Source organism: Schistocerca piceifrons, chromosome X (assembly GCF_021461385.2).
Source record: "Schistocerca piceifrons isolate TAMUIC-IGC-003096 chromosome X, iqSchPice1.1, whole genome shotgun sequence".
NCBI classification, from domain to species: domain Eukaryota; kingdom Metazoa; phylum Arthropoda; class Insecta; order Orthoptera; family Acrididae; genus Schistocerca; species Schistocerca piceifrons.
In genome coordinates, this window is record NC_060149.1 from 105,023,756 (window position 1) to 105,095,844 (window position 72,089).

Consider the following 72,089-nt stretch of genomic DNA (forward strand, 5'->3'; position numbering starts at 1 on the left):
ATACGCAATTTTAGGTCCTATAGAACTAATGGTATTCAGTTTAGTTAGTCATGAAAAGCTTAAGTACCAACTTATACGCAAATTGGAGCTTAGGAAAAAAAATAGGTTTTAACCTAAATATCCGTGATCTATTTTTTACATATGAATAATAAAACGCCTATAAAGAGTATTTGGTGTTAACAGGGATAGCGATATTAAAAAATAAAAAAAGACCGAAGTGTTAGGCAAATACGAAGCATGAGCGAATATCAACTAGCCACCTTGCTGCACGCTGGGCAGAAAATATTTTTTTCCATCTGTCGTATAGTGTGGAAACACTTGGAGCCACTGTCTTATATGATGAAATAGGCACTTTTTAGGATGTTAAAGCCGAAATAGGCAAAAATAGGCACTAACGTCGAAATAGGCTTTTTTAGGTCCTATAGAATTAACGCTATTAAGTGTAAATAGTCATGAAACGCATAAGTACAAATTTTTATGCAAATAGGAACTCAGGAACAAAATAGATTTTTATCTACAATCCGCGGTCTAGTGATAATTATGCACTATTCAACTTAAAGATGGATTTTTCTTTCCTTATGAAGCACATCAAGCGCAGTGGATGTAAGTATTTCAAGTTTCTTAAAAAGATTCCTGCATGTGGCTCTAGGATGGACTCCACACATGATCCTTATGGCTCTTTTTTGTACACACAGTACTTTTTTAGCCAGTGGCTGATTTCCCCAAAATATAATTCCAAATGCCATAATTGCATGAAAGTAACCATAATACGCTGACTTAATGGTTTCCATATTCCTATAAGAAGAAACAATGCACAATGCGTATGCTGCTGAACTTAGTCTTTGGCATAGATCCAGGATGTAGTTTGACCAATTCAGTTTGCAATCAATATGCAAGCCTAGGTATTTTGAGGAATCTTCCTTGGTTATTGTCTGCTCACCTATTTTCACTACTATTTCCTTATCTTTGGATGTTGTGTGGAACTGAATGTAGTTTGTTTTACAGTAATTCAAAGAAAGACCATTAATGTTAAACCAGTTCACCGTTTCATTTAAAACCTTATTTGCTGTTACCTCAAGTTTATCTACTGAATTATCAATAAGTAGTGTAGTGTCATCAGCGAAAATGGTGAATCTACAATATTCCGTACAGAGAGGGAGATCATTTATAAATATAATAAAAAGTAGGGGGCCCAGAACTGAGCCCTGCGGCACTTCACATGTGATGGTAGCTCATTCTGAAGATAATGGGACACCATCTTGACTATCTACTACTCTTTCATGTAGGAGTTTACTCGAGTTGTCGGTGGATGGGAGCCTCATACACAGTTCCTCTATGAAAAAGGGTTCCCTGGCGAGTTCGTATACTAACCTCGACTTTGTTTGTTTTGAAACACCTTGGGTGGCTTTCCAGAAGCGTGAATTAATTGCTTTCAGAGTTCTTAGGTCTTTTGCACTCTACTTTTCCAAATGAGATCTATTCCATAGGTTGCGATGGGAACTATTTTTGCGACGAACAAGGCCATGGCTGTTTTCAGTGACAGTCTGGATATTGCGTTGATTGCAATTATTGTACAACATCGTATGTGGCAAGATTAAAAAGTAAAGGGCTTAGTGGGTCCCCCTGGAATGCGCCGTTGGTTTGTGTTATCGTCGTGATCTGAATGAAGTTGGCCGACAGCGTGTTGTGGATCAACGTTGTAAGTTTATCTTTCCTTGTTATTGATTCTAGTTTTGAAATTAGTATGCGCATGTTTAGTTTATCGAAGTCCTTGGTATAATCTACGAAGACTGTGTGGAATTTTCCTTGTGGATGTCTTAATGCGTCCTGTATGTCATCTCTTACATTGCTAATGGCGTGTAGCGTGCTCCTGCCTTTCCGGAATCCGAATTGCTCTTCTGGGTTCTTCCGGTCTACTTCTTCAGAAATTCGCTTTGTGGTAACGCTTGTTAGTATCTCCAATGTGCATTTTTCCAGGGCAATTCCCCTGTGGGAGTTCGGATCCATTTGGTTGCCTTTCCCCTTAAAATGGTTCAAATGGCTCTGAGCACTATGGGACTTAACTTCTGTGGTCATCAGTCCCCTAGAACTTAGAACTACTTAAACCTAACTAACCTAAGGACATCACACACATCCATGCTCGAGGCAGGATTCGAACCTGCGACCGTAGCGGTCACGCGGTTCCAAACTGAAGCGCTTAGAACCGCACGGCCACACCGGCCGGCCCTTTCCCCTTAAATAGCATCTTAACTGTCGACGTCCTCCATATTTCTGGTATGTTGCCCTCTGTCATTGGTTGGAGTAGTAGGCTAGCTGAACCTTTCATATGTTCCTTACGTATTCCGTCGTGGCCTGGAGCCTTATTGTGTTTTAGAGATGTTATTATCTCGTGTACCTCTTCCGTCGTGAAGGGGTTGGTTCCCGCTAGGTCTGTCTCCGTAGTGATCGGTTCATATGCGGTGTTGGTTTTATCTATGTTGAAAATATTACTGAAATCTTCTTCCCAAACCGTTACATGTATTTGTCCACTGCTCTGAGCTTTTTGTGGCCTGAATGCTAAGTATGGGTCATTTCTGGCTTCCTCCACCATATTGATTGCTTCCTGTTCCATGTATCCCTTTCATTTAGTCTTCAGAAGATTTTTGTACTCTTTTCTGATTTTATTGTAGGATCTTATATCCTCTGGGCTCTGGCTGGATTTTGCCGTATGTAGTGCCTGGAGGGTGATCTTTCTTTTTCTATAAAGTTCTTCGTCGAACCATTTCTGCACTCTCCTTTTGGGACTGTACATTAGGGCAGACTGAATAGTTTTTCGAGGGTTATGGTGGCCGATTCAATGTCGTTTGCCTTTATGTGGTTTTCAAATTCTTTCAATTCTTTTGTCTTCTGATTTAATACCTGGCTACTTAGTTGCCGCGAGGCCTTAGTTGCTGTGGCTTTTACTCTGCTTTCCGCGTTTGGGAAGCGAAAATTGGCCACGAGTGGGCACTGCTTCTTTAGAAGTGTTTCATCTGCTGAGTAACATACATTATAATTATTTCGTGTGTTGTTGGACCCTGTGGAGAATATTAAGTCTATTGTGCTACATCCTGAGTGTGCCGAGTATGTGCCTTGTTGACCAGGGTGAATTCTTCCTCTGTCATCATGTCTAGCAGCTCGTTTATTCTACGATTAATTACGTCTAATCTGCAGTTGAGATCTTCAGCTACGATTATGTTTCTTCCTGGCGTCACGTGTCTTACGGCGGTCATAATGGTTGCTATTAGCCGCGCGGGTAGCCGTTCGGTCTAGGGCACGTTGCCACGGTTCGCGCGGCTCCTCCCGTCGGAGGTTCGAGTCCTCCCTTGGGCATGTGTGTGTGTGTGTGTGTGTGTGTGTGTGTGTGTGTGTGTGTGTGTGTGTGTGTGTGGTGTGGGTGTGTGTGTGTTCTCCTTAGCGTAAGTTATATTAAGTAGTATGTAAGCCTAGGGACTGATAACCTCAGCAGCTTGGTCCCATAGCACTTATCACAAATTTCCAATGTTGCTGCTATTGTGTCTTCTATTGGCGTAAGTAGTTCTACCTACATGGCTATGACGGAGAGTTTTTCGAAATTCATCACGAGCGTGTCTTGATCCTGATGTGTGCGTAGTAATTTCCCCATTTTTGGCTTGAAGAAGCTATAAATTCCTCGTTTCGGCCGTCCTCTTGGCCCTTGTCTTGCTGATATATGTCGTGAGTAGAATCCATTTATTTCTAAGGCTTTAGTTGTCAGAATTTCTACGAGGATTATTGTTTCATGTGCGTGCAGAAAATTGTTGTTTGCTAGTTTGAGGGCGCTCTTTAGCCCTTCCACATTCCATAGAAGCAGATTAAGCTGGGAGTCTGGCTCCTGTCCCCTGGGAGCGAAAAAGCCGTTAGCGTCTTACGACTCCCTCTGGCCACGCCTCTGCTCTGTTGACTTTTATTAGAAACAAAATAATAATCTTACATGGAATGTAAGATTATTATCTCCTTCAAAGTACTGTCCTCGGCTAGCAATGCACTTATCCCAATATTGAATATACAACTCGAAGCATTTCTGGAAGACTTCTTTTTGGAAGGGCGTCTAGCTACTCTGTCATGGCTCTCTCAATGTCAGGACTGATCTCAAAACGTTTTCCTTTATGCACAGATTTAATTTTTGGCCAGAAGACACATTGCGCTAACTCTGGTGCGTAAGGCGGATGTGAACAGACTGGAACACTTCTTACCGTCCGGACCTTGATATTCGATTTTGACTGACGTGCTGATATAGGGCAAGGTGATTCACTAGGTTTTCCATGGGAACTCTGAATTTTCGTCCAATGACCATACCTATAACCCGAAGTTTAATCTCCGGTAACAGTTGTCGACATGAAGTCCGAATCTGAATGTAGACGATTCTTCAATTTGTGAGTTAACGAGCATTTCGCTCTCATTTAAGTTTATGGCCGAATGAGTCAACCTACAAGAATTGTGAAACGAACCCTGTCGTCCAGGACCGCGTGCCACAAAGGGCGCAGATTCACCACGAGATGGGGAAACTCACAGGCGTCTATTGTCTATTGAGGCCTAAGCACTGTAGTGTGCGAGTGAGACAGACGAGAATCTACGTCATAGGGAAACCCAGTACAAGTCTTTTGCGGCCAAGGAGACGTAGCATTCGCTAATTCCATGTAAACTGATAAATGATTTTCCTTCTGCTTATCATTCAAAAGCTCGGGAACAAATTTTGCACTCACTCCTTTCATTCGCAAGTTATCAGTTAATGTGTTTTGTACGGACCTGTACGAGATGATAAATTCTTCTTTAAGCTCTAGAATAATTATTCACCTGTTTGAACGAACAATTTTTGCCATTTTTTGAACGTTTTCTTCCGTTTTTGAGGTTAATGGACGCACCGAATGTTGCTCATCTTCAAAGGACCCATTTCACTTCACTAGATATATTTTCACTCACACCACTCGTAAATAGTCTACAGAGTTACACTATTTGATCAAAAGTATCCGGACACCCCCAAAAACAGATGTTTTTCATAGTAGGTGCATTGTGTTGCCACCTACGGCCAGGTATTCTGCATCAGCGACATTAGACATCGTGAGAGAGCAGAATGGGGCGCTCCGCGAACTTCGATGATGGTCAGATGATTGAGTGTCACTTGTGTCATACGTCTGTACCCGAGATTTCCAAACTCCTAAGCATCCCTAGGTCTACTGTTTCCGGTGTGATAGTGAAGTGATAACGTGAAGAGACACGTTCAGCACAAAATCGTGAAGGTCAACCTCGTCTGTTGACTGACAGAGACCGTCGAATGTTGAAGAGAGGAATCGTTAGCGCCAGGATTTCACCCGGAACAAGTCCCGCCCACTCACCCCCGGTTTTCCCGGTCTTTGTTCGGCGCCTGGGCATCGTTTCAGTTGACCCACGCGGTTGACCGCGTTCGGCTGCACTTGGAGTGAATGTTGAATTAATATCTTGCTAGGTCTTAAATGTTGCCAGATAGTTAAAAGACACGTTACAAAAAACAAGCATAATTGGCCTCAGCTGTGCCAGGTACTTCCACAGCAAACATAACAGAAAACAATGTAGCACTGAATTCTTTAAATACGAGAACTCAGTATCCAGATGAATAGCCTATGAAGAAACATACTTCTATGTAAGGAAAAGAACCCAAAGCTAAAACAGGATAAACTTACCCTCAAAGAATAATTTGTTTGGAGAAAGAGGAACCACAGTATACTTGACACTTAAGTTTCAGAACTCAGTATATCTGAAACAAGCACCAATGTTCACCATACTTCCAGAGGGCATCAAAATTACTTTGTTGTTGCTAGATCGACCCAAGCTGATTTCGCGTGCTATTCAGTGAATAGTTTTGCTGAAAAATTTTAGGGGTGAAAGAAGAACTAGCACAGCATGAAGGACGTTTTACAGCCATGAAACACCGCAGCATATATTTCCTCCATAACTGCTCTGTGACAAACATAAACATCACATTATTATTTTTTTAAAATGGTTTGAATGACATTTACGAAATTAATAAATCTTTTGGTTAAAAACAGACAGGACAAAGAATAACGACACATTATTTTCCTGAGACGTTTGCAACAGCATATAGGTCACTAATCACACAGAAACAGCTACAATTCTTTGTAACCTCGTTTATAATGCGCAGGTATGGTATTGGAAGAATTTACAAGTTAAAATTCACCCATTACCCATGCAAATACTAACGAAATATGTCATACATGCAAATATCTTACTGCTTTCATTAGGCATTTCTACTTTATGACATTCTTATATTCTTTAATTTTCGTGAGCTGCTATGAGGGCCTACATAAACAAAACAACCTTCACTTATTTCTATATAACGGTTATTTTAGACAACAGAGTTATTCGAGTGCATCCGTGGCTTTACTGCCGACATGACAGATTCAAGACCATTGTTTTCGCATTGTATGTTTGCTCTGCTGTTTCCGTCAAATAAACGTATTACAGTAAGTGAATTAATTAATGAAAATTTCTCCTTATTGCCCTTAAATAACATCACGTTATTTTTTATTTTCTATTGATGGCGATGCTTTCAATTCTCTATAAATATCTTTATTTCTTTAATAATGCAGATTCATATTACATTACTATCCAGAAAAGCTTAAATTTCTTATCGTTACTGAATTTCATCACAGTATAACACGTGTTGGACTGCGACGATAACAACTTTGTTGTAGCTTCCAGTTTACGGAACTGGCGGCCGTTTAGGGGAGGGCCTTACACTATAGATAGGCGTGGAGGGGGGTGAATGGGCGGGACTTGTTCCGGGTGAAATCCTAGCGCTAAGGGCACGTGTTGAAGAGGGTCGTAATGTGTAACAGGTAGATATCTATCCAGACACAGGAATTCCAAACTGCATCAGGATCCACTGCAAGTTTATGACAATTAGGCGGGAGGTGAGAAAACTTGGATTTCATGGTCGAGCGGCTGTTGGTAAGCCACACATCACGCCACTAAATGTCAAACGACGCCTCGCTTGGTTTAAGGAGCGTAAACATTGGACGATTGAACAGTCGAAAAACGTTGTGTGGAGTGACGAATCACGGTACACAATGTGGCGATCCGATAGCAGTTTGTGAGTATGGCGAATGCCCTGTTGAACGTCATCTGCCAGCGTGTGTAGTGCCAACAGTAAAACTCGGAGGTGGTGGTTTTATGGTGTGGTCGCGTTTGTTCATAATGTATGGCCTGTGGCGGAGTGGTTACACGACAATAACATTCCTGTAATGGACTGGCCTGCACAGAGTTCTGACCTGAATCCTATAGAACATCTTTGGGATGTTTTGGAACGCCGACTTCATGCCAGGCCTCACCGACCAACATCGATACCTCTCCTCAGTACAGCACTCCGTGAAGAATGAGCTGACATTCCCCAAGAAACCTTCCAGCACCTGATTGAACGTATGCCTTCTGGAGTGGAAGCTGTCATCAAGCCTAAGGGTGGAACAATACCATATTGAATTCCAGCATTACCAATGGCGGCCGCCACGAACTAGTAAGCTATTTTCAGCGAGGTGTCCGGATACTTTTGATCACATAGTGTATAACATTATCGCTATACATCAGTTCGAATATTTCATCAGTTTCTTTGGCCCTTTTTTGAAATCGGAAACAGAACATAATGTTCACGTGTTCTTCGAAATGTATGATACATGACGGACGTAGCGAAAACAACCTAACAACCTCACTAGTGCCTCTGGGCTCTGACTAATAAGTCAGAACAACTTGACGCTGTTCGTCTCAACGGATCTAGCTACCGGACAATTTACATCAAATGGTTGTACGTCAGTAGTTGCTGCTAAAAAAGAAAATTCTCCGTATTTTTTGATCACATATCGCATTATTTAATTATTATGTCATTTATAGCGTGCGGCTTTCAAAACTAGTAATGAAACTAAGTGCTCCACATTCATTCAGATTATTCCTCCACATTCATTCATATTATTCCAGTCACGAATGTATATTGCACATTCGTTCTCTCCCATATCGATCTGCATGTCATCATCTCTCAATTACGATTTGCCACTTTCATCTAATGCAGGCTTAGTGATATGGGTATAATTATATCCGCTGATGGAATTTAACAGTCTGTAGGAGAGACAGCACTGCTTGTGAGCATTGGTAGCACCGAGTATTTTACCACAATTTTCAAGTTCTCATGCTATATAACTCTTTTTAGGAGGTTTAATTTTAAACAATAGATCATATAATCCTCTTGTTCTCAGGCATCTTAAATTGTGAATTATTAAATCATCTCCATTGATATCTACCTGTGAATTTCCTCTTGTGATTCTTCTTCATCACCATCATCATCTTCTTCAGCATATTAATCTTCTTCTTCTGATGCTGCTGCTTTTATAAATACATTGTCTTCTTTGGCTTCATCATCTTCAACTTGGTCTGTCTTCTTCTCCTTTCGGAATAACTATCCTTCTTGAACCAATATCTGTAGCAGATGAGAAACGGGTCTGATAGAAATCTGAAGTGCTTGCTTCTAAAACTGTGTCTGCAAACACACTGTAGCTTCAGGTGCTTTAACATGGCGTGCGCATTTCCTTCCTAAACTTGGGCGCAATTCACTTCCACTCTTTAATCTGATCTGCAAAGTGCTAAATGGTATTTTAAAATTTTCTGCAGCCTTTTTACTCGATAAACCATCAATAAAAGGTTGTTCTGCAGTTTTCATATCTTCTATGGTCCATTTAACTTCGTTTATCTTCTCATATATTTCTGAACGATTTGAAACATGTGAAATATATATAAATGGATTCTATTGAGGCAGTGGTGGTCAGTTGACAGGGTGAGTGCCATTACCCCGAACACTTGGTGTTATTCAGCAGTTAAAAATATAACATTCTTAAAATCCTTCATATTCATCTACTTGGTACAAATGCAGGACTTACCTTGATGCTGTGTAACCATTAGTGTGTCAGCTGAACCAGTAATACAGGCAATTAATCATGATCTGTATTATGGCTTTTGTCACAACAAGCACTCTGTCTCGATCGAAATCCAAAAAAAATCTGCCAAGATGGCAGCCCTACGCCTCTTAAAGTTAACGGGCTGATGCGTCGTGCTCCCCATTGCAGATGATAGTCAGTTGACAGGATGACTAACGTAAGGCCCTGCGGACAACGACAGTCAATTTACAAGCTCATAACCATTACCCCCCTCCCCCCCCCCCCCCGAGGGTGGTGGCAATGTTGGTCGTTTTGCACGGTGACCCCAGCCCCACCTTGAGGAGGCAAAGTTGTTCAGTTTACAATGTGACAAACATTGCCCCCTGTAGGGGGGGGGGGGTTAGAGTGCAGTGATGATCAGCTTACAGGGTGGAAAACATTGCCACCTCGAGAGTAAAGATGGTCAGTTTCTTGGGTGACTGTCATTGCCCAGGCAACAGTGCTCACTTTATCATCTAGCATGAAATGGTTATCATCTTTATCCAGAAGTGCTAATTTACATTGCTTTATAGTCGAAACTGTTACAGTTTGGAATGAATTGTGTACACTGCTGGAAAAAAAGTACACCTGGAAAGACGCCGTTGATTTTGATCCGACGACGGCATATGCCGCCTGAGGGAGTAGTAAATGTACTGATAATGGTTTCAACATTGTCCACTAACAGATAATGTAGTGGCATAGCTACCATAGCGCCATCTGTGTATACCCTTTAATAGGGAATGCTCACAGCCAGAAGGCTCAGTGTGGTGCAATCATGTGAAGCAAGTAGGCAACCATGCACTTGTACTTCCAACAGCAAACTGAGAAAGTTTGAAAGGGTTCAAATTGTGGCCTTCCGATTGGCGGGATGGTCGTTTCAGAGAATTGCCGCAAAAGTTGGACGTGCTGCATCAGTAGTGCAACGATGCTGGTATCAGTGGTCACGTGATCATTCTCACATCTGCAGATGGGGTTCTGGACGCCCACGCGGCTGAGACACCTGCCAAGATCGTCGTACTGTAAGGACAGCAGTGGCAGATCGTACAGCTACCACAGCACAGAGAAAACGACTTGTGAGCCCAGACCTGTTATCACGAACTGTTGCAAACCCGTTATTAGCCGTGAGACTACGGGCACGTACACCTCTAGCTTGTCTTCCACACACACCACAACATCGACGTGTATGGCTCAACTGGTGCCTTCACAAAATCTCTTCCAAGATGTAATGGCGCACCATAGCCTTCAACGATGAAAGCAGATTCTGCCTGCATGCTAGGGATGGTCGTTTGCGCGTACGATGGTGAGAGCTATCTCGTAGAGTGCATTCGTCCAAGACACACTGGCTCACTCCAGGCCTTATGGTCTGAGGTGCGATAATCTACAATTCTCGTTCGCCTTTGGTGTTTCTGGAGGTCTCTAACCAGCGCTCGGTACATGCAGAATGTTGTTAGATCCGTTCTTGCAATAGGAAGGTGAAGTGTTGTTCCAACAGGACAATGCTCTCCCACACACTGCCTGTGAAACTCAATTTGCTCCTCAAGACCTTCAACAACTTCTCTGGCCAGCATGGTCTCCGGACTTGTTATTAATTGAGCGCGTGTGATATATGATAGGACAGCAACTGACTAGTGCGACTCTGCAACCAACAGCTCTTACTGAGCTACGCGATTATGCCGAGCAGGCATAACATAACGTATCCCAGGCCAGTATCCACCATCTGTAAGATCAACTGGACGCCAGAGCCATCACCTGCGTTGTCGTCCATGGATGCTACAGCACATACCAATATGCGTGTTTCAGCATGGGTTGATACCTGCTAACACAGAAATGCTTCTGCTATTGATCTGTAAATGCAGTCAACTCATGTATTCAATAGAATAGAATAATAGACGGCAAATCATCGAGTAAAATTGAAGTGATATCAGGTGTTCCCCAGGGAAGCGTCCTGGGACCTCTGCTGTTCCTGATCTATATAAATGACCTGGGTGACAATCTGAGCAGTTCTCTTAGGTTGTTCGCAGATGATACTGTAATTTACCGTCTAGTAAGGTCATCCGAAGACCAGTATCAGTTGCAAAGCGGTTTAGAAAAGATTGCTGTATGGTGTGGCAGGTGGCAGTTGACGCTAAATAACGAAAAGTGTGAGGTGATCCACATGAGTTCCAAAAGAAATTCGTTGGAATTCGATTACTCGATAAATAGTACAATTCTCAAGGCTGTCAATTCAACTAAGTACCTGGGTGTTAAAGTTACGAACAACTTCAGTTGGAAAGACCACATAAATAATATTGTGGGGAAGGCGAGCCAAAGGTTGCGTTTCATTGGCAGGACACTTAGAAGATGCAACAAGTCCACTAAAGAGACAGCTTACACTACACTCGTTCGTCCTCTGTTAGAATATTGCTGCGCGGTGTGGGATCCTTACCAGGTGGGATTGACGGAGGACATCGAAAGGGTGCAAAAAAGGGCAGCTCGTTTTGTATTATCACGTGACAGGGGAGAGAGTATGGCAGATATGATACACGAGTTGGGATGGAAGTCATTAAAGCAAAGACGTTTTCCGTCGCGGCGAGATCTATTTACGAAATTTCAGTCACCAACTTTCTCTTCCGAATGCGAAAATATTTTGTTGAGCCCAACGTACATAGGTAGGAATGATCATCAAAATAAAATAAGAGAAATCAGAGCTCGAACAGAAAGGTTTAGGTGTTCGTTTTTCCCGCGCGCTGTTCGGGAGTGGAATGGTAGAGAGATAGTATGATTGTGGTTCGATGAATCCTCTGCCAAGCACTTAAATGTGAATTGCAGAGTAATCATGTAGATGTAGATGTAGAACTAGAAACCTGTAGTAAGGTGCACTATTTTTTTCCAACGGTTTGTATTGAACAGTCTGTTTTTCAATACCATTTAAGACACATTCCCAATAACTGTCAATGCTTAATTCTCTTGCGGATGAGCATTTCACACTTTTGCTCTATTTATTACATATTGTGCCTCGGTTTTGAGAAATTACTTTTTCTTCTCAGTCCTATGGATTCCATAACAATCTCATTTAGTAATTCACCTTTCATTACACCCAGTTTCGTTTTTTGGTGTATAGGATGTTATAAATGTTACTATCAGGGTAAGCTGAAGCATCAGACTACCTATTCACATCACTTTAATAATATCATAGATATATAAGGTGATTACATGACTCAGTCCAAGACCAAAAAACTACCCACCATGAAGGAGTTACGCAAATTGGGCACAAGTTGATATTCATACTGGTATTGATACAAAATTGTAAGCTTTGGCTGTTGACAGATAAATGTGTGACGCTGCAACACAGCTCCACCATGCAGCTAACAAGGATAGTAAACAGCGGACATACCAATAGCGGGCCGGAGTGGCCGAGCGGTTCTAGGCGCTACAGTCTGGAACCGCGCGACCGCTACGATCGCAGGTTCGAATCCTGCCTCGGGCATGGATGTGTGTGATGTCCTTAGGTTAGTTAGGTTTAAGTAGTTCTAAGTTCTAGGGGACTGATGACCGCAGCAGTTAAGTCCCATAGTGCTCAGAGGCATTTTTTGAACATGTCAATATCAAGGCATGAAGGCTTTGTGAATTTTATTCCATGTACTCAATTGCACAGTAACTTTGCCTCACTGACACGTGCATGAACAATATACACAGACGCAGTGGCAACTTCTGCCACTGCATGTAACAGCACACCAAATGCAGTGGGAAGAGGTAGAAAGCTAAGACTCGTCCGAGCTTTCCAAGTGATTTATTGTTTCCAACTACAGTGCCCCCGTTCCTCTCGGTCTGGATCACTGGGTCCTGGGAATGGCTGCGTCAGCGACCCGTGCACGCAGTGCTGTGTGTCAGCCTTCTACGGCAGCGGAGCTGTGGCATCGTCAGGATGCGCAGGCTGCCGACTCCGTGGCCTTCACCTCTGCCGCCTGCTGCAAGGCGACCCACGACGCGTTCCCTCGCCAGCGTGGCTAACAACGCGGCGACAATGAGCGCCCGTGATCCGGCGTCCGAATCTGTGGCCCTCGCCCTGGATGTCTCCGGTGCGTGTTGGGAGCCAAGACGACAGCCTACAGTAGTGAGCCGCGGAGTGGCCTGTCGCTAGCTGCCTATGGACCCCGCGTCGGCCTCAGAGGGTCGAACCAGCGACCCGCCGGGGCTGCACCGCTGACACCCCATCTGCTGCTGCCAGTGGTGTGACATGTCCCGCCATCCAGGAGAGCTGCCACACTTGAATGCCTTATTAGATAATCGGCTCCTATTCAGGGTGTTACAAAAAGGTACGGCCAAACTTTCAGGAAACATTCCTCACACACAAAGAAAGAAAATATGTTATGTGGACACGTGTACGGAAACGCTTACTTTCCATGTTAGAGCTCATTTTATTACTTCTCTTCAAATCACATTAATCAAGGAATGGAAACACACAGCAACAGAACGTACCAGCGTGACTTCAAACATTTTGTTACTGGAAATGTTAAAAACGTCCTCCATTAGCGTGGATACATGCATCCACCCCCCATCGCATGGAATCCCTGATGCGCTGATGCAGCCCTGGATATTGGCGTATTGCATCACAGCCATCCACAATACGAGCATGAAGAGTCTCTACATTTGGTACCGGGGTTGCGTAGATGAGAGCTTTCAAATGCCCCATAAATGAAAGTCAAGAAGGTTGAGGTCAGGAGAGCGTGGAGGCCATGGAATTGGTCCGCCTGTACCAATCCATCGGTCACCGAATCTGTTGTTGAGAAGCGTACGAACACTTCGACTTAAATGTGCAGAAGCTCCATCGTGCATGAACCACATGTTGTGTCGTACTTGTAAAGGCACATGTTCTAGCAGCACAGGTAGAGTATCCCGTATGAAATCATGATAACGTGCTCCATTGAGCATAGGTGGAAGAACATGGGGCCCAATCAAGACATCACCAACAATGCCTGCCCAAACGTTCACAGAAAATATGTGTTAATGACGTGATTGCACAATTGTGTGCGGATTCTCACACACGTTGACTGTGAAAATTTACAATTTGATCACGTTGGAATGAAGACTCATCCGTAAAGAGAACATTTGCGCTGAAATGAGGATTGACACATTGTTGGATGAACCATTCGCAGAAGTGTACCCGTGGAGGCCAATCAGCTGCTGATAGTGCCTGCACCATACAGTGACGTGGTCAACGTTACCTTGTACAGCAGCAACTTCTCTGGCGCTGACATTAGGGTTATCGTCAACTGCACGAAGAATTGCCTCGTCCATTGCAGGTGTCCTCGTCGTTCTGGGTCTTCCCCAGTCGCGAGTCATAGGCTGGAATGTTCCGTGCTCCCTAAGACGCCGATCAATTGCTTCGAACGTCTTCCTGTCGGGACACCTTCGTTCTGGAAATCTGTCTCGATACAAACGTACCGCGCCACGACTATTGCCCCGTGCTAATCCATACATCAAATGGGCATCTTCCAACTCCGCATTTGTAAACATTGCACTGACTGCAAAACCACGTTCGTGATGAACACTAACCTGTTGATGCTACGTTCTGAGTGAGTCATGTGATGCTGAGGTCCTAGATAATGAGGGCGTACCTTGAGGATCCTACTTGATGATGTTTACATTCAAAGTCCGCCAAAGGCCCCATAGATATACTACTCTGGGACAATATCAGTAGTCAGAAGTTTTCTCTGCACAACTTCAGAGTATGTCTCACACTAACAATGAACAGTTGTGAAAGTACATGGTGGTAGCTTCGTCGGGCATACAAGATAATCAGGGATATCACCATAGGTATTGGAAACCCACTAGATTGGCCGTCTGCAGCCATGCACTCAGACTGATGCCACTAGATCCTCCAGAGCCTGGAACAAAATCCATTGATCAGCCATAGACAATGGTGAACGTGCAGCTTCTACATCATCTGGCAAAGGCAAGGGATTGATGTTCATTGTTATTCTTATGTAACTTAATCTGTGAACTTTTTTTTTTTCCATCTGTCATGATAGGCCAATAGTTTAAAAAGATTTGTGAAAAACTCAAATTTTTTAATTGCACCAGATCATGCTAAAAATATGTTCAATTGTTGTTGGCTATCAGAGGCCAATCTGTTTTGTCCATAGTTTCTGCTACTCAAAGCTGAAAGATGCTTTTACATTTACTTAGAACTGGGTGTTTAAGAACAGATACAAAATGCCAATGATCCTTCGAAACACTAGTATCTCCCCAAATGCTGTTATAGCCTCATTAGTTATCATCAGTTATACACAAACATTCTGATTAAGGAGACTCTGTAGATCATACACACAAATCTTTAGTTGCATAGAAAGACAAGTTCTGGTGAAATACTTGAATGGCTGGAATTAATACATCTGTCTCTCTCTTTCAGTTACTTTACTTTTAACAAAAAAACATACTTTCAAAAAGATGGGCTGCTGTCTGTCAGGTCTTTTGGCTGGCAATTTCATAAATAATTTAGAAAATAATTTTTCAAGAACAACACATCAACTGTGAATAGTATTCTCATATATCGCAGATACATTTAGGATGTGTTTGTCCTACTTCAAGGTGATGAGTGTAATATAATTAAGCTTTCTGATGATCTCAATATGTTGCATCCTAATATTCAGTTTACTGTGAACAGGGAGCAATGTATGCCTCAACTGTCTTGATTTGAAAGTAATAACAGAAGGCACCAGCTCCAGTTGAGATATTTTTCAAAAACCTGCTACTACAAACAGAATAACTGGTGCAGATTCGTGCCACACCCGTGCACACAAACAGGCATTTTTTTTCCCTTCCAAGCATAATTTCATAGATTAGCAAAGCTAAACCTGAATCGGGACTACGTAAGTAGGAAAACTGAAATTATAGTATAAGTAGGTATAGATAACAACTATATGGAAAGGTTTATCTGTGGCATTGGTAAAGCCATATTTGAAAAGCAAAACATCAGCTGTGCTCAACATGACAATTTCAAATTTGCTTCTATTCCTTATTTGGGTCAGTTCTGTGAGCATATTGCCAGTGCTTTCAGAAAGGTTCAAATACATTTAGGCTTCTGCAAGCAAGAAGAAACTTAAATCCTTTCTACACACTTCAGTAGACTATAAGGCAAAAAAAATTTTCAAGGTCATGCATTTACAAAATGAAATATGGGTCTTGTGAAAGTATATATGTAGGACAGACAGGTCATGATTTTAAAACTAGATTCAGAGAACATAATTACAAGAACATAACTGCCCTTAGATGTCACCAGGGAAGTGTGACCAATCCTCTGGATTAGATTAGCTGAGGATGGATTTACTTTTATTCCAATTGATCCATAGTGAGGAGGTCCTCCAGGACGTAGAACATGTCAGAAAAACAATAATATGTGACAAATATTTACAACTGAAACAAATAAGCTAATGTACCTTCCACACGTCCCAAGTGGAAAGATGGTCATTTTTTTAAAGAACACCATATGAAAGAATCATTTTACAAGCACTCATTTACTAAGATCGCATTAATGCACTGAATTTAAAATTAAAAAAGAATGTTTGTTTTTTATTTATAAGGTAATAAACATATAATAGAACAACTACAATACTTATTTACAATGAACACATTACTGCACTGAAATTGGGCAGAAGTTAGATTGTACTTATATACACACACACTTATTCACAATGAACACATTACTGCACTGAAATGGTGCAGAAGTTAGATTGGTACTACTGAGAAATTTGTCAATGGAGTAGAAGGAGTTGGCCACCAATAAATCCTTTGGGCTTCTCTTAAGCTGAATTTCATTGGTTGTTAAGCTTTTTATGGCTGCTGGCATTTTATTGAAAATGTGTGTACCATGCACACCTTTTTGTACAAGAGTAAGTGACATTAAATCCTTGTGAAGATTATTCTTATTTCTAGTATTGATTCCTGGTTTGAAAAGGTGATATATTTTTAATGACAAATTTTATTAAGGAATAAATATATTGGGAAGCAGTAGTTAGTATCCCTAGTTCCCTAAACAGGCTTCTGCAGGATGTTCTTGAGTTCACACCACATATAACTCTTATTGCGCGTTTTTGTGCCCAGAAAACATTAGTTTGGCTTGATGAATTACTCCAAAAAGTAATCCCATATGACATTATGGAATGAAAGTAAGTATAGTATGCCAACTTTTTCATTTTTATATCCCCTATGTCTGGCAATTTGCATTGCAAATAGAGATTTGTTAAGATGCTCCAGCAGTTCTGTGGTGTGCTCCTCCCAGTTGAATTTGTTATGAAGCTGTAATCCCTAGACTTTAACACTGTCCACTTTTTCTATCTGCTTGTCATCGTATGTTAGGCTTATACTCATGGGACTCCCCTTACAAGTTCTGAACTGCATATAGTGTGTTTTTCAAAGTCTAGTGACAAAGAATTGGCTAGGAGCCAGTGATTAATGTCCACAAATATTTTATTAGCCGATCTTTCTAAAACTACACTTGATTTGCTATTTATTGCAATGTTTGTATCATCGGCAAACAAAACAGACTTGGCGTCTGGTAATGTTACTGATGGAAGGTCATTGATATACACAAGAAAAAGTAAGGGCCCTAAGATGGAACCTTGTGGGACCACATATGTAATTAATTCCCAGTTGGATGATGCCTGATAGCTTAATACATGTCTCCTTCCTAATAACACCCTTTGTTTCCTGCCAGAGATATAAGATTTGAACCATTTTTCAGCATTTCATGTTACACCATAATATTCTAATTTACTTAAAAGGATATTGTGATTTACACAGTCAAATGCCTTTGACAGATCACAGAATATACCAGTGACCTGCAATTTTTTGTGTGATGAACTAACTGCGATTTCGACAGTACGTTATTTGGGATAAGATGGTTATAAAGCCTATTGACAGTACAGTGTCCATCTTACACAGTGAATCTAAAGGCTTATACTTAGACTTACTTGAAGAACTTAAAATCTACGTACACCATTTGAAAAACCCTCAGAATGTCCCGAATGAACAAATCACTTCAAGTCACAAATGTTTTTTTGACATTTACAAGGATCTACTGGAGGTACAATTCAGGTTCTACTTTATTGGCACTACTTTTGTATTGCACATATAAGCATACCTTGGAAATGCTTACTTGTAGCTATGCCTTATCCCCCTGCCATTGGGCTGTCTCCCCTACTTCTTCTATTGTGGTTTGTTTTCCTTTTCCCCTGTAGTCATTTCATACGAATCAACATTTTACTGTAAGTGTACTGTGACACCTGTCCGCTTCACTCTGTTAGCATGCCAATCCTAGATGTTTTTATTTACTATAACTTATGTACCACACTTATGTGCCTCACAGAACCTTGGTTAGCTGCAGTACTCACTTGCTGGTGATGTAAAAGTAAGAATTTTGGAGTATTTCAGTTACTAGCATTCACTAACTTGGTTGAAAAGCCTTTTTATTTGGCCTATTTTCTGCCCACTCCCAACAACATATCCATCCACCCCCCCCCTCCCATTCCACCAACCCTTCTCCCTCCCCCCTCCCCCCCCCTCCACCTCCCAATCAGTTTTTCCCTGATGCCTATTGTTTCATTATTGACATTACATCCTACTTTTTGAGCATATTTCCTTGTAATGGTCTATAATACTTGGTTTTTTTTACCCTTTGACAAGTGTTATATGGTTGCTGTGTGTTGCTTTGCTTATATGTAGCTTTGCTTAGCACCTGTGCACTCACTACACTAGTACAAATATCAACAATGATATTGACAGTTCATTTGCTATGATATGTTGAATTGTTCAATGTCATATGATTATTTTTCTCGACCAAGCATGCTAGATAGTTGACTTAATGTATTGTTACATTGGATTCTCTCATCCCACACATAGAATCTATGGTCTTGTTTAGGTAACATTTATTACATCTGCCATTTTTATAAATTAAGTTTTTGTTCTTATTGGCTGTTAGCACTTCTATATTTTACATTTGGCATGCACTATATGTAAAACCTGTAATGCCACAGAGCAATGTTACTGCATGTGCAAAACATATTCTACTTCTTTATTACTGGAAATAATATGGCATCTTATAAGCAATCTTTACTTTTAAAAATAAAATGTCTTTTGTGACTCTTCAAGCTTTCCCAGCAGATATATAGTAAATAGTCTTCACAAGTTTGTCCCCAGATGATGTTGTGCACATTCCACAATATTTCTTAGGAGCAACCGTCTGACACTTCAGGTGGTTGAACATTGCTGGTGGCTAGGTAGGACTGATGATATCTGCTCATTGACACCCTATACATAGAACATGTGTGACGAATGTGCAAACGTTCTACATATGGGGTGTCATTGTGCGGATACCATCAGTCACACCTAGCCACCAGGAAGGTTCACCGACATGAAGAAAGATGATTCTGGAAATATCCCCCAGGCTGTGGCTAAGCCATGTCTCCGCCATAGCCTTTCTTCCAGGAGTGCTACTTCTGCAAAGCTCACCGAAGAGCTTCTGTGAAGTTTGGAAGGTAGGAGAAAAGGTACTGGTAGAATTGAAGCTGTGAGGATGGGTCGTGAGTCATGCTTGGGTAGCTCAGATGGTAGAGCACTTGCCCGCAAAAGGCAAAGGTCCCAAGTACCAGTATCGGTCCAGCACACAGTTTTAATCTGCCAGGAAGTTTCATATCAGTGTATACTCCACTGCAGAGTGAAAATCTCATTCTGGAAACATCCCCCAGGCTGTGGCTAAGCCATGTCTCTGCTATATCCTTTCTTCCAGGAGTGCTAGTTCTGCAAGGTTCGCAGAAGAGCTTCTGTGAGGTTTGGAAGGTAGGAGACGAGGTACTGGTGGAACTGAAGCTGCGAGGATGGGTCGTGAGTCGTGCTTGTGTAGCTCAGATGGTAGAGCACTTGCCCGCAAAAGGCAAAGGTCCTGAGTTTGAGTCTCGATCTGGCACACAGTTTTAATCTTCCAAGAAGTTTCATGAAGAAAGATGTCGGACAGTTTCTCTGAGGAAAGACTGTGGAATTTGCACAACGTCATCTGGCGGCAAACTCATGAAGACTATTTACAAAAAATCTTTTGCTCTGAATAGTTTTGGCTCTTTCTATTATAAATTTTAAATACTGTATTGAATTACTGTTATTCATAAGAAAGTTTTCACAAAGCTAGGTGGAACTGTAATATCCCATATCAATTCCTGTAACGCCATCTGATGTTAAAATTTATTTACTTTGTACACAGCTCAGGAATCTTGTTCATTCTGTTCATATTGGTTACATTAATATCACGTAACTATCAGGTCCACTGGTTACAGTGCCAGGGTATGTGCCTTAAACTACACATCTAGAAGAATTGTGTATATTGGTTTTGCAATTTTTTTATTATTTCATGTACAGTTAGTGTATGTAATGTTCTGTTTTTGGCAAATTATCTGATGGTGGCATATGCTGAAACATGTCATTTTGGATCATTAAAGTCATTTTGTATTCAGTTAATGATTTATTACCTACCGACCTTTCTACAGACTACATTATGGTTCTCCATGGCCACATTTCTCCTGCATGACTTTATGTCATGGCTTTGTAAAGTTTAGACAGTGAAGCACCAGAACTGTTTAAAGGCAATTCAAGAGAGTTTTGAGTGAATGATCCAAAAAGCTTCCATAACTGTTTTAAGTTAGAGTTATCAATCTAACGTTATCTCCTGTGTACAATGTCATCTCATTCCAGTTGGGTGCAAATTTCTAACATGGGAAAATGACATTATTAAGATCTGTTCAAAAATAAGTACAAATATTTACTCAGTGAAAAAATGTACTATACAATGGACACAGAAACCTTGCTAAAAATGTATTAGGGACTTGTCTTCCTGCACATACTGCACTGTATACAAGTATGGGGAGGAGCAGCAGAGTTACACATGCAGAAAATCTTAAAACTTCAAAAGAAAACCATTAGATGGACATCAAAACTAATACCATGGGAATTCTGTAAAAACAAATTCAAAGAATTTAAAATACTAACTGTATCAAGTTTTTACATATATGAGACAGTACTTCTTTTAATAATAAATTGTACACCACCTCTAAAAAGAGGTTTTCATGACCACAACACAGGAACTACAGAAAATTATTATATCTGCAGTAAAAGATTGAAAATGACAGATAGGGACTTTACAAATGCAGAATGCCACTCAGCATAAACAGCATAAAGCAACTGAGCACTTTTAAAGAAAGCTGTAGAAACATCTCTTCTCTGTGTGTTGGTATAAAGTGAAAAAGTAATTGCAGGCAAATCCATAGGACAAATACAAATGTAAAGTTGGAAATGGAGTAAAAAACTTCTGCTTTCAAGTGGAAACAAATTTCCTGAAAGAAGGAAAATGGAAAACATAGTGCAATACTGAAAATACAAAAGGAACAGATATACTAAGTGTATTGGTCCAAATATGTTTGAAATGCATTTTCGATATGTTTAACTATTTTCTGCCGTATGGTCAACACATCTGATCTAAAAATTTGTTTTCAGTTTTTCTAAATATACTAGTATATCCAGCAGTAGAGCAAAAACATGTAGCTTTGTGGACTTTTATTATGCATGCTATTCTGTTACATAAATTAATGCAGGCTATAAGTGTGTATCATCACTGTGTATTACTAATGACTATCTGTGAAATATTATTACGGAAAAAATTTTATGTCTAATATCATTGCAAAATATGATCTATGGACAAAAAACAGTAAATTAAACTAAACCTTTTAAGAAATTCATGAAAAGTTTGGATGCAGACCTAAAATAGAGATCTGTGGCAAATCCTATTGATTGTAAGTTTGTATTGACACCATGTAAGTTATTCATGAAGCATTGTCATTATTACAAAAGAAAGTGCAGTTTTGAATATGTTTCACAAACTATTATTTTATGTGAGCTAGGTGCAAGCTGTTAAATACATTTTGTAGTGTAGGTCTAGAAAATGAACTTAAAACACAAAAACTATGTCGTGAACAATAAAAGTTTGTGAAACACATACAAAAAGACATTTGCTTGTGTACTGCTCAGTCTATTGTTCATATTTGATCCTAGAAAATTTCCTTTTCATTCATCTTCAAATATAACAATTTTGTGAAATAACTGATAATAATACTGATATGTATTTAATCTGGAAACAAATGAAAGCCTTGTGAAGCTCATTGAAACTATTATTAAGCATTCCTGAATTTAGTAGTATATAGTTACTCAACTTATTCTGTAATTATGTGGGAGCTGAGGAGCATTTCTATCAGCAAGCATGTGAACAGGAATGACCTGGCACCAGTACAAGTACCAGATCTAAAATTGACAAAATTTGTTAGAAATCATGGCATTGCAGCAAGTGACTAGCTAAAACCAGAATTAGAAATCAAATATTTGCTTGTTGGTGATCTGTATCCCCTTTCATATCACAACTATATGCACCATATTACTTCAAGAGCAGCTAGACATCTAAAATAAATCTTTAATAGTGACAGTTTCTCATGAAACAGTTCATATTTGTTGCTGGATTATGAATTTATGCTCCCATTTGAAATGTATGGAAATATTTCTACAGTTCTTTGAATACATGCTCCTTTGCACAATAATTATCCAGCTGATACAGTTCACAAGTAGCAACAGCAGTAGCATCATGCTCCTTTGTTGCAGAGGCATACCAAATGTTTTGTTGCTATTTCCTTTTCACTGAAGTGAAAAGGATTTTTAACATTCGTAATTAAGTGTATTTTGCACATTAAAATGTCTTATATTCACCTGTTACAATATATTCACTGCTTTCAGTTTAACTGCTTTTTTTTATTATAAGGTAGCATAATGAGTGTTTTTCATGTTGATGGTTCCTATCTATATTCTTACATCAGATTATTTTGTGTGTGGTATGTTGCAGATCTTTCCAGTGTGAAGCTCTACACAGCAGATCAAAAGGAGTAGCCTCTCAGCTGAGCCCTGTACTGGTCCTCTTTTATGGTTATTGTTATATAGTACAGTTTGAAACTCACTGGCAGATTAAAACTGTGTGCCACATTGGGACTTGAACATATGACCTTTGCCATTCATGGGCAATTGCTCTACTGAGTGATATACCCAAACATGACTCATGACTGTCTTTAGATCTTTACTTCCACCAGTACCTCATCTCTAAAAAAGTTTTCCTGCGAAACTTTTGGGACTAGCACTCCTGGAAGAAAGGATATTGAAGAGACATGGCTTAGCCCCATTCTGGAGGATTGTTTCCAGAACAAATCTTTCACTCTGCAGCAGAAGCTTCCAGGAAGTTTCATATCAGTTCACACTCCACTACAGACTGAAAGATTCATTTTGGATCCAGTACAGCAGTTTGTGTAATCACAGTAAGTGATATTAGTTCCTTTCTTTCTGTATTATTGGTGTTTCTACAGTTTCCTTTACCTTTCTCCATTACATATAGCTACAGGAAATTTATGGACAAGTTATCTGTTATCCATAAGCACTGGCAATCATATTAGCAACAGGCAGTGTATAAGTATTGTGAAGTGTAATGGCATTCACTTGCAAATTGTGGTTAATTTGATGAGTGAATCTAGGTATCAATTCACCTCTCATTTAGGACATTTTACACGTATATTGTGGAACGGGATCAATATGGTAGTACCAGTAGTCCTGTTTGAGGCAACGTTGTATCAGGAGACTAAACACCTATGTGTACTGTGATTTATGATAGTGAAATGAAATGAGAAATGAAATGAGTATATGGTGTTGTTGGCTGGGAGGCCCCATTCAGGGAAGTTCGGCCACCAAGTGCAAGTCTTATTTCAGTTGACGCCACACTGGGCGACATGCGCTCTGGTGATGAGGATGAAATGATGATGAGGATAACACAACACCCAGTCCACGAGTGGAGAAAATCTCCAAACTGGTCGGGAATCAAACCCAGGCCCACTGCATGGGGGGCGAGCATGTTACCACCCAGCTAAGCAGATGGACTATTGGTGGTAGTGATGTTCTGATATGGTATTTGCCTGTTTTTCATTGTACATAAGTATCTGGATTCCAAATGATGATTTATAATGCCTGACCACAGATGGTTCACATTGTGGATGAGTTCCTGCAACATGAGGACATCAGACTTTCAGAGTGGACTGCTCACTCTCAACACTAAAATGTAACAGAGCATGTACGACATGCTCTATGCTGTAGGATTGCAGCCACAATGCTACCAACAGTTACCATCTTCAGTCAGAACTTATTGAGCAATTGATGGTGTTACCACAAGTCATGCTTGAAGGCTTGATCTGCAGTCTGGGGACCCATTCTGGCAGCCTGAATTGCCAAGCAAGGGTATCACATTAAACACTAATATTTTGTATGCCACTGGTGAAGAGACATCACACACAGTAGGTGCCATATGTAGCCAATGGCCAGTTTTCTGGCATACATTGTATACATATCACTGTGTTACATGTTACAACATAATTAGAGTATCTTCTAGTATGCACATTATTACTAGATCTTGTGTTGTTTCATGGGTTTCCAAAATTTCTTAACTTTTGTATATGAGTTATTTACATTAATGATGACTGACAGCTATTCAAAGTTAGATCAAAATAAATTCACTGAATGCAAAAAACCTTGGTGTGAAGTGTATTAGGTGCAGATGGCCTACCTGTTTGTGACATATAAAAATCTGTGCTGGACCATGGCTCAGACCTGGATTTCCACTTATTGCAAGCAGTTGCCTATCATTAGGCTATCTGTGCATGCCTCCTGGACTGACCCAAACTTCCATATGTCACACTGTCAACATCCCTACATCACAGTCTCCTATATTCATCACTCAATGCTTGAAACTTAACCCTTAACTTGTGAGGTGTAATCTCATATACCAATCAATAAAACTGAAGTTGTATGTTGTCACCTTTTTGTGTTTGCTGACCTTTGCTTCTGTCTGCTTGATGCACTAATATCCTTGACAATTGTTGAGGTTTCAGTTTATTTCCAACTGTTACCAGATGAGAACTGTAGCATTATTATTAGCACTTTTGGTCTGTGTGATGCACCTCACAAGCTACATTACTTGTATATTGAATGAAGCTAAGCTCATGCATAGCAGCATTCATCCAAGTGATTCATACTTCATTTCTGTAATGCAATCTTGGCTAAATGAAGCAAGTGATTTTGACAGGTCTGAGGAAGACTTCTGTATGGAAGTATGTGATAATAAGTCAGATTCTGAAATTTCTGTTGATGAAAGGGAAGATGTTGCAGTAAGCAATCTTCATGTAAGATATATTGTGGAAAAAATGAGTTTAAGCCAACTCGTGAACCTTTTTCAAAAGAAGCAGGACACAAAAACACAATATTGTTCTTCAGTTGATAGGTACAAGGGGTCAATCATGTACACTAGGAAATTCAGCTGAACCTCAGGTGGTTTGAACTTTCTTTTTTTTTCATAAGAAATGCTACAAGAAACAGTAGCTTGGACCAATTTGAAAACAGAAAATGAAATACAAAAATATAAAGTTCCACACTGCACTGATATGTGTGACATAGACATTACAGAGTTCCACGCTTTGTTGGTCCTGTTACTGTATTCTGCAGCATTCAAGTTGAATCATAATAGTAGTAGGGCAGTTTTTGCAACAATTGGTCCTGGTATAGGTAGTTTTTGGTTCAAAATGATCAAACTTTGATTCATTACATTTCTTTCAATGCTGTACTTTAAAAATGCCACTAGTAGTGGAGAGCGGCAGAAAACAGATTCCAAGGCTCCAAGTCTGGAACTATTTTTGAAGTCCATGCATAATTTCCAAGTTGTGTATATGATTGGTACCTCATCAAGTGTTAGTGAAATACTTGTAAAGTTTTGTGGTTAGAGCAAGTTCAAATTACACATCCCTAAGAAACCTGGCAAATACACCACAAAACCAGTGTGTCTTTTAGATGCTAGAAATTTCTGAGCAGATATATCTATGCTGGCATAAATTCGGATGGAAGGACACTTTCAGAAAAGAACGAAAGTTCTCAAAACCAGCACAATCTGTAACATGTCTATCAGTGCTTATGCAAAGAATAAATAGAAATGTCACAGGGGACAACTGGTTTTATTCTGTACAACTTGTGGATATGATTAAGACCAAGGGACTGATTTATGTAGGGATAAAGTGGCAAAATAAGAGATACATACCAAGTCAATTCCTCCCCAGTAAATTCAGAGAAGTAGGTTCCTGTCTATTTGGATTTACAAAAGCTAAGACAGTATCATTCACACACAGAAAAACAACAAAGCAGTGATTATTTTTTCATTTGTGCACCTTATGGTTCTATTGACACCATCACTCAGAATCTGGAGGAGATGATAGAATATTATAACCTCACAAAGGGAGGAATTAATGTTCTGGATGAGAAATGCACCAACTACTGTAGTGGTTGGCATACCAGATGATGGCCACTGGCAATAATTTTACCCAATTATTGACATTCATGCTGTCAGTTCATATACAGGGTGTTACAAAATGGTACGGCCAAACTTTCAGGAAACATTCCTCACACACAAATAAAGAAAAGATGTTATGTGGACATGTGTCCGGAAACGCTTAATTTCCATGTTAGAGCTCATTTTAGTTTCATCAGAATGTACGGTACTTCCTCGATTCACCGCCAGTTGGCCCAATTGAAAGAAGGTAATGTTGACTTCGGTGCTTGTGTTGACATGCGACTCATTGCTCTACAGTACTAGCATCAAGCACATCAGTACGTAGCGTCAACAGGTTAGTGTTCATCACGAATGTGGTTTTGCAGTCAGTGCAATGTTTACAAATGCAGAGTTGGAAGATGCCCATTTGATGTATGGATTAGCACAGGGCAATAGCTGTAGCGCGGTACGTTTGTATCGAGACAGATTTCCAGAACGAAGGTGTCCTGACAGGAAGACGTCAGAAGCAATTCATCAGTGTCTTAGGGAGCACGGAACATTCCAGCCTATGACTGGCGACTGGGGAAGACCTAGAACAACGAGGACAACTGCAATGGACGAGGCAATTCTTCGTGCAGTTGACAATAACCCTAATGTCAGCGTCAGAGAAGTTGCTGCTGTGACCACGTCACTGTATGGTGCAGGCACTATCAGCAGCTGATTGGCCTCCACGGGTACACTTCTGCGAATGGTTCATCCAACAATGTGTCAATCCTCATTTCAGCGCAAATGTTCTCTTTACGGATGAGTCTTCATTCTAACGTGATCAAATTGTAAATTTTCACAGTCAACATATGTGGGCTGACGAGAATCCGCACACAATTGTGCAATCACGTCATCAACACTGATTTTCTGTGAACGTTTGGGCAGGCATTGTTGGTGATGTCTTGATTGGGCCCCATGTTCTTCCACCTATGCTCAATGGAGCACGTTATCATGATTTCATATGGGATGCTCTACCTGTGCTGCTAGAACATGTGCCTTTAAAAGTATGACACAACATGTGGTTCATGCATGATGGAGCTCCTGCACATTTCAGTCGAAGTGTTCGTACGCTTCTCAACAACAGATTCGGTGACCGATGGATTGGTACATGCGGACCAATTCCATGGCCTCCACGCTCTCCTGACCTCAACCCTCTTGACTTTCATTTATGGGGGCATTTGAAAGCTCTCGTCTACGCAACCCCGGTACCAAATGTAGAGACTCTTCATGCTCGTTTTGTGGACGGCTGTGATACAATACGCCATTATCCAGGGCTGCATCAGCGCATCAGGGATTCCATGCAATGGAGGGTGGATGCATGTATCCCCGCTAATGGAGGACGTTTTTAACATTTCCTATAACAAAGTGTTTGAAGTCACGCTGGTACGTTCTGTTGCTGTGTGTTTCCATTCCATGATTTATGTCATTTGAAGAGAAGTAATAAAATGAGCTCTAACCCGGAAAGTAAGTGTTTCTGGACACATGTCCACATAACATATTTTCTTTCTTTGTGTGTGAGGAATGTTTCCTGAAAGTTTGGCCGTACCTTTTTGTAACACCCTGTATAGTATACTGATCCTCCACATATAAACCACAGACAAGCAGGTTTGATTTTGGGAAGAACGTGGCCAAAGCTTTCATCATACCTCAACTAGAAAGAAGACTGAATGAGACAAAAATAAATCATGAACTCTGAGCATTTATTCAAAGAGTCCAGGGGGTATGAGAAGAGACTGTTGCTTACACACTGAAGGAAAGCTTGAAAAACAATGCATAGAACAGTTGTGAAGTGTGAGAAGTTTTCCTTCTTCAAAAATATGTATTTATTTAGTTACAAAATAGTTATTTCTTTGAGTTGTTTGCCATATGTATTGAAAAATTAAATTTTACATCTTGTTTATAACAGAATAATAGCTGTGAGTATTATACACTTATGGGTTTTTTCCTTTACTAAGCATTGTTGTTCTTCTTCATAGGTAACAAATGCTTGGATTGTTGTAAGAAATGTAAAAAAGAGTTATTTACTATATATCTAGTTTCTAATGGTTCAATTGCACCTATTCATCTCTACAAATGCTTTCGATTACTTAATAGTTTTTCTAAGCCACTCAGTACAAAGGCTGGAATCAATCCTCTTAATTTTCTAAGTTGAATTAAAGCAAATCATATAAAGCATCCATATACAGAGTTTTGTGAACATAGAGTATTTTATTAGTTGCTGTTAGTCACTAAATACTATTCTGTACACTCAGGACATCACATTTTTATAAATCTGGAGAAATAATAAAGCAAAGCTATCCGGTAGACCTCAACTAACAAACTACGTCCCAATATAAATATCTCACCAGCTAAAAGTTAGAAAGAGTACGACTATGGGGAAATGAGACCTATGAACTGCCATCTAGTGCCCACCTTGGCATGTAATATTCACTGATGATGACTGACAGACATTCAAAATTAGATCAAAATAAATAAATGCAAATAACTTGGCATCAGCTGTATTAGGTGCAGATGTTCTATGTGTTGGTGAGACAACAAACAATTATACCAGACTGGTGCTCAAAACAGGCTTTCCCACTTATTGTGAGTGGTGTAGGCAGATAGACAAAGTGACATATGGAAGTTTGGATTGGTGTGGGAGGCATTCACAGGTAACCTAATGGTTAAGGTGACTGCTCAAGGTAAGTGGGAAATCTGGTTTCGAGTCCTGATCCGCCACTAATTTTCATGTGTCACCATCAAGTAGAATATCTGCAGCTAATACAACTGATGCCAAGTTATTTGCATTTATTTATTTTGATCTCATTTTGAATGGCTGTCAATCATCCTCAGTGTAAATATTACATGCCAAGGCGGGCACTAGATGGCAATTCATAGGTCTCATTTCCCCATAGTCTTACTCTTTCTAACTTTTAGCTGGTGAGATATTTATATTGGGACATAGTTTGTTAGTAAATTTATTTCACTCTAATTTCTAATGACTGTCACTCGTCATCAATGTAAATATTACATGCTGAGGCTGGCACTAGATGATAATTCATAGGTCTCCATTCCCCATAGCCTTATTCTCTCTAATGTGGGAATACAGAATTAATTTTTATGTATTCAGTGATGAATGTGGGAGACCATGGACTAGGAATGTGGAATGTGGAAATTTGAATCAGTCTGGGATATGTGCACAGATAGGCTAATGGTAGGGCAACAGCTTGTGATAAGCAGAAATCCAGGTTCAAATCCCAGTCTGGCACAAATTTTCTAATTTTATCAGTAAACCGTCAATGTGTTCATGATACAGTTCTCAAATTTACTGCCTTCAGGAAAGTTCTGACGCTCAAATTATTCATGAGACTGACAGCTGGCTGAAACCTGAAGTGGAAAGCTTTGAGATAATTAGCAAGTCATGGAATGTGTATTGGAAAGACAGATTAAAGGCCATAGGAGGGGAAGTTTTCACTGCAGCTGACAAAAATATTGTGTCTATTGAGGTTGAAGCTGAGTGTGACAGTGAAGTTGTCTGCTTGTGTATAACAGGTGTAGGTGAACTATACCCGGGCCACTGAAACATTGCACATGACGTCGGCATATGTAGTTGGCAGCGTAAGAGTGTAATAAGCGAAGAACGAAGAGGCGCTAGGCATTCAGCATGGGGCGCCAGCCAATCACAGTGCAGTAAGCACTGCTATTACTCACGTGCTATTACGTCAAAGTTCCCGCATTGCCGGCTTTGTTTAATGAATGTGTAACAACATGAATTGTATGTTGTTTACCGCGTGTTTTTGTTGTACTGTGTTCTATATCGTTGTGACTTTTGTTGCGTTGTGAGTTTACATACTTGGAAAATGCCACCGAAAAGACTTTGTTCACCTTGTGACAATCCCCTGCGTCAAGGGGTGCCGCTAAACAGCCTGGCACTGGAGTTACTACGCAGAACTCTTGAGTTTTACGAGCAGGAGAAAAACTACGTAAGCATTCGTGGACGGCCATCAATTCCTGCCGATAAAGTGGTGGAACGTATGTCAAAAACTCTTGAAATTAATGCAAGAACCATAGTAAGTAAGGGAGTATTACTACAAAACTTGAAAGTTACTGCAGTGAGCCGTAATGATTCCGAGCTGTCTGGATCAAATAATACATTTTTAACGACCCCGGCAAAGAAGAAAATGCAGCCTAGTCATATCACAGATTTAGATTCTTTCCAGACTGATGCAATTTGCAGGCATGTTTATGCTTACTACAGCAGAAAAGTGAACTTTTCAGGGGTGGTAAAACATCACTAAAAATTGTGGTAAAATATAAGGGTTTCCGTTACAAAACGCTAGACGGACGCAAAGTACTGTTAGAAAGGGTACATATTGTTACCGCTCGAAGCATTTTCTTGCACAAAATTATGGGCAGACACATTCATTCCATAATTTGGCTAGGCGAAATATGGGTTAATGCCGGGGAAGCTGTCAGTAAATGCTGGGCGGATAACACACCGAGCAGTAGCGGCCATCAGTCGACGGGAAGAGGAGCTAGATTAATTGTGGTCCATGCAGGCTCCTCCAGTAGTTTTGTCCCCGACGCACTTTTAGTTTTTAGATCAAAAAAGACTGGTGATTACCATGAAGATATGGGTCGACAGAAGTGTCCAATCCCACGCTTCAGCTTTGACTCGTGACGTAAGGGTGTTGTTGTGTGTGACGTCATGACAGCGCAGAGTTTGGTTTGTGAGTGTGGCGTGTTTGTAGATGTCATTGTGTTGTGGTTTGTTGTGCCCTCTGGTGGTATGTTCAGGGTTTTCGTTTGTGTGGTGTAATGGGCTCAGTTTGCTGTTGCTCATTATCGAGTATTGTTCGAGTGTGTTTGAAGTGGAATTCGTTTCAGTGAGTTCACGATTCTGTGGTTGTGTGTGAAGGTTAATTTAGTGTTGATCGCTGTACGTTGTGTGGTATTTTTATTAAATTTGATCGATTGTTGTTTTTTGTTCAGGAATGGATATGACAGACAAGATTAACAGTGCCCATTTGAGGGCTATGATGGGGAACACCCCTTTAGAGCTCATTAAGTTTATGCAGCTTTTTGGCTGAATTACCAAGGTTGTCAAATGCTGTGTTTGCGGTGAAGAAAAGTTGGCTAAAGTTCCGGCCTCTCGGATCAGGGACGGTTATATGTGGCTCTGTCGGAAAGACGACATTTGGCGTTCCATATGGCGCGGTACCTGGTTTGAGAAATCTAGGTTGAGCATGTGCGAGATTGTACTGGTTACTTATTACTTTTGTTATAGACCCCCATACAGTTTTTGCGTGCATCATGAGACTGGTGTGAGTGAGAGGAGTGTGCTTGATTGGTTTTCTTTTTGCCGTGAAGTGTGTTCCGAGTTCATAAAGTACAGGGGTAAGCTGGCGAGGGGGGGGGGGGGGGCAATGGGGTTGTTGGGTTGTTGTGGAGGTGGCCGAGTCGCATTTTGGGAAAAGGATGTGTGAGAGGGGTAAGTCTGTGGTTGGTCTCTGGGTGTGGGGAGCTGTTGTTCTGGGGGGTGGGTATTCTGAATGTGTTTTTAGGGTTGTGGAAGGGAGGTCTAAGGCCAAATTAGTGGGGTTAATTGAGGAATATATAGAACAGGGGCCCACAGTAGTTTCTGATGCATTTTCTTCATATAGGGGGTTGGGTGAGAGGGGATTCCATCATTTAGTAGTTAACCACAGCTTAGAGTTCAAAAATTATGAGACTGGGGCTTGCACCAATACAATAGAGGGGATGTGGGGGGCTGTTAAGTCAGTTCTTGGGTTCTTGGGAGGGGGAAGAGGCACTCTTCTAAGCTTCAGTCTCATTTAGATGAGTACCGTTGATGGAAGAGTGTCCCTGAGGGCTATTGTGTTTTTCAGGTTTTCTTAAGAGCTGTGAGTAAAATGTATAGGCTGAAAGTGGTTGGTTAGGGTGGTCTGGGTTGGTGGGTGGGTGGCTGCGGCTCAGGATGGGGTGGGTGGTTTATTTCGTGTTAGACTGTTTGTGGGGGGGGGGGGGGGGGGAGGGGGGGTGTGTTGGTTTGTGTTTTAGTTGTGGAGGATCTATTTTGTTGATGCTTTTGTTGAGTTGTAGTGTGTGATTGAGATTTTTTAATGTTGCATTTGGTTTTTGTTTGTGGGTTTTTAATTTTGGGGTGAGGGGGGAGGTCGGGTTGGTTGGGGGGGGGAGGAAGGGGGGATTGAGGTGTGGGTGAGTCTGGCCTTTCTTTTGGTTGAGTATTTTGTCGTAGGTGTGTGTGTGTGTGTGTGTGTGTGTGTGTGTGTGTGTGTGTGTGTGTGTGTGTGTGAGAGAGAGAGAGAGAGAGAGAGAGAGAGAGAGAGAGAGAGAGAGATCGTGGTGGCCAACCTAGTTTGTGGCACCGGAACTTTTTTGTGGTAAGTTTTTATTATTTTGTTTTCGGTGTATGTGTTGTGTGTTGGGGTCTAGGGAAGTGTTTCATTAAAATGTGTGGCTGTGAAGGTTGGTATTGGTATTGGGAGATATTTTTGAGTTACATAGGTCAAGGGAAATGTTCAATCCCAACTTATGGGATTGGTAGCTGCTGTAGAGCTATATAGGTCAAGGGAAGTGTTCAATCTCAATGTTTGGCGATGAATGTTGGTATTTGTATTGGGAGATGGGATCGGGAGCTGCTGAAGAGCTATATAGGTCAAGGGAAGTGTTCAATCCCAATGTGTTGCTTATGTTGGGAGATGGGATCGGAAGCTGCTGTTGAGCTATATAAGTCAAGGGAAGTGTTCGATCCCAATTTTTGGGATTGGGAGCTGCTGTAGAGCTATATAGGTCAAGGGAAGTGTCCAATTCCAGATGATATTGTGTTTAGTGGTATTAGGAGAGTTTTGTGATGTCGGTTGTTTTTTTTTTTTTTTTTTTTTTGTCATTTTGCGTGGTTTTGTATGGGGATGGGTGTCTAAATTTGTTTATATTTAGTTTGTCCCCACGCAAATACGCCCTATTTCCTGCACTTGTCCCGTTAGTTTCATTAGGCTTTTTGTGGAACATGTGTGTGTTTGTTTTTCAATGTATTTTCGTCTTCATAATGTGTACATAACTACTTTATATGCGCCATATTGGAATCGTGGTTTATGGTCGTTTCCGCCATATTTGTGACGTCATGGGTCAAAGTAGATGGGCGGGATCGGACGCTTCCGTATTTCCGAAGATATGGATCACACACGATTTGTTGAGTGGTTCAGGAACCTTTTAAAACAATTTCCTTTCCCTACAACAACTGTAATGGACAATGCTCCATTTCATTCGGTGACACTGAACAAAATTCCAACCACAAATGATCAGAAAGAAGTTATGGTGCAGTGGTTACAGGCTCAAAATATTGCAGTGGATATGAGTATGAGAAAGGTTCTATTGTATTCTCTTGTTAAAAAAAATAAGCCTAAGACACCTACGTATGTAGTAGACGAAATTGTCAAGAGCAGGGTCATAGTGTAATAAGGCTGCCACCGTATCACTGCCATTTCAACCCTATTGAGTAGGTATGGAGTGATGTAAAAAAGTACGTAAGGAGCAACAACAAGTCCTTTATAAAAACAGAGGTGGAAAAGCTGTTGCGTGAAGCTCTTGTGACTGTGGATGCAGCCTCATGGACGAAAAAAGTTGAGAACGTTGAGAAGCTTATACGAGCAGCATAGACAATAGAAAGCATTATCAGTAGCCATGAACAGTTAATGATTTGTCTCACTGATGACTATGACGAAGACAGTTTTGGCGATGAATCGGACAACAGTGACGATGGCGGGCTGGATGGAATTGCGCCATTATCACTGTAAATTGGTGAGGGAAAAATTACTAATATTGGTTATTTATTGCAATCTTGGTTATTATTTTGTAAACTATGTACAGAATTGATTTTAAAGTACCAGTCGTTAGATGCTTGTTTTCTGTATTTCTTTGCTCCATTATCGAAAGGGTGTGCATTGTTATGCTTTCATGCATTATTATATGGTTGTTTACTTCCTGTCATTGTAGTATAGCTAAAAACGAGTTTTTTATATACTCCGTAACTGCTCAATTGCTTGCATTTACGAGATGGACGGAAAACTGTATCGTCTGCTGTATGTATATGGGCTGCTGTTGCAACATCGCTTTTACAGTATAGCCAACCTAACTTGACAAAAAGCGAACTGTCAAGTGCAATGTTTCACCGACGCAGGTATAAGTTAATTTTTGAATGTTTTTACTGGCCACCTGATTACACTGCCGCAGTTCTAGAGACATTCAAAGAAAGTCTACTGTCAATAGCATATAAATACTCAGATCATGCAATACTAATTGCAGGCAACTTTAACCTGCCAAGTATAGACTGGGGTCTCTATGGATTCAGTGCAGGGGGTGCAGACAGACAGTCATGTGAAATACTATTGAACACAGTTCCTGGAAATTGTCTTGAGCAGCTAGCTCGGCAGCCCACATGCAATGGAAATGTCTTAGACCTTACAGCTACAAATAGGCTGGACCATATCGACAATGTCAGTATAGAAATGGGGATTAGCTATCATGATGTCATTATAGCAATTATGATTACAAAAGTTAATAAACCAGTCAAGAAGATGAGGAGAGTGTTTCCCCTAGATAGAGCAGATAAGCAATTATTAACATGTTACTTAGACTGTGAATTGGCATCACTTAGTACCAGTAAGATGGATGTAGAGGAATTATGGGCAAAGTTTAAGCAGATTGTAAATCATGATCTGGAGAGTTACATGCCTAGTAAGCGGATAAAGGGTGGAAAAGACCCACGACAGTTTAATAATGAAATTCGTAAGATGCTGAGGAAGAAGAGGTTGTTGCTCTCTAGTTTCAAAAGTGAATGCATAAATAATGACAAACGAAGGTTAGTAGAGATTTGTGCATCTGTGAAAAGATCTATGTGCGAAGCATACAACAACTACCACCGTCACACTTCAGCAAAAGATCTGGCAGCAAACCCAAGAAAATTCTGGGTGTATGTAAAATCATTAAGTGGGTCTAAAGGCTTCCAATCAGTCCCTTGTTGATAAATCTGGTGTGGCAGTTGAAGATAGCAAAACGAAAGCTGAAGTTTTAAATTTCATGTTCAAGAAGTCATTCATGCAGGAGACCAATACAAACATACTGTCATTTGCTGTCATTTGACCATTTGACAGACTCCTGTATAGACAATGTAGGAATAAGCATACCTGACATAGAGAAGCCACTTAAAGATTTGAAAACAAGTAAATCACCAGTTCCGGATGGAATCCCAGTTCAATTTTACAAAGAGTGCTCTACGGTATTGGACCCTTACCTAGATTGCATTTATCATGAATCTCTTACCCAGAAAAAAGTCCCAAGTGACTGGAAATAAGTCCAGGTGACTCAAAAATATATGAAAGGTGAAAGAACGGACCCGCAAAATTACAGATTAATATCCCTAACTTTTCTTTTCTGCAGAATCCTTGAACACATTCTCAGTTTTAATACAATAAACTTTCTTGTGGCTAAGCAGCTTATGTCCACAAATCAGCATGGTTTTAGAAAGCATCACTCATGTGAAACTCAGCTTGCTCTTTTCTCTCATGATATACTGAGAACTATGAATGAAGGGCAACAGGCAGATTCCATGTTTCTAAATTTCCGGAAAGCATTTGATACGGCGCACCATAGCAGGCTGTTAACGAAGGTACAAGCACATGGAATCAGTTCACAGATATGTGGGTGGCTTGAGGACTTCTTAAATAATAGAACCCAGTATGTTGTCCTTGGTGGCTAAAGTTTATCAGAGACAAGGGTATCATCAGAAGTGCCCCAGGGAAATGTGATAGGACTGCTGTTCTTCTCTATACACATATATGATTTGGTGGACAGCATGGGCAGCAGTCTGCAGTTGTTTGCTGATGATGCTGGAGTGTACTGTAAGGTGTCAAAGTTAAGTTACTGTAGGGAGATACAAGACAAGTTAGACAAAATTTCCAGTTCAAATTAATTTGCAGCTACAAATAATGACTAACATCCGCTGTAGAATGGAATGATGACAATGAAAATTTGTGCCAGACCGGCAATCGAACCCAGATTTCTCATTTATTGTGAGTCGTCACCTTACCATTTGGCTATCCACGCACAACTTAAGGCCACCCCCAAACTTCCATATGTTGTAGATGCATGGTTGACAGCATGTGGAAGTTTGGGCCTGGCCATGAGTCATGTACGTATAGCCAAATGGTAAGGCAACCACTCATGATAAGTGGGAAATCAGAGTTTGAATCCCAGTCTGACACAAATTTTCATTGTCCTCATTTCATTTAACTGCTGATGGTAGTCCTTACTCACAAATCCTAATTCATTTAATGTGTCTCATAATGGCTATGGTCATCACTGGTGCAACCTATACTTGAATGCTGCTTGAGTGTTTGGGATATGTACCAGGTCAGATTGAAGGAAGTCATCAAAGCAATTCAGAGGAGGGCTGCTATAATTAATACCTGTAGGTTTGAACAAAACTTTAGTGTTACGGAGGTGCTTCAGAGACTCAAATGGGAATCCTTGGAGGGAAGACGGCATTCTTTTTGCGAAACACTATTGAGAAAATTTAGAGAACTTGCATTTGAAGCTGACTGCAGAACGATTCTGCTCCTAGCAACATAGCTCATGTGTAAGGACCACAGAGATAAGATATGAGAAATTTGGGCTCATACGAAGGCGTACAGGCAGTAGTTTTTCCCTTGCTCTATTTTCGAGTGGAACAGGAAGGGAAATGACAAGTACACTGTACCCTCCACATGTAGATGTAGAACAGGTATAACATCTTCACTTAATACAGCTAACGCCAAGTTAATTTGCATTCACAATCTTCTGTGACCTATCTGGGTCAGAGAATGAAAAAGGATTGAAGAAGCTAAAAGAATGGTTGAGACATGAAGCATGAGAAGGAGACTATAAAGGAAGACTAACTTTTTTTAATGTTTGAGGGTAAGTATACTATTCTGCAACACACCAAGGATATTGAAGAATTTAAAACAAAAAGAGAGTTTATGTATTTCAGGGAAGGTGTAGGTAATGCTTTTCTAAGCATCACAACTTGAGGACATACAATATAGGAATTAATTTGGTTTTAAGAATTAGCTGACCTTCATGACAAACATGATATAAATAGAGACTGCGACAGTCACATGCAGATTATGAAATGGTTTAATTAAGCCAAACAGGACAGATGTGACTGAAGCACATATTTTACTCACCTGTAGATAGCCTCTAGAAAGTAGAAGGCACACACAACAAAGACACTGAAGAATTTTTAGTTTAATGGCTGCAGTAGAAAGGCCATTAGATAAATAACAACAAATCTTTTCAACTATGTGTCTAAATGCCCAGATTGTTTTTTATACACCATAGTGTTCAACCACTCAGTAATAAAATTGTGATGTTGGAAGCAGTTCTCTAGTATAAACTAAATGGAGACATAATCTGCAGTACTGAACATCGTTTAAGAAATAATAAAACAAAATTAACCTCAGTATCAGAATACAGATTAGCAAGTCATTTTAGCTAAGAGTCCTCCAAATATGATGGTACTGCTATCTTTGTGAAATATCAAACAATTCTCTGTGACATCAGTGAACACTAAATTGACCCAACTGAAAAAGATTTCAGATGTGTTATTACTAAACTGTCAGAAATTCATTTCATAGCTATTAAAATATACAGAGTGCCAAGTTGAAATCTGCCAGTCTTCATGACCAAACTAAAGATTCTACTGAACAGGATCAGTACATTAAATATGAAGCTAGTGCTTTTTGACGAGTTCATCACTGAATTTTCAAAATAAGGAGGTACTAGACTGCTCTGATACACATGATCAACACATTTAATACCAGTGTCATCCAAACAATATGTTGCCCAACAAGATCAACAGAATATATAATTCCATCATTGACAAAGTACTCATCTCAGACACAAGCAACAAATCAACAAGCAGAGTAATGAGCATGGGTTATTGTGCTTATGAGGCACAGCTGCTGTAGATAGAGATGCCAACAGGTAATAGCAGTTCCAAAGAATAATTGCAGAAAGAATCTTCTATGAAGATAATGTTAGAATTTTTAACTTATTTCTGGCTATGGAAAATTGGGAAAGCATTTTCATTTAGAAGAATGTTGATATCATATAAGTGAGTTTATTATTTTAGTGTAGCATTTTCTACTGATGTAAAAACATTAAACCTAAGAACAATAAGCAATTGGTAACTAAAGACATAAAAATTTCCAATGAGATAAGCAGATTTCTGCAGTATTCAGAATGAGATTTTACTCTGCAGTGGAGTGTGTGCTGATATGAAACTTCCTGGCAGATTAAAACTGTGTGCTGAACTGAGACTCGAACTCGGGACTTTTGTCTTTCACGGGCAAGTGCTCTACCATCTGAGGACGGGGCATGAGTCATGTTGGGGTAGCTCAGATGGTAGAGCACTTGCCTGCGAAAGGCAAAGGTCCCGAGTTCGAGTCTCGGTCCAGCACACAGTTTGAATCTGCCAGGAAGTTTCATTTCTGCAGTATTGTTGTAAAAATATGAAATTTCCCAAAAACTGTAAGATTACTCTAAAACCTACAAAATAATCTATGGTAGAGTAGCCCAACTGGCAAAAATTATGTGGAGTGACAATTTGATGCAAAATTCATCAAACAGAATGAGATCAATGTGGATAATTATAAGGAAATAAACTTGTAACTCAGTACCAAAAAGAAGACTGTATCATTAGCACTAGGAGGTAAAAGCTCACAGACCCAGAAATTAATAAGTACTTCACTTCACCAGCTGAAGATCTCATTCATGTTAACTGCAAATGACCAGTTCCACATTTCTCCAGTAGGTGCGGGTGGCTCTATGTATGTTTATGAAAAAAATCTTGATGAAATTATAAGTAAAATTAAATCATTAAGCAACAAAATTTCAAGTGGCCTTGATGAAGTAATTGATACCATATTGAAAGCATATAGTCACTAAACAGCAAAAACATTGGAAAAAATCTGAACTTTTCTCTAGAAAATGGTGTTTTTCAGATGATCTGAAAAATAGCAAAAGTTTCACTGCTTCAAGAAAAATGTTCATCAGATAAAATATCAAGCTACAAACCTGTGTCACAGTTAAGTCTCTTCTCAAAAAATATAGAAAAATTTTATGACCAGCTCGTAAGTTTCATAAATAGATACTCATCTCTTGCTATGCAACAAGATGACTTTACACAGTATAAATCTACACAAACAGTTAAAATTTTGAGTTCTTAGACTTCACTTTAAAACACCTTAGGCAACATAAATTATCTGCAGGGATTCTCCTAGACCTTTCCCAAGCCTCTGATGTCCTGGACCATAAAATTCTACTCAAAAACTTAGAAATATTAGGTGTAAGATGTGCAGCAGTTAGCTGGTTATGTTCATACCTAAAAAACAACAGGCAGAAGTTATCGGTTCAGTATGAGTCAAACACAATAAATGAAGCAAGAAAGGACATTTTCCTTTCCAGCAAGTTGCCAATAAAATATGGCGTACACCAGGGCTCAACCCAAGGACTTCTACTTTTCTAGACTTATGTACAGACAAACTACTACAGAACAATAATGTACACATCTATTGTACTAGAGAGAAATCAAATACACACCAAACATATTCCTGAATAACGTCCTATCAGAGGAACATAATTTACAATGATCTCATCATTATCATCATTGGTGCAACAGTCTGCTGTGAGCCTCTGCCTTCTGTAGAAGAGTATTCCATTCTTCCTTATTTAGTGCCAAACTCCTCCAAGTTTGAATTCCACTTTTCTTAATGTCCTCTCTGACACTTTCCTCTCACCTTAGCTTTTATCTTTGTACTCTCATGGTTCCTTAAGGCACTGCACTGAATAACTTCTTAATAATTTTGTTGTTTGATCTCAGAACATGTCCTGGCCATTCTAGCCTTTTAATCATAATGTAGCTGACAATGTTTTGTTCAGTATACATATTATACAGTTCATAGTTGAGCCTCCTCCTGCATACACCATTTTCTTCCACTGGCCCAACAATTTGTTTCAAGATCTTTCTTTCAAATATGCTGAGTTGTCTTTCATCAAATTTTGTTAATGTCAATGTTTCAACACTGTGTGTTAGCACTTACCTTCCAAAAACTTTATACTTTGTTGGCAGACAATATTAATTTTTGGATCTCAGAGCTGACATTGTTCTTACAGTTTACTTCTGATCCTAGTTAAAGGAAACTACACACAACATCAAACTTATATAAACCAGTTTTTACGGATGGGGGCTCTCTTGGATAATCTTTCTTAGTTGCATGTATAGACTTACTTTTCCCTTGATTTACCTGTAGGTTCATCTTTCTAACAGCTCATTCAAGACTTGTAAAGGCTACTTTCATTTTTCTTGGCATTCTTGCAATTATATCAATATCATCTGCTTATGCCAGCACCTGAACTGATTTATACAGGAGAGTCCCTCTTGTGTTGATGCTCGCACCTCTTATAACCTTTCCCAAGGCTACATTAAACAGAAGTCAGCATAATATATCTGCCTGTCTTACTCCAGTTTCTTGTGATCACAGCACTTGATAACATATTCTGTATTTTAATTTCACTCTGAGTGTTTTTCATAGTAACTTTCACTAAGGCAATCAGTTTATAAGGAATGTCTAACTCTTCCAATTCTGTATACAGCTCCCTTATGTCAGTACTATTGTACGCTGATCTGCAGTCAATAAAGACATAATGTGGATCAATCCCAAATTCTTTTCATTTTTTCTAGTAGTTGCTGTATTGTGAAGATCTGATCAACAATATATCTTCTACATGGATACTCCAAAAGTCACTGTACTGTGCACAGCAGAGGGCACAATATACTACCAGTAGTCATTTCCTTTCTTGTTCCATTCACAAATAGAGTGAGGGAAAAACAATTTCTATATGCCTCCGAATGGGTCCTAATTTCTTGTATCTTCTCTTCATGGTCCTTATACGTAATGTATGTTGGTGGCAATGGACTTGTGTGACAGTCAGCTTCAAATGCTGTTTATCCAAATTTTCTCAATAGTGTTTCCTGAAAGAACACCGTCTTCCCTCCAAGGATTCCGATTTGAGTTTCTGAAGCATCTTCATAACACTTAAGTTTTATTCAAACCTACCAGTTAAAAAATCTAGCAGCCTGTCTCTGATTTGCTTCAATGTCTTCCTTCAATCTGACCTGGCACAGATCCCAAACACTCAAGCAGCACTCAAGAATAGATTGTACCACTGTCCTATATATGGTCTCCTTTACAGGTGAACCACTCTTTCCCAAAATTCTTCCAATAAACTGAAGTCGATCATTCACCTTCCCCACTGCAGTTCTCACATGCTTGTTCCATTTCATATCACCTTTCAACATTATGCACAGATATTTAAATGACTTGACTGTGTCAGGCAGGACACTAGCAATACTATATCCAAACTTTACAGGTTTGTTCTTCCTATTCACCCACATTAATTTAAATTTCATCACATTTAGAGCTATCTGCCATTTGTCACACAAACTAGAAATTTTGTCTAAGTTGTCTTGCATCTTCCTACAGTCACTCAATTTCAACACCTTACTGTACAACACAGCATCATCAGCAAACAACCACAGATTACTGTCATCTTCCCTGATGACTCCCACATTGCCAGTCATCAACAGAACTTTTAAGAAAGGATGTACGCCTATTAAAAAGGATGTTGGAGAATATTTTGTAAGCTGTTGGTAATGGGCAAATTTCTCCATAGTTAAAGCACTCCATAGTAGTGCCTTTCTTCTGTATTGAGCATATGATGCCTATGTTCCAGCCACCAGGGGTACTTTCATCTACCCAAATCTTTACTTCAGGCTTGTGGAAATGTTTGACATATTCCTCTCCTGTAGTTGTAATGAGTGCTGCATGTATCAGATCTGTTCCTTGGGTCTTATTATTCTTCAGATTCTTGATAGCTGCCTCAATTTCCTTAGCAGTTGGTACTGGTTCCTCTGTTTCTGAGTTCCTTCTATTTACAGAGGGTAAGAGCTCTTGGTTCTCAGCTGTACCACCATTCAACAGTTTGACATTTTGTCAAAGTGCTGAACCTACCTTTTACATATTGCTTCATCACTACAACAATGGTTTCATACTAAACAACAAATGCCACAGGAAATAAAAATTGCTATGTATACAATATTTAAAATGGCACTAAAGGAATTTCTAATAAAGCACTTACTCCATTCTGTAAAAAAAATGGTTCAAATGGTTCAAATGGCTCTGAGCACTATGGGACTTAACATCTGAGGTCATCAGTCCCCTAGAACTTAGAACTACTTAAACCTAACTAACCTAAGGACATCACACACATGCACACCTCAGGCAGAATTCGAACCTGCGACCATAGCAGTCGCGTGGTTCCAGACTGAAGCACCTAGAACCACTTGGCCACACTAGCAAGTGCCATTCTGTAAAAGCATGTATGAATATGTAACATAAATGTTACTTAAAACTTCAATTGTAAGAATAGTTATCTAATTTGGATTTGCCTACTATTTTTCTGATAATATGTATTACTATATCTTTATTTGGGCTTGTACTTTAGCAGTTACTGACAAACTTAGGTTACAAGAATATCTACCTAATTACATTCACTTCTTTCTGCTGACGCTAAATACAACTGTATTCTCATTTTGACCTGTCTAATATCAAATATGCTACATGAAAAACCTGGACCAACAAAAAATCAATCAATCAGTATAATCTTCTTTGACAAATTCACTATTGCAGATATTACAAAGACATGTCTTGAAAAATGTAGTACGTAGAAGAACTTGCAGTTTAGCATGTTTGGGTTTCATTGTCATTGAATTACAATAAGGTACGTCCAGAAAAAAGATACATATGTCATTAGTAATATTTAAACCCTAATGCAATCACCATTGTGGGAACTAAAAATGGCCAAAAACCAAAACAGTGTTTTCAGTGGGAACACTACGCCCCGTCTTGAGTCCTGATCAAGGAAACTGTATTAATTTATCATAAAATCAAGCTCCTTCTAAGACACAGTGTTGTAGAAGCAGTTTATTCTACTTCTCTTGTACACACTGACAATTATGTCAATATTTCACCTCTTTATTTCCCACTATACAGGATGCTGGGTCAACACTTCAATTACTTGTAACAAGACCGCTCTTTGATCGGTAATCTTCTGTGACTCTTCATTTGACCACATTTCTGGCAAATCTGACATTAATCATTTGACAAGGCAACAGTTCATAAGCACATGGAGTTGGTGAGTCATATATTTGGTGGTATTCTATGTTTCTTCTCTACAACTGGTATTAAATATTCTTTTTGTTATCTCTCTCTCAGTATTTTGTAATGTTGGATTGATGCGCCATTATTTTTCTGTCCATAGATTAACATACATAGTGTTTATTGTGTACTGTGTATTGAACCAGGGACCTAGAAATGACAGAGAGTCTTCGTCCCACAGTGGTTCACAACCCCACAACAGGCTACAGCAGTCCACCCACCCCACTGCCACCCCACACCGAAACCAAGGTTACTGTGCGGTTTGGCCCCAGTGGAACCCCCCCCCCCCCCCTCCCCAGGAACGTCTCATACCAGACGAGTGTAACCCCAAATATTTGTGTGGTAGAGTAATTATGGTGTACGCATACATGGAGACAGTGTTTGCACAGAAATCACTGACATAGTGCAGCTGAGGCACACTAAGGGGAACCGCCGAGGCACATGGAAAACCACCTTAAAAACCATCCACAGGCTGGTCAGTACACCAGACCTCGACACTAATCGGCCGAGTGGATTCATGCCGGGAACCAGCACGCCTTCCTGTTTGAGATGCACTGCATTAGACCGTGCAGCTAGCCAGGCGGGCTTTATATAGGGTACTTGGTCCTTACTGTCCTTGAAATTATTTGAGAACAACTAGATGTCATCAGCATAGAGTAAATCATCAAAATACAAGTAATTGGCATGGGTCCAGTTTACACCTCTCCTCTTAGTTGATAGGAATTCCTTCTACAATTAACTTAAAGCCAAGGGAAATAATAAAGTAAAGAGGACACATACTTTCAGTAATTTCTACAAGAACATTTACTAAATACATTTAATTGAAAAGAAAAATATATAGCTTTTAAGTTAACAAAAGGACATGTATTCAGGGTGTGTACACATCATTCTCAGCCTGTAACTATATTAATTATTATACCTGTTGATAGTCATTAACCTGCTTGAACTCATACTTTCCTAGTCACAGTCAATGATGATACTCAACAATTTCATCCCAACTTATTGTGATTATGGTTATAAATATTCATATTCATGAAAATACTCACATCATTTTGACATGGTATGCATGATATGTTACATATTTGTAAAACATTTACTTGCTCACAGTTGTGAAAAATGTGTAGCTCTATAATACCCTGCTGTCATTAAAGTCACAAATAATTAAATTTTACATACTGTACATACACAGTACAGTAACAAGAATATGGTGAAATATGTATGTCATTGCGAGGTCTACAGGGTGCAAAATTCAGTAGACAGAGATGCCATCTCTGGCAGCAACAATAGCTCTAATTCAGCTTGGCATTGTTAAACTGAGCTTGTATGAGAGATATGGATACATCACTATTTTCTGCTTGAAGTCTGTGACACCAGTTGTAGTGGCTAGCAAATGGCAGCATGTCCATCTCTCTGCAACCCACACCAAGATGCTTTTGATGGGTCAGAGATCTGGAATATATGCTGGTCATGCCAACAGTTGACCCCCCGATGTCTTGAGGTAGGTGAAGGCAGCCCAGACAATATGCTGTCTTTCATTTTGTTGTTGAAAGTTAATGTCATAGAGACCTCAAAGGTAATGCACAGCCCCTTACCTCATGACATCAGAAATACAATGAGTGCTGTCAAAATTACCAGCTATGCAAAGCAGAAGTAATTGTGTTGTGCACCTAAAGACATCACATGTTATCACATTAGGTGCTGGCCCCATATGGTGAAGACAAATACAATTTGGCAAGGTTCATTTTCTTTAAAGGCTCCACATATGGAAACATCCATTGTGATGCTGTACACAGATCTGGCACTTGTCTGAAAGTCAGTGTGGCATTACTTGTCTCCAGTGTTGTCATTGGATGCATCACTGTCAGCACAACTACCTCAATTGCTCTGTCCAGGAAAGGTACAGCAATGGTTGCAATATTGACAGTCCATAGTGCTCCAGATTTCATCACACTGCCCATGTGAATACTTGCCTTTCTGCAAACAAGTTGTTTTCCTGACTCAAGATATGAATTGTGACTGCACAACCCTGTATAATAAATGAAAGACAGCATATTGTATAATAACAGTATCTGCATCTACATGTAGGTAGTAAATGATGTTGATCCTACTTACTTTGTGAAGTAGCATTGAAACTCCAATCATTTTCACATCCAAGCATGTAATTCACTTCATGGCAAACTGACATTTGTTGCATGCTACATTCATGGTGTCGTAATTTTGAAACTTAGAATATATAGTGTTCACTCTTTTTATAGAAAAAAGACCTTGACACTTCTGTATGCTATATCCATCTACTCTTCACATGACATATACATTAACTGAAAATAGTTACAAACCATGAAAATGTTATTCACACTCTTTGTTGGAAAGTTGTTTTGCTTGATAAAGACCTTGTCATCATTTAGGATCTTATAGGATTTCTCTTCATTATGGAAATCTATGGTACCACTTATTTTTTAAACTGTGTTTACACCTATTTTCAGTATTAAAGTACCCGATTCATGGTTCTGGATATTTTCAAAGTTTATTATTGTATTGTATTGTATTTATTGGTCCAGTAAATCTTACATGTACAGTATAGCACATCAGATATTGGACAGCTCTCAAGCAAAGCTTTGGCTTATATACAGGGTGCATGGGGTGAGAGGGAGCACTTTATCTGTGATAAATTCTTATTTAAGTAACCAAAAACAATTTGTTTCAGTCAGAAATTTAAATTCTTCCATCATGGAAATCAGCACAAGGGTCTATCCTTGGACCCTTCTTCTTCATTGTCGCTATTAATGATTTACCTAAAAATATAGCTCACCCTGTTGTGTGTTATGCTGACGATACAACACTACTTACCACACATCAGAACACTTCAGATCTGAATAACCTAACAAAAGAAACACTAGATAAGTCCCTGGACTGGTTTGCAGCCAATATGCTCCTATGCAACCCTGAAAAAACACAACAACTTCTAATGGGAACATCAAATGAAGTAGGCAATAAGTCAGTAAAACTCTTAGGTATTCACATTGACTGAAAACTGTATTGGGAGGAACATGTCAATCATGTATGTGAAAAAATATCTCGGGTGACATACCTTCTCTTGAAACTAAGGGAGGTAGTGTGCTTGGAGTACCTCAGGGTGACATACTTTGAGCTATTCCAGTCAGATATTTCATATGGTCTGATTATATGGGGGCACTCCCCTCACATCAAAAGCGTATTGAAATTACAAAAAAAAGTCATATGTATAATATGTAAAAGAGGTCATAGGGAGCACTGTCGTCCTCTTTTTTCCAGACTCAGAATACTTACAATTATAAATCTATACATCTATGTGTCTGTGCTCTATATTAAAAATAATATTTCAGAATTTATTGCTAGAAGGGAAATACACGAACACAACACCAGGGCTAACGGTAATTTAGACATACCGCGCCACAGATTAGCGAGAACAGGAAATTCCCACAAAGTTAACCCACTCAAAATGTTCAATAAACTGCCAGTTCATGTTCAGTCAATGGATACAAATTCTTTTAAAATTAAGTGGTACAGCTGGCTGTCAGATCATCCATTCTATGACATTAAAGAATTCTTTGAGATGCCTGAGGAGAATATAAGCATTTAAAAGTTGTCTGTAGTTAAACATATTATTTTGTGCTGTGGTTAATCATGTGTAATTACAAAGTTTATACTATAAACAATAAAATACCATATCATATTAGATTATAAGATAGCTTGTTGCGTTAACATTTAAAAGCTATCCTTTGTAATTTGGTACACTGCCATGCTTCAAATGTATTCTATAATGTATTGACAGAAGTTTATTTTATTATTCTGTATGTTTTAGTACATCTTGTATGACGAAGCCAATATCATTGTAAAATGATCTATGGTGAATAAAATTCTTGATTCTTGAACAGGTGTAATTGCAGATATTTCTATTCGTGACAGTGGATGGTGGAATGTTACATCAGTATTCACATCATTTGCAGACTAAGAACTATAGCTGTTAGGATTAGTATGTTTTTAGGTTGGTTAGCACATCCAAGCAAGTACATGCGGCAAGAGCAAACATTAATGCTTTTTTTTCCCCTGGGCAGCAGGTCAGGTGTTCATGGCCCAGTTATGGCCATGCATAAGAGATTGGGGCAAAGTCTGTAATGTCTCTGTGAGAAAACTGTTTGATGCACAGAAAAACAAGCAACACAATGATGTGTGTAGATGTTAAGGTGCCCCAAATAAAAGTATCTGTCCTTGTACTGGTTACAGGTCTATATTTTTTACTGATTACAAATCGATAGTTCCTATGCTAACAGGTAGTACTATGAAAATAAGTTTTCCTATAAATGTCACTAAAAACATGTAAAAAACAACCTTCTCTCTCTCTCTCTCTCTCTCTTTTTTTTTTTTTTTTTTTTTTTTTGTAAACTCATTTTAACGTCATTCATGATAAATGTCAATATTTTTTTATTTGCTTACATCATAACTTCGAAAAATACACAATTTATTTTTTTACTTTCACAAATACATTTTACTTTGATAATGAGTGGAAAGGTTTTCTGTTTGAAATAAACAGTGAATATTTTGGCATTATGTTAAAAATCTTAAGAATGAAAGTTCATAAACTTTTATTTTGACACAGAATTTTCTGGATGCTTCCAGAACAAAGTATAATTTATTGATATACATTGCAATTTCTAGAATGAGATTTTCACTCTGCAGCGGAGTGTGTGCCGATATGAAACTTCCTGGCAGATTAAAACTGTGTGCCGGACCGAGACTCGAACTCAGAAACTTTGCCTTTAGCAGGCAAGTGCTCTACCATCTGAACTACCCAAGCATGACTCATACCCCGTCCTCACAGCTTTACTTCTGCCAGTGGAGTGTGCACTGAAATGAAATATCCTTTCTTTCAGAAGTGCTAGTTCTGCAAGATTCGCAGGAGAGCTTCTGTAAAGTTTGGAAGGTAGGAGACGAGGCACTGGCAGAAGTAAAGCTATGAGATCAGGGTGTGAGTCATGCTTGGGTAACTCAGATGGTAGAGCACTTGCCCATGAAAGGCTAAGTTCCTGAGTTCGAGCCTCAGTCCGACACACAGTTTTAATCTGCCAGGAAGTTTCATTGTAATTCCTGTGAGAAAGGCATCATCAGTATTCTGACCTTACTTACTAACTGTTTGACACTATTTGCTATGAATACTGTGAATAAAGAGATACTACACATGAAATCTTTATTATGAAAACTGTAAGTTAAATTGTTGTGGAAAATTCTTGTGAGGTGTCTACTGAATTCAAAGAACTGCCAATAAAAGTGGACGTATGAAAAGTACCACAAAAATTCAGTCATTCTTGAACAAAGACCAGTAACCCATTTCTTTTTTAGTAAGTTTATGCAGACATCACAATGCCTGGATACTCAAGTCAACTACAACTTTTCAAACTGTTGTGAAGTATTTCCTATAATTATTTTCATAGTAGCAGCAGGCACTAATAGGCAGTAAATATAAACTAATATACTTTGTTGCAGTGTTCAAGTGTACTTTATAACCCAATGTATGCTTATCTCATTAAGCTCATTGTCACCACTTATATATTCAGTTCATGCTATTCCTGCCATTATTTGCATTCATACTTCATGATTATTGTTTCATATTCCTAGTTTAGATATATCACAGCATCTTATGCATGATCTGCAGTCAACACTACTATTTTTAATGTCTTTTTATTATCTTGTAATTTATTTTATTCACATATGTATTATTACAAACTAACTGCAACTATATAGGCTCATTGTCATCAATATCTTATACACTGCTGCTTCAGAGAGTATTATTTAACAGTCTTTTCTTTCATTAAAGCTAATGAACTTTATTCCGAAGTAGCATATTATCTGTTGTCTTGTTGGATGCTGAGTTTTCAGCAGAAGATATTGCAAATAAAATACCATACACATATCAACGCATCACCACTCAATTATTAAAGCCTTATTCGTACCATTTCCATAATCAATTTATCACCAAGCTTAAAGATGTAGTAATTTTTTTTCACATTTCATAAATTACTGCTCTGTTTGCCACCTACGATACTTTTCTAAATCAGCACAGCATCATGTATTAAAATTGCTTCATATCAGCATCAAGAGTATGCTTGTTGTATTAAAATCATGCCCATAAGGGAGCACACAGAAAAATTTGAAGTGTTGAAATTACAACATAGTATAAGCTACTAGTATATTTTGTGATCTGTCAATGGCATTTGACTGTGTAAATCACAATATTATTTTACGTAAATTAGAATATTATGGTGTAAGAGTAAACATGGCAAAATGGTTCAAATCCTATATCTCTTACAGGAAACAAAGGCTGTCATGTGGAAAAAGACATGTATTAAGCAATTGGTCATCATCCACTGGGGAACTAACTACATGTGGAGCCCGACAGGGCTCCATCATAGGGCCACTACTTTTTCTTTTGTATATCAATGATCTTTTGTCTGTAACACTACCAGATGCCAAGTATGTTTTATTTGTGGATGATACAAACATTGCAGTAAATACCAGATCAAGTATAGTCTTAGAAAGGTCAGTTAATGAATTTCTCATATCACTAAACGTTGGAAAAAAATCACTACCTGCAGCTCAGAAATCATAAGTGGTTTCACACTGGTATATGTCTAAAATATGGTGCTAAACAGATACAACAAGTTGACATTGTTAAATTCTTGGGATTACAACTCAATAATAAATTCTGCTGGGAGGAGCACACCACAGAGCTGCTGAAGTATCTGCACAAATATCTGTAATGTAAATGTTTCTAGATGTAGGTGACATAAAAATAAAAAGAAGCTGGCATATTATGATAACTTTCTTCCCATGATGCCACTATTTTTTGGGGTAGCTTGTCAAGCCAGAGAGAGTTTTCCAGGTCTAGTTACATGTGATAATAACTACAGTACTTGTGGGGTGAACTCAAGAACATCCTGCAGATGACTGTTTAGGAACTAGAGATACTGACTACTGCTCCCCAATATATTTATTCCTTAATTAAATCTGTCATTAAAAACATATTTCTTTCTCAGACCAACAGCTCAGGTCATTGAATGAGTACTAGAAATAAGAGCAATCTTCAGAAAGATTTAAGGTCAGTTACTTTGTTCCAAAAGTCATTCGGTATACAGGAACAGACATTTTCAATAACTAGCCAGCAGTCATAACAAATTTATTTTCTAATAAAGTTCAGCTTAGGAGGAGCCTAAAAGATTTTTTGATGGCCAGCTCCTTCTATTTCATTGATGAATTTCTTAACAGGACCATCTGGTGTGTGTGTGTGTGTGTGTGTGTGTGTGTGTGTGTGTGTGTGTGTGTGTGTGTGTGTGTGTGTTTTACTAATACACGGTCCAGTCACATTAATGTGACCACCACATATGTTTGACACCAATATGCAATAACCACTCACAGAGGATAGGTGACAACACTAGCAGTGGAGACTATACGAAGCATGTCAGAGATACTGTAAACACTGCAGCAGTTCACATAATATGGAAATGGAGTGATTTACCTGATGCCCATTTTCTTTCAGGCAAAGGGTGGAAGCATTTCTGAAATGGCTAAGTCAGTAAACTGGTTGTGTGTCACTGTGGTTAAAATATATGGTGCATGGCAAAATGGTGCTACCAAAACAAGCACCAAGGCAACTGTGGTGCACCAAGGGCCATAGATGACAGGAGTGAAAGATGGCTGCAAAAATCTGTACAGGCAAACAGACGTGCAACTGTTGAGCAACTGACACCTCAGATGAACCAACAGTGTTTCCTCAATAACCATTTGGAGAACATTGCTGCATATGGGCCTCCACAGCTGGCAACTGGTTCATTCACCCATGTTGACTGCAGTTCATCAGTTTCAAAGGCTGTAATTTGCATGTCAGTAGTGCAACTGGACATCCACTAAGTGGCAGGTGGCCTTTCCAGATGAAGTATGTTTTAGGCTCCATTGGACAGATGGTTGCTGGTGTGTACAGCATGAAACATCTGAAAGCAGACACCCTGCAACCAGGAGGGACCATTATGGTCTGGGGAATGTTAATGGCATTCCATGGGTAACCTCATCATTCTGGAAGAAATAATGGATCAACACAATTATTCATCTATCCTTGGGTATCACGCCTATCAAAACATGAAGTTTGTCTTTCTTCTGTATGATTGTACCTACCAGAAGAAAAATGCAATGTGTCACAGAGCTTTCTTTATATGAGCATGGTTTGAAGAGCACCAGGATGAGTTTACTGTACTCCCCTGTCTACCAAATTTCACAGATTTAAACTCTACTAAGAATCTGTTGGACCACCACGATCAGGCTGTTTACACCATGGATCCTCAACTGAGAAACTTAGTGCAGTTGGCCACAGCACTGGAGTTTGCATGGCTCCACATACTAATTGGTACCTTCCAGTATCACTCTGATTCTCTTCTTGCATCTCTTGCACTGCAAAAGATGGTTATTCAGGCTTTTGACAGGTGGTCACATTATTATAACTGGACAGCGTAATACCAAATAATACGAGTGTTAGTACCATCTGATTTCTGTATGAATTCAGTGGAGTAATACAATAATTGTAGAATTTTGATTATACATGGCTACAATATCCTAAGAATTACCATATGCATCTGAGTATATTGAACATTTGTGTGTTTTGTGACAAGTTATTTTTTACCTTTTAAAACAAAACATGTTTAAGATTTCTTTACTCATTCCAATTCCATGGTGACCATTTCACTGTGGAAGATACATTATCATATTAGTTTTTCTTTGTAAATATTTATTGTGTATACTCTCTTTTTGAAATGTTCTACATCCTGGAGAATCTGTTCACTATGATCTATTGGAACAAAAATACACCTAATCTAAGCAGACACATATTCATTCAATTATTGAAAATTTTGTTAGTAGCTTTCTTCACTTACCTTGATTTCTTATCATTCTGCTACATTAATAAAACTAATCATCATTATATATCATATGCTGTTATTAAGACATGCAGCACTGCTTTTGCTGATGAGACATACATATATGAAGTTTCAGTGTTCTTCTTTGTGATGATAAAAAAAGGTTACTTTTCATATATCCTCTTTGTTTGTAAAGACATGCAGCATTGCTCTTGCTGATGAGACATACAGATATGAAGTTTCAGTGTCCTTTATGTGATGATAACAAAGGGTTACTTTTCTTAGTTATGCAAAGGACAGTGTAGTAAAAGACAGTGCACAAAATATCAGTCCAAGAGGTACAATTTTCCTTTCACCCTTTTCCCATCTCCTGAACAAACTGTGCACCAATCATATGAGTCAGGTTTTAGAATAGATGTCTAAGTACTCAGTCTGGACAACTCTGTCACCTGTCCTGTTTTGATGCAAGAAAGACACTGTACAGGAAGAATTTAAAAGTATGAACCTGTGGTTTGCTGAGAGGAACAAGGGTATGGAACACAAATGTGGGAAACCTTTCATATAGAAAGGTCAAAAATATTAACTGTTTCCTCATCTACAGAAAACCTAAAGTGGGTATTTGAAGTATATAACCAACAGATTTCTCATCACCGCATGTAAAAACTGGTATAGCACCGATGTTCTTAGAAGCTGAATAAAAGACAGGATTGATTATCATGGCTCCCTTCTCTCTCAAAACTTTCCTTCAGAATATGACTGGTCGAGACCTTGGGTTCATGTTTGGAACAAGCAGGGGTAAATCACTTGTTCTGATTTAGGTTTTCTGGTGCTTCTGTAAATTACTTCGTATTAAATAGTGGGTGGCTTCTGTAATAAGGCTATGCCCAATTCTTCCCCACAGATACTATTTTATCTAATGTTTTCTTCCTTCTAAAGCCCTCAACATCTTATTAAACTCCAGTTTTTCTTCATTAGTTTTTCTAGCATAATTCTTAAATAATAAATGATTTATTTCCTTGCCTTCCACCAGAATATTTTGTAGATGGAGTCTGGATATTATCCATGACATCACGTATGATGTCATGTCTTTCTAAAGTTGAAATTGTACCAAAAGTATGATACAACCAACTGCCCACAACATATTTACACCTTCTCAATGAGGGATGTTTTTATTGTATTGGTCAGTGTCAGTAACACACTATACTTTTACTGTGAGTAAATTAAAAATTATTTACTCCTCAAGACCTTGCAGGAAGTCCTGATGAATAGGTATCCAAATAAAAGTAACACATAGAAGAGCAAAACTCCAATATTTTATTGGATAATTCACTAATTATAAAGAGAACGTTCACAGGATACAAAGAACTGACAGATTGTAAGTTATGCTGCAAAGATAAAACATCACACAAAGAAACTAGTCATTCTGAGATACACTGATGTGACAAAAGTTATGGGATAGTGATATGCACATAATTGATTGTGGCACTATCGTGCACACAAGGCATAAAAGGGCAGTCCATTGGAGGAGCTGTTGTTTGTACTCAGGTGGTTCATGTGTAAAAGTTTCTGGCTTGATAAAGCTCACACAATGGTAATTAACAGATTTTGAACGTAGAATGGAGGTTAGAGCTAGATGCATGGGACATTCACTTTCAGAAATTGTGAGGCAATTTAATATTCCAAGATCCACACTGTTAAGAGTGTGCTGCGAATACCATATTTCAGGCATTACCTCTCACTACTGGCAATGCAGTGGCTGAGAGCCTTCACATAATGACCAACAGCAACGGTGTTCACATAGAGTTGTCAGTCCTAACAGACAAGCAACACTGACTGAAATAACCACATAAATCAATGTAGGACGTACAATGAACATATCCGTTAGGATAGTGCAGCAAAATTTGGCATTAATGGGCTGTAGCAGCAGACAACTGATGTGAGTGCCTTTGCTAGCAGCATGACATCACCTGCAGCACCTCTCCTGCACTTGTGACCATACTGGTTGGACTCTAAACAACTAGAAAATGGTGGCTTGGTCAGATGAGTCCCAATTTCAGTTGGTAAGAGGTAGGGTTTGAGTATGGGGCAGACCCCTTGAAGCTATGGACCCAGGTTGTCAGCAAGCTACTGTGCAAGCTGGTGGTGGCTCAATAAGGCCTCAGCTATGATAAGAAGGTCTGAGCAGTGAGTGGCTGGCATCACAGCCACAAAGCGGTGGAATGACGAGTGGCCTTTGCCATTCGCAGGCAAGTGCTCTACCAACCGGGCGTGAGTCGTACTTCGGTAGCTCTGTTGGTAGAGCACTTGCCCGCGAAAGGCAAAGGTCCCGAGTTCGAGTCTCGGTCGGGCACACAGTTTTAATCTGCCAGGAAGTTTCATATCAGCACACACTCCGCTGCAGAGTGAAAATCTCATTCTGGAAACATCCCCCAGGCTGTGGCTAAGCCATGTCTCCGCAATATCCTTTCTTTCAGGAGTGCTAGTTCTGCAAGGTTCGCAGGAGAGCTTCTGTAAAGTTTGGAAGGTAGGAGACGAGGTACTGGCAGAAGTAAAGCTGTGAGTACCGGGCGTGAGTCGTGCTTCGGTAGCTCGTTGGTAGAGCACTTGCCCGCGAATGGCAAAGGTCCCGAGTTCGAGTCTCGGTCGGGCACACAGTTTTAATCTGCCAGGAAGTTTCGTATCAGCGCACACTCCGCTGCAGAGTGAAAATCTCATTCTGGAAACATCCCCCAGGCTGTGGCTAATCCATGTCTCCGCAATATCCTTTCTTTCAGGAGTGCTAGTTCCGCAAGGTTCGCAGGAGAGCTTCTGTAAAGTTTGGAAGGTAGGAGACGAGATACTGGCAGAAGTAAAGCTGTGAGTACCGGGCGTGAGTCATGCTTCGGTGGCTCAGTTGGTAGAGCACTTGCCCGCGAAAGGCAAAGGTCCCGAGTTCGAGTCTCGGTCGGGCACACAGTTTTAATCTGCCAGGAAGTTTCATATCAGCGCACACTCAGCTGTAGAGTGAAAATCTCATTCTGGATCCAATATGCAAGTTTGAATTTTAGAGAGGAGCTGAAACTTCTCCTGGTGATCCAAACGACTCACTTCCGGCAGTAAACTTGAAAAGACATAATGGTCATCTCTCATAGCATCTGTTTATTTCCCATATATAAAACAGAATTTATTTTTTTTCCTCCACTTCCATCATTCCCTTTCCCAGATCTTCTTTTTTCCTTATGCTTCTTTTGGAACAGTGGAAAACCTATTGTCATCTTCAGTGTACGAAGGCATTGTGCCCTGTTGATCGTTAGTTTCTACGACACTGGTCTCTGCAATTTTATCATCTATGCCAGTGACGTCTTTTGTACTTGTTCCATTGAAGGAAGAACAACGTCCTGAGTGAACTCCATGAGCGTTGCAGATTTCCTCTTCTTGTGAGAAGGACTACGGGCCGAATCAGATTTACACTGGGGAGTTTGCACATTCTTCCTGAACATATCTTTCAGGTTTTTCCATTTCTTTCTAAATTCGTTCCCTATAACAACGAGAATTTATCTTGTTAAAGCAAAAAATTATCGTTGAAGTGTGTATCCAAAATAATATAGTGTGAGTTGGAAGGAACCGTACATGCTTTGAGAAGTGATAGTACTGATGATTCTTATCAAAAACCTTCATCTAGACATATGCCCTTTTCCGTATGGTTTCCGAGACAAAACACGTTGAATAATTCGAAAAACGGGCCTCTAACAAAAACGTGTTCCAGTACAAGATTTAAGTACATTAAATTTCCTACAAAAAAAAGACACCAATCTTTTTTTTTTACGGCTGATAGTTCCCACGAAGAGTGCGAGAAAATACTGAGAATCTCGAGCGACGCCCATGCGTCGTAGCTTATGTAGTTTTTAGGTCAAATTGCGGTATTTTCTCAACTTGATGGACCACAAATGTTCTGTATCAAATTATTCACCTCGGATTCCTCTACACTACTGAGGTGCGTTGCAAACAACGACAACGTACTGAGTAGTACAGAAAATAAATAACAATGTACATTAAACCTGTTGTATCTCACCTACATGGCATCTGTCCGTGTGAGGTTTTTTTGTTCAGAATCGCTAATAATATCACTCCTCGAAGCATTCATCTTTATTCCTGACTCATCCTGTAAATTGCTATTTTTAATTGCTTATAATGTAAAGATACAAATAAACAGAATTGTCTCCCACATTGCTAGCAACTGCTAAACCTGTTTAATTAGATATTTAGATTAAAATTGTTATTTCTTTAATTACACAATTATTATTAATGTTTAGTATAATTGATTGAATCATTTCGTACGAAAACGATTTGTTCTCTTTTCGTTTAGGTTTTTGGCAACAGGGGCCACTTTCAGAGAACTAGTATTTGAATTTAGACGTGGAAGACGTATTATTAGCTTGATAGTTAATGACACGTGTTCAGTTATTGAGCTATAGTTGAAGCTGAAGTAATGCCGCCACTCACCGAAGAACACCTCAAGAATGTAGCAGAAATATATTTTCTGTTATGAAAATTCCCAAACTGTATCGGAGCAACAGATGGACACCATTGTGAATGTAAATGCCTATCTGAAATACTTTTCTGTAAGTCTAATAGGTGTTGCTGACGCTGATAAAAAGTTTGTTTTGGTGTAGGTGCTAGAGGAAAATATAGTGATTGGGGAATTTTTACGGCCAACGATTTGTTTCGACGGCTGGGAAACAACGAATTTAATGTAGGCTACCTCCCCAAAAAATCTTGCCTAATAGCAATATTTCAGCACCACACATTCTCTTCGGAGATGTTCCCGTTGGAACCGTACCCTCGGCGTCCATTTCCAGCAAAACGTATAACGGCACATCAAGAAAATTTTAATACTAATTTCGATAGATATCTTTCTTTGCTAATTAGTGGTAAAATATTTTAATGTTAATGCTAATTTACAAATGATCATATTAGAATGAAACTGATTAAAATAATAAGTTAATCCTACCTAACAAATTTATAGTATTTCTTATTTCATCCCATAATTTCCTTGTCATAACGCAATTTTTTAAATTACTGTGTCTGTCATTCAACAATCATGGCCTGGATTTAACTTCCGGCATCAACGTCTAGTACTCGAGATCGTCAGTTTTCTCTTCTCTGCTGTCTTTGCTGCACGAGATATTCTAAACAAGTAGTAAAGACTGTGCTGTAAGCGAAATTTAATGTCTGAAGCGAGCGGTGGGCGGTGGAGCTGAAATGAGAATATGTTTAGCGTTGCCGCTCGCGCTTATCCTAGCCGGCCATCCCATATTTCCTTTGAACTCAATGTAAACATATACACGAGCGGCGCAAAAAAATGTGTGTGAAATCTTATGGGACTTACCTGCTAAGGTCATCAGTCCCTAAGCTTACACACTACTTAACCTAAATTATCCTAAGGACAAACACACACACCCATGCCCGAGGGAGGACTCGAACCTCCGCCAGGACCAGCCGCACAGTCCATGGCTGCAGCGCCCTAGACCGCTCGGCTAATCCCTCGCGGCCGAGTGGCGCAGATTTGCCGCTTTTCGCCCGTCGCTCGCCGCTTACCGCTCGTATCGTAGCCGAGACCTAATGATGCGGTCTCTATTTTCATGGAATGGACTGGATCTTGTTCTTTGACCTACCTTCTGTGTTATCAGACAACAGAACAGGGGCCATGAATGCCACCAGTAGAGTGAGACTTTCACCATATGAAGCGTCTGCTCAGGATGCTTTTAAGTCTTCCTTGTAGGCTGACTGAACCCCTCAAAACATCCAGGACACTGTGACTGTCTACTGGTCATGCTGGCACATGTGTGCTGCTGTTAGGATACAGTGACAATACTGTATGAGGCCATTGACCTGTGGATAGGAAGCCACTGTATTGGACACTACATAGCTTGTAGAATTCAGAAAATAGTTGTGATCCGGATTGGTGCCCTTGGTCTGCAGTAACGGGTGTAGGGCAACCAAACCGCACTATCCATATTTGTAGAAATGCCTTAGCTTTACTTGCTCGTGTCATATCCATCAGTTGAACTGCCTCTACCCAGTGGGTGACTCGGTTTCTTGCTTAGAGGATGTAACAATAGCCGTTAGACTCGGGTAGGGGTCCCACGAGGTCAAAATATACATGTTGTGAATGTCCTTTCGGTATCATATATCTGCAATGTTTGGGGAATGTATAACATCCGACCTTGTTGTGTTCGGAGCTGATATATATTTGTGTCCATGTTCTGCAGTCTGATTTCACAGTAAGTTCAAAATGGTTCGGGTGGCTCTGAGCACTATGGGACTTAACATCTGAGGTTATCAGTCCCCTAGAACTTAGAACTACTTAAACCTAACTAACCTAAGGACATCACACACATCCATGCCCAAGGCAGTATTCGAACTTGCGACCATAGCAGTGGCGCGGTTCCGGACTGAAGCGTCTAGAACCGCTCGGCCACAGGCGGCTCACATTAGGCCGTACAAGAAGTTATGTGACCAACTTGGAGGTTGGTCGGACTCCAGGGTGTGACACATTATACAGACTGTCAGAAATTCCTTTGTGGAACAACAGTGTGCTGTGAGGTATCACACAATAACTGCTTATTTATACCAGGGATCATTGTCCGTTCCAACATCAGTCTGCTGATGTCATGTAAAAGTGCCATGATCTGTGAATGCTGCTATTGTGTCTCAGCCAGTTCACCATATCATATTCTACACTGAGAAAAAGTTGGTCACTAAGTTGTTGTTGGCTCCTTGAGTGGTCGTACATCTGTTGGGAAATCGTGAGGGGCCTTTGTTCTATGTTCCCATGGAAGGGTTTGACTCTTCATAGAGTGCCAACAATTCCTTGTCATAGGCGGACCATCTGTGTCATGACACTGTAAGTTTCTGTGAGAAGAATCAGGTTATTGCTGACGGACTATCATATCATCTGATGTAAAACTACGCTAATTGTTGTTTTTCTGGTATCTGTTGTAATAGATAAAGGTGCCAAAGGTACAGGGTATGCCAAAGTCATGGCTTGATGTAGCCAGTCTTTTATTTCATCTGATCAGCCCATTGCAGTTTTTGCTTGCCGCAAGCACTCTTCCAGCTAAAGTATCTGTTAATGATGCTTGGATTTTGCCTACCTGTGGTATATGCTGAGGATAGAAGTTTATCATGCCCAGGAAACAACGTAGTCGGTGGAAAGTAGTCGATCAGGGTGTCTACCTGATGAAGTTAATGTGTTCTTGTGTTGATCTAATACCTGTCCATGTCTGAGTGATCTAGAAAGGTTACCTAATGTCTGCATAGTTGGCTCTTTTCTTCATTGACGACTACTCCAAAGCCCTCCAGAGTTTCAAGGTTTGCTTGAGATGATTCTCGTACTCTTCAGAAGAAGACAAGAATGTAAGGATGTCATCCAAATAGGGAAAACAGAAGGGAAACGTATGGAGAACTCTGTCAATGAAACATTGCCACATCTGGGTAGCTATCTTCAACCCAAAAAACATGAACAGAAATTCATACAGCCCTAATGGCATAATAATGGCTGTTTTATTTGTGTCTTCAGGGGTCACAGGAATTTTGTGAGTATGCCTTGTGACACTCGAGAACACTGAAAGCTAATGCACTGGATAATGGCTGGGCGGACTCCTGAATGTTGGGTATTGGATATCTATCTAGGTTCGTACAAGAATTCAGTGCCTAATAAACCCCATGTAACCCGAAGGAATCATCTTTTTTAGGCAACAGATGAGTGGAGGAATCCCCAAGAAGATAGCACAATTCCTGAGTGCGGTAAATCGTGAATGGCTGCGTCAGCGGCTTATAACCTGTCTGGAGATAGTTGGGAGCCTTGTGAGAAACAGCAAGTCCTGGCATAGTGTTGATTTTATGAACTGTGCTGTCTTTGAGGCCTCTATTTGCTCAAAGAGGAACGGTGAAGGACGGAGAACTGATAACACTGGGTATTGGGGGGAGGGGGGGGGGGGGGCTCTACACTAACACCGGCGGTACTAACCTGCGGTGACCTGAAAGGTTCCTCTCAAAGCTTCTCCACCCCCTTGGTGACAACTGATGACTCCAGCTGACTGATACATCCTTCAATACATCGAACTGCAACCTTACGTGCTTATTTCGCATTCTCATCGCCCTCTATGACGATTAAATCTAACCCTAACAAAGTCCTAGTCAACGCCTCGTCCAGGTCAGTAAACTGTTTTTCACCTCTGCAGAAAGCACTAAAGTTGTTCATCAAACACTGGATATTTTCCACATCCCTTAAAATTGCCTGGACGTGGGGGATCAGAATTGGTGGTCGTTCTTCACAACATGTCTTACTTTCCTTCATTTGAACCATATGGTTGTTAGCATCTTCCGACTCTCTTCTCTTGTTGGTCAATATTGACTGGAAAACTTAGTTTCCTACATATATTCTCGCTCATGCCACTTTCACATTTTGTTCATAGCAGCCAGCTTCCCCCATTAACTATTTGGCTGTTGTATTACTGGAAACTGCTGTCCTCACATGTGAATGTGTGTGCGGTCTGTCTAGCATGCCTGGCTCTGACTCTTCGCTGCTAGTGTGGTAAACTTTGCCATATGTCAAATCAGAAGAAAGGTGAAACTGACGCAAAAAGTATGCATCTAGTAATGGTTCTTTGACCTAGTCTGTTGTGACAATCGATGTGAAAGATACATGTAGACCAAGATCCAGTGTGCGAATGGTCATGCCACATGCTTTGATGGGTGTGTCATTTGTGGCTCACGGCAGCAGGAGAAACTCGAAACATTATGCATGAGGTGTTGTTTTCGGAATGGTGCCCACCTGCGAGCCTGTGTCAATAAAGAAAAACTAGTTCGTCTTCTTGTCTAGGGTATATAACCTGCTGGCCTGAGAAGTTTGAGCTAAACTTGTGTGGCTGACTCATCTGGAACGCAGTTGCTCTTGAAACGTGCCGCAAACCATGGCGCCTGTTGGAGGTTGCATCTGGAGTTTGGCTGATAGCAAGGCGCTGAAAACTTGCGAGCATGGCTCCCAAAACAGGTATGGAATCAACACCCCTGTGCCCATTCTTGGATGTAATTTGATTTGCTGTCCTCGTTGGCTATGGGCTTACCTGCCATGAACAGCTATTGACTCGAATTCCCTTTACCTGCTGCAGTCTATTGATTACATATGGTGTTGCTGTCATGTCCCTCCATATGTGTTCGGTGCTCTTCAGCAGTTCGTTACTATTTTGGAGAGATTAAGGGATGCTGTCTGCATAAGCCATTGTAAGTAATTCCGCTGTTGTGGTAGCACAAAAATTCTATCAGCCATGTGCGATCTGCGTTCTCATGTATTGCATTCACCAGAAATCATTGAAGCCCGTATTTGTGAAGATAGTTTACTTAACCATATAGTCCAAAGCGTTCCATCTGGCAAGAGTGCTGGATCTATTAATTCATGTAAATGCCCCCAAGCCTAGGAAGTTGTACTGACATCCTGTATCTCTGTGAAAACCATCGTCTGTGTCTGTTGTTCAGACTTTTTGCATAACTGTTGAAGCAAACAGTCTTTTCTGCTTCAGATTTGTCAGTGGCAAGAGGTGAGTAAGCCACATCACTAGAGAGACATGCGTAGTAACCAACACTGCTTATTAAACTGGAAAACTTCGAAGCATTATCTATGATGTCATGACTAGCCAGTATAGTCTCTGCAGTAGCAAACCATGTGTGTGGATGGTTCTGTTGAAATGATGATAGTTCAGGTGGTGAACTCCGATTTACAGAAACTTCATGGAACACGTGCCCATATAGCATTAAGGCTTGTGACTCAAGGGCTTTGGTGTACAAAACCCCATCGTTCGTGCGTGGTGTAAATGGAAACCTGAAAATTTTCTCATGTAACTCAGCCGGCAGTGCTTCACGTGGCTTGAGAAACAGATTCAACTGCATTGTTCTTGGCACAGAATCACAAAGAAACAGCTGGGGTTGTTGTTGTGATTCTGTGAAATCGTAGGAAAACCCGAATAGTTCATATGAACACTGCTCTGCACCCAGGTAACCTGATCAGTATAGTTTGTAAAGTGAGTGAGAGGAACAGGTTGTGCCGCACGATGATAATGTAGTGCTCCACGTGACCATTATCACGTGCAGGAGGTGAAAAATAGTCACTTTCTGATTTCATTGTGTACACTATCTGTTCAGCATCGCTCACTACACGTTAAGAGCCACTAAGAGTATCAAATGGCTCTGAGCACTATGGGACTTAACATCTTAGGTCATCAGTCCCCTAGAACTTAGAACTACTTAAACCTAACTAACCTAAGGACATCACACACATCCATGCCCGAGGCAGGATTCGAACCTGCGACCGTAGCAGTCCCGCGGTTCCGGACTGCAGCGCCTAGAACCACAAGACCACCGCGGCCGGCTACTAAGAGTATCACTGGGCTTGTAGAATGTCCACGTAACAATTGTCCACTGGAACAAGCCATTGTTGCTGCTATGTACAGGGTGGTTGCAATTAAACTTTCGCTACTTGAAAGGGCCCCTGTGAAAACGAGTGATCGGAGAACAATGAAAGATTGTGGAAACATTTTTAAGGACATGTAGATGAGAAACAATGAATAAACCAGTCAGCGAAACACACTTTAATTTCCCCATGAAAGGGTAACATTTGTTAAATGCGTATCACGTTTACGTTCCAAGTGACAAACATTGGTCAATGTGACGACCATCAGTATCCAGGACAACCTGGAGCCGTACTAGAGATACCATTGCACAACTGTTCGCAGCTCTTTATGAATGATGTACGAAGGTTAGCTGTCATGACGCAACTTGTGCGCTGCTTGAAGATCGCACATTGCATCCTGCATTCTCAGCTATGGTAACCGTAACTTCTTCAATAACGTGTGGCACAATTCGCCGTCGCCTTCTCTCAGGAGCAGTTCCCAAATCACCAGTTAATTAGAACTTCCGAATCATGTGCTTCAATCCTGGTGCGGAAGTAGGACAGCTCCGTATTCCTTTAATGTGTCGATACTCGCGAAGAGCAGCAACGATGTAACTGTTGCTTTGATAAAAAAAAAAAACTTTACGAGTAAAGTTTTTCTCAACTTGTCCAGACCCATGTTGCCTGTCTGCAACTGTAATGCAGTGTGATGCTTGTGTTTCGACTTTACGTACCAGTACCGGCGCGTAATGGCAAGTCATGACACTAACACTACTAACAACGCAAATCCTGCAGCACACAGTCTGAACATCATTCCCATAAAGTTAGGTACACATACGGTAAATAGTTTTCCGTCTACAATTGCTAAAGCAGCGAAGGTTTGATAATAACGACCCTCTACACCACTGCGTATTTTGGAGGTTGCTACGAAATACTATGTGCTTGTCCCAGATCCCTACTACAGGAAATCCCAATGAAGAGGTAACCAAATAGCACTTGAATGTAGAAGAGCGAAATTGCGGTACTTTATTGCGTAATTCACAGAGCACATGTGCAGATAACGTGCGCACAAGTACGATACAAAGAACCGACTGACTGCACTTTACTCTGCAAAAACAAATTTAGGACTATAGAACTCAATAGGCCAATTTGATTTGTTGATGTATTGCACTGTGTGTAGGTGACGCCATTATAAGCCTGAATTAACAAGTGATGTCAAGAGACAGCCTGCAGTCATAGTCCTTAGTCAGGATACACAGCACAAATTCAAAGAATATCCATGAACTTAGTTCAAAGAAAACTGAAGTCATTGTAACTGGCACTGGCTGTAGAACTGTTGAAGTGGTTCTGTATGAACTGATCACAAGTGAGAGCATCTCCATTTTTTTTCTTCATTTTTCAATGACAGCAACAACTTCTAGGTTTCAGCCGTAAGTATAGAATTTGCTGAGAAGACACTGCAGTATTCCGGAATTTCCAAATGCTGATTGTTCACAATTATGATTGATACAATATGTGAGTTTTTACGTAAATTTAGAACATGTTCACCAATTTTTCAATCTGCAGATGTTGATGATGTGGTTCTGTGTTGCTCTGAAGATGATGATACTGGCAATATTTACTCTCATGCAGTGTGCGATTTGTGCTTTTACCAGTGGGGGGGATGTCTTAGGGGGTTAGTATAATTACATATGTTACTAGCTTGGACCGTGGCGTTACCCATGGTTAAACAGTTATTTATAAATAGATGTTAATGCCGAAACTCAGTATTCGCGCATATGCACTATCAGAAAAGCCATCCCTTGTTATATCTTTAAAAGTACATTATAGGTAAAGCTTATTTACAAAATCATCTACATACAGGTATACGACGGGAATTCAAAAAGTAAAGGCACATTTGTGAAAAGCTGTACTTATTCTGATGATAGAAAACTGAAACATGCGTTATTTTTCTACGTAACCTCCCTGGACTTCAATGCAGTTTTCCCGACGTTTTCCGAGGGCTTTTTTTTTTTTTATTTCATCAGAAAATACGTTTTTCGGTTGCATCTGTAACCAATTTTGCACCGCAGCAATGACGTCTTCATCACTTTCAAATATTCTTCCCTGTAGTGCTTCCGTTAAGGGTCCAAACATGTGAAATCACTTGGATTCAGGTCTGTACTGTATGGTGGACGTTCCAGCACCTCGAATCTCAACTCCTTTATTGCGTCGGCTGTCCGTTTGGCAGAATGTGGGCGAGCGTTATCTTGCTGCAGGATGACACCTCTTCACAGTTTTCCACGACGTTTGGATCTGATTGCAGGTTTTAGTTTCGTACGCAACACATCACATCCACCATACAATACAGACCTGGCTCTAAAGCCTCGTTTACGCTGGGGCGACGTCTTGCAACATTGTGGCATGCTAAGGAAATGTGGCGTGCGTCGCCTTGTAGCATGCTACAACAGGCAACATCTTGCGTCGTATGTTGCATGCAGCAGGTTAATTTATACCAAAGCAACAGAATTTGTGCCACACGTGTGTCGGTCTTGCAGTATAAAGGATGATAAAGTATCGCAGCGGCGGCCTACTTGGTACTTGCACATGCAGCTAACAACGGAAATGAAAACCAAAGGAAAAGAAAACGATGGTGGAAGAGAAGAGTATTTAAAGAAGGTCCACGAAATAGTATCCTAGGAACTAGAAGCACACGATGGTGCGTTATTTAGTAATGTGTGCTTTCGTCCCACGCGCGTTAGTCCGCGCCATACCGTTACCAAAAGGCGGAATAACGGTAAATGTTCGCACAGGTACCGGGCCTGTCACAACCCTGTGTCAGGGCCCGGGGTGCGAATTTCAGCCCCCAGATCACCCAACTCTGCGGTGCGACTGCTGCGGTATGACTGCCACACTACTTCCCTCGCAAGCTCGCAAGTAAACGGATGACGCACCTTAGACGAAAGCAACAATGACAACATGAGAATGATGCTTTCGTTCTAAATGTTTTGAAATGCTTAACTACTACGTAACACTTTTTCAAAATAAATAATCAAACATATTAATAGTATTAATAGTAAGACTGTATTAAAAACTTTCAGTGTTCGGCTCCACAAATTTAAATTATATGAGTTTTACTCCAGTGAGTGGGAAATAAACATCCCAGGTTGGGATGCATAAACTGAAGCCAGTGGAGGGGATGGTCTGATGCAGAGGGGGGGGGGGGGGAGGAATCCCCCCCATCCCCCCCCCCCCTGCATATCGCACACTGCTCTCATGTGACGTTCTTCTACTCTCATGCGACGTTTCGCTGTCGCAGCAGAAAAGAATTCCATATTTCCCGCTTCGAGAGTCGAGCGTTCGATATATATCGCCTGCAGTGAGGCTGCAATTTCGATGTGCACCGTTTCTTGGAAATTACCAAAAGTAATCATGAGCCACTGGGATGGAAATAGTTGCTCGTCATCTCAGCTCATTTATGGCCAGCCATTCTGAAGTACGTTCAAGGCAGTCCACGGAATATCCTTGCTGAAATCAGAGACAGGTATTGATGGTCAGGTCTCTATCGATCTGTCAGTCGTTATGAAAGCCACTCTATTTTAACGACGAAAGCATGTACCCCAGTTACCCACAGCACATCTTATCTCAGTTCCTCCTTCAATTGCCCATTCCACCACTTTCGAAATGATTCCTTGGGAAGCTTTCCGAAGTCAACAAATGAGAATAAACGAATAGTAGTGTGTCCCGAGTGCATCACTAAATATGCTCTCACCAAGACTGTAACAACTGCTGAAGTTCCAGAAACAGTCAGGTTTCTTGTAGAAGACACCATTTTGAAGCATGAAGCATTGCATATAGTAATATCAGCGATGTATGTTACCATGAGACAGAGAGACTGTGGTACGACACTGCCCGCTACGGCGTTTCCTTACAACACAGAGAAGCAAGACACAACATGTTTCAAGTATTTTTTCCAGATCAGCGTCCGAAAGGCTGAAACAACACGGGATACTTTGTTTCACTTTAAATGCACCGCTCGTCAGAATAATTACACCAAACAGTTCATCACCATCTAGAGAGATGTCTCGCGTACGAACCCTTTACGAACTGGATAAGAACCGCGAACACTGTGACGTCAAACGATTTGTAAACTGCAGCTCAAGCGATCTAATAGAAATTTCACATCTTTGAGGAAGGTCAGGCTATCCGAAAAATTATTAAAGATCTACCTTGGCTTACACAATACACTCCGTTGCTTGTAATACGTCACGGACGAAGTCGTGGAACCTGTTGTAGTCCTGAGTCGTAGATCAATGAAGAGGACTTCCGCGATACCTTGCCTGGAGTAACTCCATCTGAACGTCGTATTGACCATGCGGACGTGACAATCCGGACAGAGAGCGACGATTCAACCTCGACGGCAGACATAGAACCATTGACTAGATCCAGTCCAAGAGGCCGTAGTTCATTCCGAAACAGCATCGTCATTAGGGAGGAATGAATAAAGTGTGTTGTGCGACGTCTGCGCTAGTGTAGTGCTTATGGTCGGCACACTGGTTCCATTCACTCCTTATGCTGTTTTCGTCATTAAACATTTAACGAGTTCTGTAAAGTTCTGAGAATTACTTGTTTATGGACTATCGTAAATTGCTAGAACATTTGTGTACGTACGTATAAATAGGAGCACTCTCTTTCAATATAAATACTTCAGGTTCGTGTGTGTTTTCGTATATGATCAATTAATGCGCATTCCATGTTAGTTATTAGTTCTTGCTGTCGACACTGCTCTCGTTATTGGTACTTATTCTGGATCTTACGTGACAGTACGAACGAGTATTTAGCCTTATTATTCCATACCTATGGTAGCTTTACCACATTAAGGACCGGATATTTTAGTTCCAGCTTCCTGCAGTGGCCGAGTATTGCATGCTACCTGATTAGCATGCAGCCCACATAACATAACTATCGTGCAAGTCTTCTAATCAAATTTCAGTACAGTCCTGTGGCTACACAAAACGATATTTTTCGGCTACCAGTTTGTGTTTACATGTAACCATAAACAAAGTTACATATCATGAACTTTGCATTGTTTTTATTTCAAACTTTCAGTGTTTCAATATAAAAAGTTTTTCCACACCATGAAACAATAATTTTTAACGCAAGCGGAAAAGTACCACTTTTTGTAAACTGTGATAGCGATGTAATCGTAAACTAAATTTAAAATCCACCATATTAGTGTGCACAACAATAACTGCGTTATATCATACAAATACACCTATTTCCGCAGCGTCCATTTGTTGATCTGTTCCTTTGTTTTAATATTTATTGTTGGTACTATACATGTGCCACTGCACTGAGACACACAAATGGGAGATATTACCACTGAACCCTTTGGTTTGATTTATCGAGGAGATCTTATCCTTTACAGTTACTATTATTCCATGTATTACATTTAGCTTATAGTCTATATATAAACAAAGATTCCTAGTACTTTTTAATGTTGGTTCTACATGAAACATTTGCCTCTATGAAGCGGAATGGTACAAACTTTGCAAATATACTATGTTTCATTTCTTTCAGCGCTGGGTAGGAAATTTCTTCTTTCCATTGTTTGAAATGAACGTAGTTTCATGCTGCTTCATGTCACCCGATAGCCTACCAGTTGGATTTTTACGTGATGGTTCAAATGGCTCTAAGCACTATGGGACTTAACATTTGAGGTCATCAGTCCCATAGACTTAGAACTACTTAAACCTAACCAACCTTAGGACATCACACACATCCATGTCCGAGGCAGGATTCGAACCTGCGACCGTAGCACCAGCGCGGTTCCGAACTGAAGCGCCTAGAACCGCTCGCCCACAGCGGCCGGCTTTTACGTGATGCTTTCCCCGTTCCACTAGAGCATGATTTGGGCATATCTCACTCAGGAATTGTCGGTGTTACAGTATTTCGCTACCGAATGGAGAACCTGCTTAGCCTTTTTTTCTCTGGATTCAGGTAACCGTAAATTATAAACTAATTAAATATTTCACAGTTTATTGAATAAAGGACGACTCTCTTTGTCCATTTCATCGATTTCCTTTGAGTAGGATAATACGAAAGGTACTGATCCACACGATCAGCTCCTTTCAGGTGAGCATTGTACTGATTTACTCATACAGGTTTCAGCATATCCTCTCCAGTTTTTCTATTTTTCGTCCCTGTGTTTGAGACAGAAGCTTCATGATTGTTGATATCATTCTAATCTTCCACTTCTTTTTCCATACAAGGAAAATGATGCTACCTTTTCTAGAGAAAACTATGTCATGCTTCTTTATTCTTGATGCTTCGGCTTTCAGAGATTGCGGTAAATCTTTGTTCACTATAATAGTACCACAAATTTTGTTTTTCAGTATTAACTCTGCAATAGAATTACTCCTACGATAATTATCCTGGTAGATATGGGGTCACGTCTCAAGGTAAGGGCCAAGAACAGGAAAAACCTATCATTGCAATTTATTCACCAGCGTAAATATCCATATTGCAGATACATCCTGCGTCACGCTCGCACACCATCCTAACTAGTAACCCACATTTTGTAATCTTTGCCGTGTTGACCGTTCGAAATTTCAGGAATTCTCTCCATAGAATATTCCCCGTAGTACAAAGAAAACTGTTTCTTTGGTTTAAAAAGTATTCTGAATTTATCGAGGAAATAATCCAGTACAGGTTGAAATCTGAAGAATCTCCCAGAGCTATTGTTCAATTCCGTGTTGTCATTAAAGTGCCAGACTGTCAAAATCTGCTCAAATCTATTGCCACTCATGGTCTGTGAAAATATTGGGGAAGCTATTGGAGGGTCTATTGGTCACTTGGTTTCACATCTGTCTTTTCTTGCCGGCCTGGTGGCCGTGCGGTTCTAGGCGCTGCAGTCCGGAACCGCGGGACTGCTACGGTCGCAGGTTCGAATCCTGCCTCGGGCATGGATGTGTGTGATGCCCTTAGGTTAGTTAGGTTTAAGTAGTTCTAAGTTCTAGGGGACTGATGACCTAAGATGTTAAGTCCCATAGTGCTCAGAGCCATTTGAACCATTTTTGTCTTTTCTTGTTTGTCCCATCAGAAAAATTAGGCTAAGGAATTTCTCCATATCTTTGTGTAAGAAGAGACCACTCGAGTGCTTTAGGCGATGTTTTACGTTTCACTAAAGTTTGATCTTGATAAGAGCATAACTCCTTGCAAAATTGTTTAGGTAATACAAGGGTTAGAGAGACATATTGCACTGGAAATTTACTGAACCCAAGATGACTTTCAAACGGTTGCACTTGACAACATAGCCTCCCGACGCTTCTTTAGAGGTCTAAAAGTGGCACTGTCACTGGAATCGTCCTCAGAATCATAAATTCATTTCTCCACACAGTCATTCAGATCTTCATTCTCAGTTAGAACATCTGAATACGCATCGGCCAAAGCCTTCAAAAGTATTTCAGTCGTTAATTTCCTTCCGTTTCCTGAATAAGACCATTCCTAAAAGCAGGAGGAACTTCATCATGGAAACGGTAACTATTTGAAATACCAAAATACACTTGCAGTTCTAAATAAGCGAAAGATACATGAAGGCAATCATGTTTCCTACGATGCCTGCGTGTATAAACACCTAACTCGAAAAAGTCTACAGACAGCATGTAATAAACAAGAGTTATATATATCTCTCTCTCGCAGTGTGTTAAGATGGAACAACACTGGCTGTTTTCTTGGTTATATCAGTCATCCAAGACACAATATTTCTGCACCGTTTGCTGATTGAGTTTTCGAAGCCATTCTTTGCAGGACAGAAAAATTCTTTACCAGTACGTCCACCAGTCATAGATTAGTACAATATACAAAATAAGAATGTGGTTCTCGAATTGCAGTCTACTCCCTTTGATTTAATTTTTCCGCACATTTCCTATGTTTGTTCAGGCTATGTACAGAATGATTCCTTCAAAACGGTTGCAGACTATTTTCTTCCTCATCTTTGTCCAACAGATCTGATGTTGAGCCATAAATTCCGTTCTTTTCGAAATAGCTGTGTTCAAACGGAGAGTTTCTTTCACTTTTATTAGAACGATAGAAAATAGTACCTGAAACCATATCTGTATGCGACAGATTCATACTTTTTCCTTCCAGTTCATGTGAAGATGATCCTACAGTCAACGTCAACCCCAAATAGCTTGGTGTTATGATAGGTCATAACATGCCATTCTTTGTATATCTGCTTAACTGCCAAAACACGCTGACGCTTCAACGCAGTGAATTACATTTCTGGTGAAAATTCTTTTATTTCCATCAACCACCGCGAAAATTTTGCCGAATAAATTGCCTTTGGTCACTGACTCTATGAGCATTAGAACTGGGCTTTCTTACTCTATTTATAAAATTTCAGTGCTTTGTTCTCAGTCTCAGCATCTACTTGGCGAAACGATATTCGCAACAGGATGTTGAACCTTCGGCAACCCATCATACTCATTTGGTTGCCGTCTTCACTATCGTCATCTGACTGCAAATTCACAGCTGCGGTTCTTTTGTATTAGGAACTGCGTCATTCCCAGTGTCGCACATTTTTGTCGGTAACTGGCAAAAGTTCATATCTACTGTGATAATCCTACAGCACAAATTCTGATTTTCCATTTGCACAACGTACACTCCATTCTTCTTTTATTATTAGGCCATCTGTTGCAACATGTGGCGCTTTTGCAGAGATCACTCAGAGGCGTCCACTTCAATGAAGAGCAAGTGTCACAGTTCAGTCGTGCAGAGTGAAAGTTGGTGCTATTGGGTGCGGACTGAGGCAAGATACCTAACGGATAACGGAGGAGAATGACTCGTACGGAATTTAGCCCGCACAGTCTATTTAAACTGTTGAGACCTTCCGTTCATCGAGGCAATGTACGCTTCCTATTCACTACCTGAAGAAGCGTGGCGCTAATTTTGTGCAGTAACAATGGACTTGACATAGTGTACACT

The 72,089-nt window shown here is 40.1% G+C and overlaps 1 non-coding gene across 1 annotated transcript; it reads left to right on the forward strand.

The window, feature by feature from the left end:
• Window positions 1–55,573: 55,573 nt before the first annotated feature.
• On the forward strand, window positions 55,574–55,648 carry Trnas-cga. Its single transcript has one exon. It is a non-coding gene; the product is annotated as a tRNA-Ser (tRNA).
• The last annotated feature ends 16,441 nt before the right edge of the window (window positions 55,649–72,089 follow it).